This window comes from Hemicordylus capensis, chromosome 2 (assembly GCF_027244095.1).
Source record: "Hemicordylus capensis ecotype Gifberg chromosome 2, rHemCap1.1.pri, whole genome shotgun sequence".
In the NCBI taxonomy this organism is placed as follows: Eukaryota; Metazoa; Chordata; class Lepidosauria; order Squamata; family Cordylidae; genus Hemicordylus; species Hemicordylus capensis.
In genome coordinates, this window is record NC_069658.1 from 388,427,305 (window position 1) to 388,479,649 (window position 52,345).

Genomic DNA, 52,345 nt, shown 5'->3' on the forward strand with positions numbered 1-52,345 from the left:
CAAAGCAGAAGTGTGATAGTAGCATTTGAAGTAAGATTTGTGGATCATTGGTAAGACCTTTGAGGTCAAGGGGTCATCTATTACCTGTGAATATCCACACAAGTGAGATTCACAAGAGTCCCTTTCCACATGATAACTGAGAAAGGAAATATCAGAAGTGTGAAGGTTAACAGGAAAGTTCAGTGCCATTTGCACTTGTGCACACAATAGGTTTTAGGGGATTCCTACAGCTACCCTTTTAATGTTTGGGAAAAGAATGACTCACTCTCATACAAAGATAAATGAATGGTGATGATGAGAGGAAAAAATTGTGTGTGTGTAGAAAATATCTGAGATAATAAACTGGTTCATATCCATCCTTTGTATGTACTAATGCTCATGAGAATGTATACGTGGAGTCCTGCACTCTGAGAAGGGGCCACTAGCCTGGAAATTCCCTCTACCTTTCTCATGCAGTTATTTATATGTGATGGAATGAGAAAGGATCATCGCCTATACAGTTCGTGGGGAGGTAACAGGTAAGTATTATTATTATTATTACTAATACATTTATATCCCGCTCTTCCTCCAAGGAGCCCAGAGCGGTCCACTACATACTTGAGTTTCTCTTTCACAACAACCCTGTGAAGTAGGTTAGGCTGAGAGAGAAGTGACTGGCCTAGAGTCACCCAGCTAGTATCATGGCTGAATGGGGATTTGAACTCGGGTCTCCCCGGTTCTGGTCCAGCACTCTAACCACTACACCACGCTGGTGCAGTGGTATGTAACCAACTTGTGCATTTTTACCCTTTCCTGATCAGAACTTGTAGTAGGAAAATCCTAAAGACAAGGAGCCCGGGGGGAGGTTATGCCATTATCAGAAGATTTTGATTTGCCTCATGCCAAAAAGATCTGACCTTGCCTACCTCTTATAATAAGCAACTCTCCCTAATAGTAAGCACCAGACATTTGCCAAGAGTAAAGCTTCTTATTTACACTGTGGAGTTTTCCTGAGGGTCCATGCAGGAATTTCTTTGTGCCACTTACACATTTACTTCTTGCTTTGCAGCAACTACAGTGATTCTTGTTGAGATCTCTTTTTCGCTGACCTTTGCTGCCCCTCTGCTGAAGCTTTTGGAATCCCTGGGATAATGAGAATTGCACAACTCACTGGGGAAAGGATGCTGGCTGGACCTGGCAGGTAGATGTTGTTGATTTGCTGTGACTATAAATTCCAAGTTTCAAACTGAGTAGACTGTCTTCAGCACAAATGATGCTGTGTACTTGTAAATACTTTTCTTGTCCCTTTGAGTTCTATCTTCATTTACTTTCCAGTTAAATTGCAGGCAGCAGAATAAGGAAAAATGAGGAGTAAAACCTAAAGTAATTGTTAAAAAAATTATAAGGACTACTTTTGGTCTTTCTAGGCTTGAAATACTTTTATTCACAAACAGAATTTTAAGATTTCCCACCCCTGCCCCTCTACTTTCATTTTGCTGACTCTCTGTTCATGTGATAAGTATGTTTGAGTCCAGCGGCGGTGGAGCGGTTTAAGATTTTTTGCTCCATTTGTTTTCATTGTTTAAAATGTGGCTTGTTTTGGTGCTGATTTGTCACAGCAGTCATGTGTTTCATGATGAATGTGAGCTTTTTAAAATTGTCGCACATTTTCAAAAAGGTGGGAGGGGGGCTTACTCTGCAGTGTAGCAGAGCTGTGGGCCTTCTCCCCCTTTATTCTTCCTTCTTTTAACATTAAGTAAGAGTGGGAAAGCTCCTTCTGTCTGCTGCCTCTTGCAGCCAACATGGTTTTTCTCCCACATTGCCCCAGTGTTGCGTCAGTTACAGATGCCATCAAGAAATGCAAATGGCACTGATGAATACCACATTGTCAATAAACATCAACAGTAAACATTACTACCAATAAATACTGGCATTATCAATAATTATCAGTGCCTTCACCAAATACAACCTCATTTATAAATACAAGAATATAAATGTAAATACTGGGTGACATGGATATTAATGCTGCATACGCACAGCCAAACACACACATGCAGCAGTTATGCACCTGCTTCTAAAGTATGTCTGTTTGAATGGTTGGGAGGGCAATTTTCACTGATCTCCATGTCCTCAAGGACCCTCAGGTCCATATCTGTCTATTGCAGAGAGTGCTTCTGGGAAGGGGAGATTGGCAAAAATTGCCCCTCCTGCACTTTAGTGTTCCTGCTTCAGAAGTGAGCATGCAGTCACACTGCACATGTCCTTTTTTTGGTGCCATGTGCAAAAAAAAAAAAAGTCAATTATTAGGTACATTATTGTGGACTTAAATACCTATATATCGAATACCATAGGAACATAGTTTCAATCAGCCACTTCCATAAAATCATCACATATTCCCAATGGTTATGTTTCCTGGAATTCCAAAGCTCAATGAAACTTCCCAAATCCTCTGCAAATCTATTAATTCCACATCTACTTGTTTCAGCCAAACACACCACATACTTTGATTTAAATGATCCAGATCGCAAATGTTTCTCTATCACTCACCAATCCTTAGCATTTCTTTCAACTTCCTATACATCACAATATGCAATCTCACTGCTATACATACACAATATCATTTCCCTTATTTCTTGAATCTAGTATAAAGGCCACTAAACCATTCATTCATTTATGTTATAGAAATCAAATTTATTATTTAGCAACATTTTATCTCCAGGTTGCTTGCAACATAATTAAAAACAAAAGATGAGAACACATTTAAGCAGCATTTTTTTTCAATGGCAGTGGAACTCTTGAGTGCTGTTTAGGCAACTGTACCACTAAAAGCCATGAAAAGCTAATTAAAAGTCAAACAAAATAATATTTACTTGGTGCTCAAAAGTCATCCAGTTTAGTACTAGGCAACAGGTAAGGGAAAAGAATACCACCACTGAGGTGACCGTATAAAAAAGGCCCCCTCTCTGGTCTGCAATTATTTCATCTCAGAAGGCCTCAGACAATACAAGCCAGGCACTTTCATAGGGAGTAGGCCATCCTTCAGACACCCTGGTTCTAGACAGCATTGTGCTCCAAAATGATGACTTCCTTTCAGGGGCATTCTCTGGAAACTTGATCACAGAAGCAAATACATAAGCTTTTATGTATACATAATGCATACCTAAGAATACAGGAGAATCATGGATCACTGAGTGACATTGTCACAGGTGCTGCAGCATCCCTGCCATGGTAAGGTGGAGGGAGGCTGGAGGCAGCCTGTGTATGGCTGTCGCCATGGTCCCCTGGCCCTGCCACACCCCCACCCTGCGTCTGACATCAGATGCAGGGGGCCAGCTAGCCATGCCTCCTGATGTCAGATCCGGGGCCGTGGTCTCCCTCCCAAACATGGCCGCGCAGCCCCGTTTGGGAGGGAGATCAGCCCCGCTGCATTGGCAGCGAGGCCAGGAGCGACTCTCCCTGTCTTTAAAAGACAGGGAGAGTCACTCCAACCACGCTGCCAACACAGCACAGGCTGATTTCAGTCTCAAATGGGGCCATGCAGCCCCGTTTGGGAGCAAAATAACACCCCCCCGTATCTGACATCTGGGGCCTTGTGGCACAACCCCTGGGGGCAGTGGCCCGGGTTCTTTGAACCCATTCACCCAATGGTGGCTCCACCTCTGGTCCCTACCCCTGCTGACCTGTGCCCATCAGTGGATACAGGCAGCATGGTGTGGATCACCATGGCAGAGCTCAAAGTGGTCCCACACCAGGCTGCTATCGGTCCTGGACCATTTTGGCACTGGTGATACTAGAGCTGCTGGTTCATTCAGGGGGCCACCCCCACCCCCACCCTTTGTCTGGACCTGAGAAGGTCCAAGAAGGGCAAGTACTTCCTGCTCCTCCTCAGTCTTAAATGGGGGCAGGGCTTGGGGAGGATGGAGAGAGCAATCTGGCTGGGCTACTTTTGGGGAACCTGTTTGCACATCCCTGTCTCTGACAGGGGAGGACCCCCTCCCACCCATTCTACCTCAGCCACCACAGGCAGCTGTGTTGTGGAACCTGGCCCTCCAGAAAGGAGAGCCAGAAAAGTGATATGTAAATATTTGTCATATTCGTAGCAGCTGAAGACACTTCCTCACCTGCTGCCACAGGGAGAGCTTCTTCCCTTACTAGGGGTGTGAACAAAACTGGCTGGCTCGGTTCAGTTCGAGTCTGAACCAGACCCGAACAGGACTGGGACAGTTCAGTTTTGCCCCCCCATCAAATCCCACAGGGTTCAGTTCAGTTCTTAGGGGTTCATGAGTCAATTTAAAAACATATCATCAATTATCATTATCATTATTATCGTCATCATCTAGTACTTACCCTTCTGGGGTGCTTCTCCAAGACTATGAGGAGGGGGTCCGCGGAGGTTCCTCTCCCCCCGCCAGCCTTCCTAGTGGGAAAGATTGCCTAATTCTGGTGTTCTTTGGCCCTTTCTGGGCCTTTCCCCCTCATAGAGGCCATTTTGGAGGCCTCCGCTCATGCTCAATGGGCCTCTGCATGGCCTGGGTCATGACCCAGCCACACAGGGGCCCACTGCACATGCACGACAGCCTCCAAAATGGCTGCTGCAATGGGGGAAAGGCCCAGAAATGGCCAGTTTTTGCCACGGGTAAGGCCAGTGGGAGGAGGGGGACCTCCACAGACCCCCTCCATGGCCTCGGAGGGTAAGTACTTAACTTTAAAAACAAACAAACTCACAACCCCACCCCACCCCAGGCTGGGTGTGTGTGTGTTCGGTCTAGGGTTTGAATGAACAGGGGGTCATTCGGTTCCACCCCAAACAGTCAAACCAAATCAGTTCGACGTCAAACACATTTGACATTGAACCTGTTCGCATCTCCCTATCCCTGACAGGGGAGGACCCCTCTCCCCACTGCCCCATTCTACCTCAGCCACCACAGGCAGCTGTGTTGTAGAACCTGGCTCCTCCAGAAAGGAGATTCTGCTCACAACTACATCAGTGGGGTTGACTCAGGAGTATGTCTTCTCACCATCTCCCACCATCACCAACAGCATCACCCCTCACTCTGCCATCCACTCTGCTCCTGACTCTCCCTTTGCACCCTTCTGAGCCTCTTGGGGATTCTTAAAATTTAATCCCCTTGAGGATCAGACTTCAAATTTTGAGAAGGAATTATGTCAAAATGATGAAAAATTAGTTTCTAAAATGTATAAACTGTTGCTTCTGGAGGAGATAAGAAAGGAAGTGGTTAAAACGACTATTATAAAGTGGGCTCAAAATGTGGGGCGTAATATAGAAATGACAGCCTGGGAAAAATGATTTAAAATTCACTGCATGTTATGCTATAAAAGAAAACTATTATAAAATGATGTATAGATGGTATCTGACACCAAAAAAATTGGCATTAATGTATAAAAATGTTTCAAACAAATGTTGGAAGTGTGGACATTCTGAAGGCACCTTTTTTCATATGTGGTGGACCTGTGGGAAGGCTAAAGCCTATTGGGATATAATTTATAATGAATTAAAGAAAATATTTAAAATGACATTTGTTAAGAAGCCAGAATCCTTCCTGCTGGGAATAACACAAGGTGTAATCTCTACAACTAATTTAACATTTTTTATGTATGCTTCTACGGCGGCCAGAATTATATATGCACAGAAATGGAAGAGTAATGAACTGCCTTCAAAAGAAGATTGGCTGATAAAAATTTTGGAATATGCGGAGATGGCAAAACTTACAACACTGATAAGAGACCAAAACTTGGAATGTTTTAAAGAAGATTGGAAACCATTCTTGTTGTAACTAAAGAATTACTTTCCTACTATGGACTTTACAGCAGGGTTTGAAATTTAGTAAAAAAACCTGCAGGTTGGGTAGATTAGCTATGTTTGTAAGGGTTTGAATTCATGTTTTGAATTATTATTATAGCAAGGGTAAATTTTATAGTTGATGATTCACGAAGAGATGTGTGTGGGAAGTCCACCTTTTTGTGTGTATTTGCAATGAATGATAATATTATTACTGTTAAAATGAATAAAAATTGAATTTGGGGGAGGGGGAAATTTAATCCCTAAGTGTGATGGGCGTGGGGAGAAGGTGATCCTTTAAGAGGTTGTGCAGCTGGGAGTGGTCTATTTATGGTCTGTGTGCCACACACAGCACTATCTGTGGTGCACCCACAGAAGCTAGAAAAATTACCCCATCCCCCAAATAAAGAAGCTAGCTTTATTGGGGGGGGGGGCTTAATTTTTTATTTTTTGAAGGGACCAAGCAACAATGTGGCAAGTTGAAGGGAAGGGAAGGCAAAGGGCAGGGGATTACTGTGGCTTCTCTAACCCCAACCCATCCCTCCTGTCCTACAATACTGCCACTACCCTCCCAAACTAGGCCCTTTTAAAGGAAGTCTAACCTGTTGCCTGACCAAGGTGGCAGGGGGCTCACCTATCTGGCATCTTTGGCTGGGGGCTTCTGGAGTCTTCAGCTGGAATCTGCCAGGTGTTGCTCTCGGACGCATTCTTGGGCTGAGAAGACACCAAGACTCAAGAGCTGTGGGTGAGGGCAGGTGGGCACCAGTCAGGCACCCACCCAGCCATCCAAAAATCTAAATGAATGAATGAATGAATGAATGAATGAATGAAACAGAGTGTGCTTGGCAGGCTGGGCACCAGACAACATAACAGTCTACCAAAAAAAACCCCAAAATGAATCTACTAGGCACACACAGTAGTAGCAAAGGTCCAGCTTGGGGCTGAGAAATGTGGGAGTGGGTGGGTTACAGCAGCCCAGTTATTGAAGCCACTGGGGCTGCACAAGCAAGAAGAAGAAAAACACAGAGAAGAAAATAAAATTCCAAGCAGCACCCAGGTAAAGCCATTGGGGCTGGTACAACAAAGAAGAAGACGAAATAGAAAAATAAAAGAAAAGAAAAGCAGTTGTTGGCACTGTGAATTAACGGTGGGGGGGGGGGGTAGACAGATAAGCCCAGCAGGCACTCTCTCTCCACTCACTGGGCTAGGCAGGCCGGCCAGCCAGCTCAGACCACCACCACCACCACTACCACTACCAATCGCTGGTGCTGGTGCTGCAATCTCTCTCTGATCCATTTCTCCTGAGGCACAAATGGCTCTCTGTATCTCTGCCTCCAAGCAGCTCCTTAAATACATTTTGAACATCCCTCTTTGGCCTCACTGCTCGGTGCACCCTTCCCCCAGCCAACGCAGGGCACAGTTGCCAATGACAACACTTGGTTTGAATGATAACTAGCCAACCAAGAAGCAAGGAGATCTCAAGCCAATCTGAAGCCAGTGCCAGAAAACCAATCAGCAAGGGGAAAACAATCCTCCAAAATCGCCTAAAAACTCCCTACTATAAAGCCTACCCTTTCAAGGCTCCAATAGGACATGACATCACTTAGAAGGAGATGTTACTTCAGCACCTTTGGCACTCTCCTGGTGTGTTCTTATGGCCCCAGCTTCTAGCTATCTTCATCACTGCCTAGTCAGGTCTGAGAACAGCTATATCAGTCTGTGTATTTCTCTGATTTTATTGGAATTTCATCAAAAATGGCTGGACTGAACATTCTTTTAACAGAATTCTTGGCTGCATAAAATCTTTATGAGCAATATGTTAAATGTTCAGTAGTATCAAGTAGTATAATATGAAACAGAGTGAGGAGTTATAAAAAACAGCAACCTCTTGAGCTTGGATTGATTAAAACAATCTTTAATTCAGGGTCACCTTCTGATCCTTCATGATGGTCTGCTCATTTGTGCTGCCTCGTGCAGATGAAAAAATGTAGTAAGCAAAACTTTTTGTTCTCTCCAAATGACGACCATAGATTGTTGTGGTTAATTGTGGGAAAATGCATGTGACTGAGTATCATGTGTCATCTGGGCCCCAGTCAGAGCTGTGACTTCACAGGAAAGCCTTCGTTAGTCTATTCCATGATTAACTTTCTGAAATGCTAAGACTGTATTCAGTAATCCAAAAACCTTCAGTTTAAGATGAGAGTGAACCTGCTTTACATTTTCTCTCGTGCTCTAAAAAGTATGGAAATTGCAAGTTAAGGTGCCCATCTTATCTTCCGCACCACCATATAAGCTGTAAAGACTTTGTACAGTCTGGTATAAGATGATGATGGCTTTAGAAATGAGGCTCCATGCACCCATACTTTGCCTTGATCAGAGCTGCATCAGGCAGAAATTCATTAGGGACATCTCTATGAAGTAATTAGGGAAGTTGCACCTGTTAAATGTCTGCCTGGACACATCCCTCCCCAGCCCTAGGCAGGAAACCTCATTTAAAACATTTCCTTGGGCTCTCTGTATGTGTGTGTGTGATATTTCTTAATTGCAGATGTTACAGGCTCTGCCACTGGAAATCCTAGATAATTACATGCATAATGATGTTACCTTAAATAAAGATATCCCAATACTGCAGATGTAATACTCACACTGTTTCTACTGATTAAGGCTTTCTGCAGTTATTATTTTATCATTGCAGCTGCCTGCATTAACTAGAACCAATTATGTAAATATCTTGATGGCAGTGTGCATGTTAATTGCCATCTCTCCATCATTATTGGACTAGGCCTCCTCAGTTAAACAGTTCTGAGATTTGAAGAGGGTCCCCCACCCCCGTTAAGTGAATGAATTTGTGCAGAACTTATGGAGGCTTGATTCTGGCTTGCTCAAAAGAGTGTGCTTAATGGACTTCTTGCCCTACTTCCTTCTTGTCCTGTATCCGTGTCTTAACCTGCAGTGGAAACATTGTGTTCTTCAGAAGTAATGTCCCATTGAAGTCAAAGGAAATTTATCCAAGTTGGTAGAATATGGAAAGCATAATCTAAGTTTTGTAATATTGTTTAAGGTTCCCATATTGCATCCTGGAGATCTTTCCCATAGTTCTGAAGCAGTGGGAGAGGATACAGGCACTGGGGCCTCCAACCACTGTTATTCCAGTTCCTCATTTACAAATCACTTTTCAGTAGGGCTGTGCAAAACTTCATAGGCTAGACCAGATTAGAATCACATGGACTAGAATAAAATTCAATCCATATTGAATCACTATCCAGCCAAGGCTGCATCAGAGCCAAATCAAAGCTGGATCCAGATAAACTGAGTTGGATACAGTTTGGCTTCCAAAACTTCCCCTTCTCCTCAACCCTCCTATCCCCAACCCCTGCAGTATTGTTCCATACTGGAAGCTGAAATTCCCTACCAGAGGCCCAGAAATTCCCTATTTGCCTTTGAAATTCCCTGCAGGAATTCCTTTTTTTACCCTTGAAATTCCCTGAGGAAATTATATATGCAATAGACAGGAAACTGATCCGTTTTATTTATATAGATATAGATGTATGATTTTTACTCAGCAAAAGGCTGAATAATGAAGCTGTACTCGGTAGAAGGTCCTCCATTTCTGAAATTTTTATCCTACGTTCTTTGCACTACAAAAGAAAATACACCAGAGATTAAAGAAAAAATTTGTTATGCTGATAAATATTCTCATGTGAGATAGTTGCTTATTACGTGTACTTATTCCAGTACAACTCCTTCTGGTTTTTCCCTTCATAAAGAGGCTATTGATTCCCTTCATTATATGTACTACATAGTCTACTCGCCGAAATGCAACACAAAACGGATACATACATGGAAATGCAATCATATGATGCTTACTCACGCCTCACGAGTTTGGTACTGAAAGTGAATGTAGTCAAATCGCAACAGGAAAAGAAACTTTATCTAAAATTCAACATATTCAGCATTTCATAAAATTCAACATATTCAGCATTTCATATGCAACACAAATGGATACATACATGGAAATGCAATCATATGATGCTTACTCACACCTCACGAGTTTGGTACTGAAAGTGAATGTAGTCAAATCGCAACAGGAAAAGAAACTTTATCTAAAATTCCCTGCATCGCCTGAATTTTACCCTGCATTTTCCCTGTATTTCACCACTTTTTAGGTAGGATTCCCTTTTCCCTGATTTTTGAAGGCAGAATTCCTTGCATTTGGGGGGAAAACCCTCCAGGGAACATCACTGCTCCCCTGCACTTCCCTTACTGGATTACAAGACAGGCAAAACACTCCCAGCAATGAGGGAGCAACTGCTGCTACATGCAGATTTATTTAATTATTTATCTATCATATTTTTATGCCACCTGATATATACATCTCTAGGTGATGTACAAAATTTAAGATACTAAAAATCAGATTAAAATGCATGAAACACAATAAAAACAATAGTATAAAACAAATTAAAACTGAAATTAATTCTAATTAAAAGCTTGTGAGAACAGGAGAGTCTTGAGGGTCTTCCTGAAATCAAATAGAGAAGGAGATGCTCTTATTTCAGCAGGAGCATATTCCAAAGCCCCGGGGCAGCCATAGAGAAAGCCCGATACTGAGTTGCCAACAGACAAGCTGGTGGCAACTGTAACCTGACCTCTCCAGAAGATTGTAACAGGAGGCAGGGTCATTGACAAAGGAGGCACTCTCTTAAATGGCCTGGACCCAAGCACAGTTCTCTCTAAGGCGTGCACATGTGTGCGCATTCACAAGTTTTTGGATGTCCACTCAGTTCATTTTAGATCCCGCTCAGGGAGAATCAGGAAGGCCCCACTCTGAATGCATGTACGCACACACTTTCTTTAAACTACCGCCCAGAATAAAACTCATTCTGCAGAGAGATGGAAAACATTAGAGGGACCACTGGACAGAAGCCATTAAGAGCTTTATAGGTGACTAGTATTTTTAAGCCCGTTGTGATAACGGGCGCTAGCTTTCTATCCCGTCTTATCTGTCTCTCTCTCTCTCTCTCTGTCTCTTTTTTTCCCCCTTGTCCCCTCTCCCTTTTTGTTTTTTTTTTTTTGTTTTTGTTGTTGTCTCTGTTTTTGTTCTTCCTTATTTTGCTTTTACTTTTTTGGGGTGTGGGTATGTAGATGAATAACGGCCAAAATGGCCCATGAGAAGGTGGCCGCCCCCACCTATCGCCCTCCCGCGCACCTAGCTGCCGGAGCCCACCTTACCCGCTCCAGCCCGAAGGAAAAGAGAGGAACTCGGGAACAGAGCTACTCTCTGTGTTAAGCTGCTGCCCATACTGTCGCAATGGACGCAATAGGCGTCCTTTGCGTCCATAGCGGCAGTTTGAGCAGTGACTTAGCACAGAGAGGAGCTCTGCTCATGAGCTCCTCTCTTTTCCCTCGGGCTGGAGCGGGTAAGGTGGTCTTTGGCAGCTGGGTGGGCGGGAGGGCGATAGGCGGGGGCGGCGACCTTCTCATGGGCCATTTTGGCCCTTAATCTTTTGGGGGGGAGCGGGGAAGGTGATTTTGGGCAGCTGGGAGGGCGGGTGAGCAGGCGGGGGCCTCGTTGGCGGCTTCGCCGCCACCTCGCCCAGCTTCATTTTGGGCAGCTGGGAGGGCAGGTGAGCAAGCGGGGGCGACGGCTGTGAGCGGGCGGGGGCCTCGTTGGCGGCTTTGCCGCCACCTCGCCCAGCTTCCCTGTCCCCCGTCTCGGTCTTCCCCCGCCGCCATTGCCCTCGCCTTTTTCAGGGCGGCCGCTTCTGGTTGCCTCGGCCTCCTCTCGCCGTGCCGCAGCTCATGGCCGAGGCGGCGGCTCTGCCGCCGCCTCCGCCACTTTCCTCCGCTGCCACACACCGGCTAATGGCCGCCCTTGGCTGTGGGACACTGGTGTCTGCGGTCCTGTGTCCCTTGGGCTCTTCTGGGCCTGCACTTCGCGCAGGCCCAGAACATCCCAGGGAGGCAGGGACGCAGATCCCCAACGTTCCAAAGCCACGGCCACTCACTTAGCCTTTTATTATATAGGATAACCAGCACTTTGTATTTCACCTGGAAACAGTTTGGCAGCCAGTGCAATTCTTTCAAAACCAGTGTTATATGGTCCCTTTATATTGTCCCAGAGACCAATCTGGCTGCTGCATTCTGTATCAATTGTAGTTTATGGACTATGTACAAAGGCAGCATCAGGTAGAACACATTACTGTAGTCAAGTCTGGAGGTTATCAGCATATGTACCACTGTTTTAAGGTCATTAACCTCTAGGAATGGAGGTAGCTGAGATCTCAATCAAAGCTGATAAAAAGCCCTCCTGGCCACTCCCTCAACCTGAGAGACCAGTGAGAGCTTTGGGTCCAGGAGCACTCCCAAGCTACATACATAATCTTTCAGGGGGAGTGTAAATCCATCCAGAATAGGCAGATCTAAACCATCTCCCAGGTCCCAACCCCCCACAGTCAGTACTTCCATCTTATTTGGATTCAACTTCAGTTTGTTATCCCTCATCCAGCCCATTAACACCTTCAAGCCGGCATTTAGTGAAGATATGCCATTTTCCTAATGAGGTCAACATGGAGAAGTAGATCTGGGTGTCATCAGCATGTTGATAATACCCTGCACCAAACCTCCTTATGATCTCTCCCAGCAGTTGCATATCGATGTTAAAAAGCATTAGAAACCGTATGGAGCCTTGTGGAACTCCATACTTCAGTTCTTGCTTTGCAGAGCAACAGTCTCCAAGCAACACCATCTGGAATCTACCAGAGAGGTAGGGATGGAACCACTGTAAAACAGTGCCACTCAATCCCACTTCCCTCAGGCAGCGGCCTGGAAGAATACCATGGTCAAAGGTACTGAAAGCTGCAGAGAGATCCAAAAGGATCAGCAGAGTCACAGTCCCACTGTTGATAGCCAATTGGAGATCATTCATCATCTCTGGGTCCTCTCGGAGAGACCACATTACTCCTTTGTTGATGGAGTTACACTGGCTGCCAATAGTTTTCTGGGCAAAATACAAAGTGCTAGTTATAACTTATAAAGCCCTAAACAGCTTAGGCCCTGGGTATTTAAGAGAGCGTCTTCTTCACTATGAGCCCCACCGCCCATTGAGGTCACTTGAGGAGGTCCATCTCCAGTTGCCGCCAACTCATTTGGTGGCTACACAGAGACGGTCCTTCTCGGCTGCTGCCCCGAGATTGTGGAATGCGCTCCCTGCTGAGATACGTTCCTCCCCATCTCTGGCAATTTTCAAAAAACATCTGAAAACACATCTCCAACCAGGCTTTCTCAGCTTTTTAAACTTGTTTTTAAATTCTTTTGATTATTTAATTATTGTTTTACAATGTTTATTGTTTTTATGCTTTATAATTTTTGTTTTAATTATTAACTGATTTTAATGGTGTTTTAATGTAAACCACCCTGAGCCTTTTGGAAGGGTGGTATAAAAGTTTTAATAATAAATAATTAATAAATAATAAATCAGGCTGACTAAGGCAATCTCAACCCCATAGCCCTCATAAAAGCTAGGTTGAAATGGGTCTAGATAATCTGCATCATCCAAACTGCCTGGAGCTGAGGCCACCACCCGGTCAATCATGTTGCCCAACCATGGAAGGTTAGAAACAGGTCTGTAATTAGCTAACAAGGAAACCAGTGCAGCTTTCTTCAAGAGTGGTCTAATAATAGCCTCCTTAAGATAAGGAGGCATCCTGCCCTCCCTCAGAAAAGGATTTATAATATTTACCAGACCCTCTCTGGTGCAGAGGGGAAATGACTTGACTAGCAAGCCCAAGGTTGCCGGTTCGAATCCCCACTGGTATGTTTCCCAGACTGTGGAAAACACCTATATTGGGCAGCAGCGATGTAGGAAGATGCTGAAAGGCATCATCTCATACTGCATGGGAGATGGCAATGGTAAACCCCTCCTGTATTCTACCAAAGACAACCACAGGGCTTTGTGGTCACCAGGAGTCGACACCAACTCAATGGCACACTTTACCTTTACCTCTGATAATATGATTATCAGATGAGATAAGCCAAGTTGGGCAAGGGTCAAGAGAGGTTGTAGGGCATGCTGTCCAAAGCAGTTTGTCCACTTCCTCAGGAGTCACAAACTGAAAATGATCCAATCTAATCCCATAAGAGGCGTTGCTGGACACCTTCACAGTAGACTCTGCAATAACTGTGGAATCCAGCTCAGCCTGAATGTGAGAGATTTTATCCGCAAAAAAGTCATTTAAAATGTCACAGTGAGTGACCAATGGTTCCAAGTTTAAATTCAAGGGGGAGGGATACATACTGCCCCCCTCACAACCCTAGACAACTGAGCTGGATGTGAATTTGCAGAAGCAATGCAGGCAGAAATGTACTTTTTTGCTGCCCGCACTGCCAGAGCATAGATCTTCAAATGGGCTCTGTGTTGTGCCTTATCAGACTTGCACCAAGTCTTCCTCCACTTGTGTTCTAGTTGTCTGCCTCGCTGCTTGAGCCCCCATAGTTCATCTGAATACCATGAGGCTGTCTTTAAAGCAAGTCAGAGAGGATGCTTAGGAGCGATTGTGTCTACTGCACTAGTGAGTTCATTATTCCATGTTTCCACCAGAGCATCGACAGAATAACTAGCAGAGGAAACTCTAAACCCTTCTAAGGCTTCTTGGAATCCTATTGGATCCAATTACCTCATCGCGCGGATGAATCTAATAGGTCCACCCCTGCAGAGGTGGGTCGTGGCTGTAAGTTCTACCTTAACCAGATGGTGATCCGTCCATGACAATGGGGAGATGACAGGAGCAACCAACCAATTAGCACCACCTAGATCATTGCAAAAGACCAAATCGAGCATGTGATCAGCATCATGTTTCGGTCCAGAAACCAATTAGGATAGGCCCACAGTCATCATGGCCGTTATGAACTCTTGAGCCGTTCCCAATAATGTGGTCCCAAAATGAACATTGAAGTCCTGCAACAACAATAACCTGGGCCACTCCAATGCCAACTCAGCAACTAGGTCTGTCAGTTCATTTAGGGACTCCACTGGGCAGCAGAGTGATTGGAACACCAGTAGAAGTCCCAGTTTATCCCTGGTCCCTAGACTTAGGTACACACATTCAACATAGGGATCTTGGTAAGGGATATGGAATTCTTATAGACATAGCCACACCACCTTTCCGCCCATATCCTCCCACCTGCTCCACCATGGAGTAACCCTCTGGGAGAAGCTGGGACCAAACTGGACCACTAGCATCTCCCAACCAGGTCTCTGTGATACATACCAAGTCAGCTCCTTCATCCATGATCAAGTCATGCATTCAGAGGTGTATCTAGGGAAAATAGCACCTAGGGCAAGCACTGAAATTGCGCCCCCTGTCCAAGCACCTGACACCCATCTTTCAGATAACTTTACCGTAATATCAGCTGAAAAATACAAGTCAAGCTCGTTAATCTTTTAATATTTCAAAAACCATTTAGCAGTGGATGCAGCCAGACCAAAGAATGCTAGAAAACTACAAATTTCAGTATGCTGTGGCTCATGAAATACCCAAATACTATGTGGAAGTATAGTTGGAAAACTAAGCAGAAGTGCCTGTCTAATTCTCTACTATGCATTGTAGCATCACCATTACATAAGTTTTAAAAATAAATAGAGAATTTGACTTTTCCCAGATACTCTGAAAATAATTAAAGGATATGCAGAGTAAACTGTGCCATTGCTTGGAATATGTTCTAGTATTTCAGAAAGACAGTTAAAATGAGAGAAAGAGAGCAAGAAACTCCCAGTGGGCCTTAATACTAAGGATTTCACACGGATTCAAAGACAAACTCACCATTAATGGCCATATTATTAAGACATCACATTTGACTCACTTATCACAAGAAGCAAAGTAAGAGCAAATGAATACAATCCTAGCTCTTAAGCGTCAGCTCAGTATTCACAAGCCCTGATTCTCTGTACATAGTGCCAAACTAAATATGTGTACAGTGACTTATATTATATTATTTTTTAAAAAAACATTACCTGTAGTCCCTTTGGGGGGCTTCCTGAAGGCCACCACCAAAGGCTGTCCCCATTTGGCAGCCGGCTTCGACAGCTGCTTGTAAACAGGCTGCCTCAGTCCCTGTTTAAGCCAAAAGCCCCCAGACCCCACCCTCCGTTATGGATTAATTATAGGAGCCAATGCTGTATCATGACTAAATGCTGAATTTGGATAGATACAGGGACCCCAGCTTCATTTCAATCCTCAGTCAAGAAGTTAGAAGCACATTGCATTGAAGGGTGGTGTATGCAATGATGATGATGATGATGATGATGATGATGATGATGATGATGATGGATCATTAATGATCCTTAGGCATGTTCTGATTCTCAGCCAAATCTACCTCACAAAGCTGCAGTAAGGCTGAAGTGCTGCTCTGAGCTCCTTTCTACAAACAATTGTATTAAATTAATTCATGATTCAGAGAAGCTTATGTCCTTGAGAAGAGATGCAGATGCTCCTCCCCAAAGTATCTAACGAATTCCTCCCCCACCATTTTACAGAACTTCCCCAAATAACACCCCCCACTCCCCAAGTATCTTTCCTTTCCAGGATCTGCTTCTCAAAGTTTCCCTCTGCCTGCACTCCTGTCTTTGAAACACAGACTCACATGGCCATTTTCGTAACATGGTGAACTCATCATATGTTGAATAGTTCTCAGATGATTTTGGCATGGTGAATAGGCTTGCAATGTTCTCAGCAGCCCCTTCATGACACCCCCCCCCACAACTGGCTCTCTCCTCTGCTATTTATCTGGGGGCATCAGAATCTCTGTGCCATGACACTGATGTGCCAAATTTCTCATGCTATGAGGCCAGTGCTCCTGCACTGCTTCCTGCCAGTTTGTTAATTCTATTCAGGTCAATTGTGCTGTATTTATTTATTTTTATTTTTATTTTTATTTTTACATTTCTATACCGCCTTTCGTTAAAAGAAAACCCCAAGGCAGTTTACAAAAATTAAAACATACAATAAAAGCAGTAAAAACATCAAGCAATAAAAACATCAAGATAAAAACATATAAACAAGCATAAAAACATGACAACAGATAACAGATAAAAACAGAGAAGCCGCGGTAAAAACGATCATGTAAAAGCCTGAGTAAAAAGCCAAGTCTTTAAAAGCTTTCTAAAAGCTGTGATGGAGTCTGAGGAACGAATGGCCACCGGGAGAGCATTCCAGAGTCTAGGGGCAGCAACAGAGAAGGCCCTGTCCCGAGTGCACGAAAGCCGGGCCTCCCTCATTGTCGGCACCCGGAGCAGGGCCCCCTCAGATGTCCTTGTCAAGCGGGCAGCAACCCTTGGGAGCAGGCGGTCCCTCAAATACCCCGGGCCCAAACCGTTAAGGGCTTTAAAGGTCAAAACCAGCACCTTGAATTGGACCCGGAAACGAACCGGCAGCTAGTGCAGCTCTGTCAAAATGGGGGTGATATGTTCCCAACGGGCAGCTCCAGATAACACCCTCGCTGCCGCGTTTTGCACTAGCTGTAGTTTCCGGATATTCTTCAAGGGCAGCCCCACGTAGAGCGCGTTACAGTAATTCAACCGCGACGTGACTAAGGCGTGGGTAACTGTAGCCAGATCTGCCTTCTCGAGAAAGGGACGCAGCTGGCGCACCAGCCGAAGCCGTGCAAAGGCACCCCTGGCCACCGCCTCCACCTGAGCTTCCAAAAGCAGAGCCGGGTCCAGTAGTACCCCCAAGCTGCGTACTTGCTCCTTCAAGGGGAGTGCAACCCCATCCAGAACCGGTAAAATCTCCTCATCCCGATTGGCTCTCCTACTGACCAACAGTACCTCCGTCTTATCCGGATTCAGTTTCAGTTCGTTAGCCCACATCCACCCCATCACGGCCTCCAGCCCCCGATTCAGGACATCCACCGCTTCCCTAGGATCAGATGACAAGGAGAGATAGAGCTGAGTGTCATCCGCATATTGCTGACAACTCAGTCCAAATCCCCGGATGACCTCTCCCAGCGGCTTCATGTAGATGTTAAACAGCATGGGGGACAAGACTGATCCCTGCGGGACCCCACAGGCCAACGGCCACGGGGCCGAGCAGTAGTCCCCCAGCACCATCTTCTGGACCCTCCCCTCAAGAAAGGACCGGAACCACTGCAACGCAGTGCCTCCGATTCCCATACTCGAGAGGCGGCCCAGAAGGATACCATGGTCGATGGTATCGAACGCCGCCGAGAGGTCCAGCAGAACCAAGTAGAAGCACTTGCTGCTCTTGCATGGTGCAGCATTTCAAGCAGAATTTTCAACACAAAGTAGTCAATGTGCTCAAATCCAGTAAAAACATCAGATTTTGGTGACTTTACCGCATGAGAAACAGTCATGTATATCAGCCTGTGACCCCAGCTGAAAAAATATTCCTCATGCACTAAACTAGAGATGTGCAAATTGATTTGAGATGAATCGATCTGAGCTCAAAATGGGGTGATTCAAGTGATTTGAACTTGAATCGAATCACCCCTAAAACAAAGGACCTGATTCAAGTTTGAATCAAATCAGCCCCGATTCAAGGTCAAATCACTTGAATCAATTTGAGTGGCAAGCACCATTTTGAAGGGCTGTTTTTCCTTGCTGATTGATTTACTGGCATTGGCTTCTGACTGACATGAGTTCACCTTGCTTCTTGGTAGGCTTGTTATCATTGAAATCAAGTGTTGTCAGGGGCAACTGTGCCCCCATTGGCTGGTTGGAGGGAGGGAGGAGACCAAAGGAGGAAATTTCAAAATGTATTTAAGGGTCTGCTTGGAGGCAGAGAGCCATTTTGTGCCTCAGGAAAGAAGGCTCAAAGAAAGACTGCAGCAGCATTGAGCAGACTCCGATAGTAGAGGTCTGGGCCAGCCTGCCTTCCTGGCCCAGTGAGTGGAGAGAGAGAGAGAAAGTGCCTGATGATTTATCTGTGTGACTCTCTCTTTAAATCATTTTATTTGCAGTTGCTTTCCCCCTCTTTTCTTTTTTTAAAAAATTGTACCAGTGGCTTCAACTGGATGCTGCTTGCAATTTTATTTTATTTTGATTTATTATTATTTCTTAGCCAGCCCACAGTGGCTTTAATAACTGTGTTGCTGTGCTTTCTTCCTCTTCCCCTCCCTCTCAGCCCTGGCAGCACCTTTGCTTCTGCTGGGTATATGCTGGCCTGGTGAGTTAATATCTCCCCCCCCCCCGTAGGCTGGTGTGTGCTACCCAGCCTGCTAGGCTCTCTGTTTTTCCCTTTGGTTTTTTGTTTTTTGGTTTTTGTTTTTATTGTTTGGGTGGATGGGAGCACTCTTGCTGGCACCTCCCTCCTCTCCCCCAGCTGTTGATCCCATTCTCAGTGTCTTCTTGGCCCAGAGTGCCTCCAAGAGCAACATCTGGCAGACTGCAGCTGAAGACGCCAGGCTGGAAGACAGCGGACCTGAAGTTCCTAGCTGATGACGGTAGAAGGTGAGAGCCCCCCCCCCCACACACACACACCTTTTTCAGGTTATTAGAATTTAGAGTTCTTTAAATAGGGCCAAGTTTGGGGAAAGGGGATTAGGTGGGTAATGGCAGAACTATAGGGCGGGGGTGGGCGGGCTTGGGTTAGACAGGCCACAGTAATCCCCTGCCCTTTGGCTTCCCCTCCTTTAGACACGCCCCATTCATTGTTGCTCAGTCACCTCAAAAGAAAGCCTGCTTCTTTAGAGTGTGTGTGTGTGTGAATTTTTCTAGCTTTGGTGTGTGTGCCACAGTGCTATAGATAGCACTGTGTGTGGCACACAGAGCATAAGTAGACCACTCTGGGCCCACATACCCTTAAAGGTGCTTCCACTTCTGCCCACATCAGAATCAGGGCTTACATTTTTGAAATCCCCAAGGTCTCTGGGAGGGTGTGAAGCAGAGCCAGGAGCAGAGTAGCAGGCAGAGGGAGAGGTGTTGCTGCTGATTGTGGTGAGTGACAATGAGAGGGGCCTACTTCCTGAGTCGTCCACATCCCCGTTGATGTTGTTGTGTGCAAACTCTCCTTTCCAGAGGATACTGGCCCAACAGTGCAGTGTGACCTCCGATGTTTGAGACTGAGGAGAAACAAGAAGAACCTCCACTTCCTTGACCTTCTCAGCCCCAGAGTGGTGGCGGCCTCCAGAATGAACCAGTAGCCCCAGATAGCCCCTAAAATCATGGTTCAGTTTGAATTCGGACCAAATTCAAATGGAACTGAATGTTCCTGAACCAGTTCAGTCAAAATAATTGGCTGGTCCAGTCCACTTGATTGAACTGGTTCAGCAAACTCAAATCAAATTGCTAAATACAATTTGTGCACATTTCTACAGTAAACACTGGAGTTTGCCCCTTTGCAGCACAGTTTCCTTTTCTCTGTGATCTTATGTACTACTTTATGCTCTACAAACACAATTACTTTTGGAAGAAAAGAGAAGAACCTTGGAGAATATAACTGCAGCAATGCAGCTTCAGATGCACTTGAGAAAGGAACATACTGTAGGTCAGTGAATCATTTGAGTACAAATGCTTAGTCAAATCAAAGAGGCATTGTTTTGATGTGTATCAGTGTAATAGCCAACCAACTAATGGGAAATACATGTTCATGTCAAAACCATGTGTGTGCATCAGATAAGCCTTAAACTATCTTAGAAAACATGCATGTTTCTGAATTAAGTGCAGACTGGTCTGCTTTTCTCCAGGGGAATGGGGCTTTAGTCTCTCTCTCTCTCTCTCTCTCTCTCTCTCTCTCTCTCTCTCTCTCTCTCTCTCTCTCTCTCTATATATATATATATATATATATATACACACACACACACACACACACACACACACACACACACACACACCTGAGCATCATGGGAGCCATTTCATCATGATGTAATCCAATATGGTAACCTTTGCTAACTGGCAAAAAAAGGCACCTTCTAAAATAGTGGCTCTCAAGTTTAGCAAGGGGAGAGCTACTGTCACTCCCAAGCCCCTGCACAGTATCCCTCCACTGGCTGTTGCGCCTTTTTCACTGACTGTTGCTCCTTTTTCAATTGTGAATCCTTTTGGGACAGGAAACTATCGATGAAGGAAAGTTCCACTATCCCCTTTCACCTAGTTGTGTCACCTACTTAAGCCCTAAAGTTCACAAGTTTCTGAACCCAGCTGTTACAAGGCCCCCTTTCCTGGAAATAATACTCTGCCCCACCTGACTAGAGATAAGCACCTGTTAACCATACCTTGTCCTGTCTGACTAGGGATAAGCACAGCTAAAGCTGACTGGTGTATTATTGCTGGTTTCTGCCTTGTAATTGGTTCACATTGTCTACCAATGGCTAAGCTTTATTCTGCTTGTACTATTAGGGTTGGTGTATACCATGAAACTTTGGCCTCTGATAGGCTCATTATTCAATCCTATAACCTGTAAACACTTTAAAAGGCTGTTGCCCAAAGCCTGAGGCTTCTCTCTTCTGTCTTCTCTTGGAAGACAAACACCCGGCATGTCGTGATCAATAAATGCTTGGACCTGATGGATGGTTTGGCCTCTGCTCATTAAACAAACCCAGAATTCCTGGAATTTCTCTCTCCATTCAATTACCTTTTCTATGTGAACTGCTTTGAGAACTTTTTGCTGGAAAGTGGTATATAAATATTCTTAATGATAATGGCTGGCATCCAGACTAATGTTGGACATGCCACATACAGTTCATGAATACAACAGGCGATTTTGCTCTCTCTCTCTATTCTCTCTGCAGCCATCATTGCATCCCAAAAATATGTATCTGAGGCATGTGGGACCCTTTGGGACATATTTTCAAGAGGCATAGAGGGCCATAGAAAGAGTGGGGGATTGGGAAGAATCTCCCTACCCTGTTCTGTATATGAAATATTATTTGGTGTGCAGAATGTTAGTCTGAATGTCAGCCCTTAATAACCCAAGTGTGGAAGAAGACTGAGATGGAATGGCTGGTATTTTGCTTAAATTGTGAGTTTCTCTTTAAAGAAATGTTCAGGGCAAAGGAATTAGTAGTACTCTCTCAATCAATAACATTGTTCTGGAGGCATATTGAGAGAAATATTGGCCCTTACTGCTGCACTTACACTCATCAATTTATTATTTCAATGATGGCTAGGAACCAGATGCTTTAGTCTTACTAGCTGGGGGTAGTTTCTGGGTTAAGGGACAGCTTGCTTTGCAGTGGCTACTATGAAGGTGAGATGGGGCTCATGTATTCACATTAGCTGGAGAGATGGCATACTTCTGTCTTTGACTTTTATTTGAATGACTATTAAAAATGGGAATGAAGCAGCAGAAAAAGATTAAGTTGGACTTTCTCAATTACAGACAGGGATTAACGGTGCCAGGATATGATGTATGAGCAGAACAGCTCCATTGTCCATGTGGGATTACTTTTGTCTTTCCCTTTGTTCCAGGATATATCTGAGTTCTGAAAAAATGGACTGACCTTTCAGCATCCCAGATCAGGCTGCAGATGTGTGAGAGTTTGGACACCTGGACAATTGACTTCCATGGAGTGGAAGGATGGATCTCATTCTCTACTGGTGCCAGGGGCAGATTAACCTCTTTGCCGCCCATAGGCAAAGATTATTGTGCTGCTGCGAGTGGGGTGTGTGTGTGTGGGGGGGGGAAATCTCCCCCTTTTCACTCTAAAAAACATCACCACTGCCACGGCTGGCTGCAGGGAGGGTGGGGTGGGGGGTAGGGAGGGAAGAGTGCCTCCTTCTAGTGTACCTTTTAAAATGCTGCCAGGAGCAGCATTGGCCTGACTCCAGCCCCGCCACCCTCCAGTAACTGTATCATGCTTCACCTGGCTTGCTGTTTTCTCCTCTTTCTCTCCCTCCAGCGAGGGAGAGAAAGGGAAATAAAGGCTGTTCAGGTAGCAACGGCTGCCTGAAGAGAGAGGAGCTCACTGAACGTCAGAGGCAGAGCCTGAGCGAGCCAGGTGAAGCATGACACAGTTACTGGAGGGCTGCGGGGCCAGAGTCAGGCCACTGAAAGGTATGCTGAAAGGAGGCACTCTTCCCTCCTTGCCCCCCCCGTTGCAGCAGTGATGTTTTCCAGAGTGAAAAGGGGGAGATTTCCCCTCCCACACACCCTGCAGCTACCCCACCCCCCCAAGAGGCATTGCCACTCCTCAGATTTCTCTGCTGTAGGCAGATGCCTCTTCTGCCTCTGCCATAATCTGCCATTGACTGGTGCTCCACCAGTTCGGTCTAGTACAGTGCTACGCATTACTCACAAGTTGTCGTAGACCTTGAGGCTACTGATTATACTGGAACGTCTTTATGGTGGAATTTATTTTAAAATAAAATGTGTTTAGTGTTGTAGCCCAAGAGTGTCACACCTGGTACTTAACTGCTTATCTATCTGGAAGTAAGTTTCACTGAAATTAATGAGATTTGCTCCCGAATAACAGTGTGATCTCAGTCAAGCTTATTTTTAGGGTGCAATCTCAAATTTACTTGGGAGCATGTTCATGGAAATAATTAAAATCAATGAAATTTCAAGCAAATATGTTCAGAATTAGGAGAGTCTGTCTGTCTATCTGATTGATATACCACCCAAAACTTATGTCTCTGGATGGTTTACAATAAAAACAATACAAATCAAAACAAAATTTAAACAGAATTTAAGCAAATTAAAACAAAAAAATATTGATAGAGATTTTTTTTTTTTTAAAAAAATCATATACTTTTGCTTTGAAACAAACTGGCATTCTCCCATTAATATAAGGCTTCCTCCAACCCAGACTTGCTCTGGTGCAACAGCATCACTATGTGGAGATAATTTCAGTATGACAGAGTAAATTTGTGTGCTGCTAGTGGGGTGATAGTGGTGGTTTGGTTGCAATCCAACCCCACCCATCTGTTGAAACTCAGACATAGGATTACACCATAAGCCATTCATTCATTTTCATTTCCTCATTGCTTATGCTCAGCACTCACATGGCTAAGTTGTCACCATACGTTCATCAGGTTTATCTTCTGCAGATCATTAATGAAGGGAGGGAAAGTTCCCCAAGAGACCTGAGATTCAATCCAACCAAAATTAAACACATTCAGCCCGATGAGTTGAGCACTTGCTTAAATCTCTGTCCCTGAAACTAGTGGGATTTAAAAGTGCTTGCTTTTGCCTGGATCAGGCCCTTTTCACATGATTTATTGAGACTAGAGCAGGCTTACTTGACACAGTTGCTTCTTAATTGTGGCAATGCTGATTATTCAGCATTTAGAACTGAAACAGATCTAAGACTAAAATACAGAGTATGCAATGTACAAAACTGACAAGCTGTTCTCTAAAAATAACATGTTTAAAAGAAATTTGCCAATAATAGTTTTCCTGCACTCTAGAATGATGAGCCAAAAACTGGTTTTCCTGCAATTTGATAATTTTCACTCTGCCATAGCACCAAATTCCCACACATATTGACATATCAAACCAAACAGATTTTCCTTTTCTTTTCTCACTGCATGAAAATGCAGTGAGCTGGTAGTCTGCAGCTAAGAAACTCTCTGGTGGTTGGTTCCCCCCCTCCCCCATCCGAAGACTTCAACATCAGTTATTGCTTCAGTGCTGCCAAATTAATCAAGAGCCAGTTGTGATTTAGGAGTTTAGTCTCACATCATGGCTGTGTAGAGTTATATAAAAGCGAGAGCTGATCTTGTGGTAGCAAGCATGACTTGTCCACATAGCTAAGCAGGGTCTGCCCTGGTTGCATATGAATGGGAGACTTGATGTGTGAGCACTGCAAGATATTCACCTCGGGATGAAGCCACTCTGGGAAGAGCAGAAGGTTTCATGTTCCCTCCCTGGCTTCTCCAAGATAGGGCTGAGAGAGATTCCCACCTGCAACCTTGGAGAAGCCACTGCCAGTCTGTGAAGACAATACTGAGCTAGATAGACCAATGGTCTGACTCAGTATATGGCAGTTTCCTATGTTCTATGTTCCTGTTTTCAAAAAATTTCAAGTCGTGACCCCAGAATCCAGCATCAGTTAATATTTAGATAAAGAAGTAACTGTGTGTGTTGGATATCAGAAATCTGTTCTCTAACTGCAGAAAAAAGAAATCCGTGCTGTTTTGTCACTCTTCTCAAAAAAAACCCCACTTTTTAAGGCAAACCTGCTCCATAAGGTAAGTTTTCAGGAGAGGCCATTTCAGATGCTAGCTGTTGCTCTGTATTTACAGTTCAGCAAAATGTGATGAAGTTAAATCCATCTTAAGGCTATTTGCATGACACAAGCCACCTGTGGTAACCCAGGCGGCTCATGTCATCTGGAGCACTAGGAGCCCTCAACTCCCAGCTGCTCCAGGACATGGTAACCCTGTTTATTTACTCAGTGTTTTCATAAGGTAAAACAAACCTGTTGTTCATTTTACATTAATAAGCAATCGTGATCCCTGAGTAAAAAGGCTCCCCTACAGCCCGCTGCCATTTCCAGAAGCAAGCCAGGGGATGTGCAAACCATTGCCTGTGTAAAGCTGGCTGGGTGGGTGGGTGGGGGTCCACGTAGATTCCCCCTCCCCCCCGGCCTCAATGCAGCCCAAACCAGCCCATTCGGCCAGCTCTTTGGCCCATTCTGGCCTTCCCCCTCAGTGCGGTGGCCATTTTGGAGGCCACTGCACCTGCACAATTGGCCTCTGAGGGGCCTCAAAAATTGAGTCTATGAAACACCCCCAGACCAGACTGAACCGAGGTGGGTGGGTTTGAGAGAGTGCTGGACAAAACTGGCCTGGTCAAGTTTGAGTCCAGTCCAGACTCGAACCGAACCAGGTCAGCCAGTTCCGTGCACATCCCTAGGAAAGAGTGGCCACACCGAGCGCAGCAGCTGTTCTAATGAGAGCAGTAGCAGCGCTCGTGGCGTAGTCTGGGATGCAGGATGAGGAAGTTCAGCTCCCAGCTTTTGCTGTTGCCGCACCACTGCTCATGTGAGTATGCGGCATGGCAAAAGCAAAGATGCCTCCAGTTGTCTGCCGAGGGATGCAGGTGAGCTCCTTCCTTCTCCGCAGACCTCCCCAGTGGTGGCATGAGCTCGTTTGAACAACCTCCTTGTGGTGGTTTGATTTTTAACCACTAGGTTGTCACACCCTCTATCTCGGACAGTGAGGAGGAAGGGGAAGCTGTCAACTTCCCAGGCGATGCAGGAGTGTTTGAGGGGCAGAGCCCAGCTGTCAGTGTTGATGAAACAGCTGTGGCTAATGATTCAGAACAGGCACAACAACCTGAGGCAGCAGAAATTGTGAAAGACCAATCTGAAGAAGAGCTATGTAACCAGCCCCCGCTGACTCCACAACAGCAGCGTGTCACAAGACGCAGGGATCAATTGGAGACTATTAGGAGAAGGAAATGCCTATTGCAGAGGGCTGACAAGCCTTGAATTCCTGCCAGCTGGGAGCTCTCAGCTTGCAATATAAATCACGTCACCAGTCTTCTACTCACTGCTGAAAAGCAACATTCGTCAACCCTTGCGTCAACAGCGTGCAGCCAAGTCCGATCAAGACAAACTTCCCGAGCCGTATCCAGTTTCAGCAGCTTCACTTTGTCTCGTGATCTTCCCTGGCAGTTGGCCAGACCTTGACATAGGTTGGCTTCTGAGGAACGTGCTGTAGCTTTTCTTTCTATGTTGATTACATATTCTAGTCCAGTTATATATATTAAGCCATATATAAGTTACATACACTGAGCCAGTTACATATGTTGACCTATAAATGTAAGGGCACAAACTTTTGCGAGTGCTCAGCAAACCCAGTTTTGGGGATTGTGGGTAGACCCCCGGTGGAAGTCTGAAAAGGGTCTCTCCAGTATGCTCTGCACGCTTGTGCAGGGCATACTGGAGCTTCCGGGGCCGCGCGGCCCCCAAACTCCCCAGCCCTTGCCAGCTCCATCATGGAGCCAGCAGTCATGTGGGCGGCCAATCCAGCTGTCCAGGCAGGTCAGCCCGATCATCTGCGGGAAAAGCAGGCTTAGCCCACTCTTCCCGCAAACCCAGACAAAGCGGGTGTCACTGATCGTGAGACCTGCCTCATAATGTTTTTAGATGCAAGAAAGATACTATGAATTGGTGGAATAAATTGAACAGCATCAGAAACAGCCTAGGTATGGATTTGTTAATTATTGTAGCCACTTCCAGACAGCAATCAAAAGGACTGGAAGAATAGCACTTTCCCAAGTACTAGTTCACTCTTTTTCCACCCACTTCAGCAGACTTTCAGAGCCTTAGGCAGCAGGATTCCATGCTTTGTCCAGATGCAGAGCAGGGTCCTAGTGTGATTTTCTCAGTGTCACCTGCTGGCCATTTCTTGCTTTCTGTAATGAACCACCATTCACCCGAGAAGTAGAAATTGGTCTTTAAAACATGTTTAAAAACCAATGGGTAAACTGATCTCCTTAAACATTCACTCATGTAATGCGATTGTGTAGGAAGTGTGAAATGTCAGGAATCTCAGCCCAGGCATTCTGGAGGTATTAATCTTTTTTAGTTTCCCATTGATCCTTATGGGGAAATTATCTGATGGGGCCCATGTTCAGTTCTTGCCACAGGTCCCTTCAGAATTTGGCCACTATCTGTAAACGAAAATACCAGCAAACCTGTGAGTGAAGACTTGAACATATCATCAAGGACTTCAGAGTGGCCATTGTCAAGGAAACCAATTCAGGGATATAAATGGAATGCGACATGGCAGGACAAGAACTGATGCAAGACTATAACTGCATGAACCAAGGTCTCCGCAGGAATTATTGATTCTGTTATCATTGGCTGCATTCACATGTAATGCAGAACCTGAGTTTTAGAGGGTAGAGGTTTTCTGACCATGTCATCTGTTTGCTTGCAACTCTGGTTCTGCAAAGCAACCCACCCTCAGTTTCAATTTTGTAACTGCAATCTGAACTCTTGGGTTGTAGTGAGTTTTATCTCCCCCAACTTGAGGTCCCACTCAGCCTGTGTGTTGTCCAAATTCAGAATTGCTGGCTGTGTTAGCTGTAGCCTGAGTTGAGGGAGGAAACTCCTCCCTCCCTCTGGCCGTGATTAGCTGTGTGGGCATTAGCTTCATGCCAGAAGCAAGCCTGCACAGCCAGCCCCCCTGGTCTGTGCAGAATTGCTGACTACAGAGAGAGAGAGAGATCATTCTCTGTCATGTCTGAATTTGGACAGGAGAGTGGCGGGGGACGGGAATGGAGTGGAAACATGTGTCCATTGGACCTGCAGTTCCATGTTACATGCGAATGCACCCATTTTAATTATAAACCATGATGGAACAAATTAAGGTATATCACTTTTCCAACAAGACACTTCCTTTTAACATTCATACAACTGCCCTTGCATGCTGCTTGTTCAGTCTGTTCAGCATATGATGAAGCTGACAATAGCCTTTGAAAAGTCATGCTCTTACAATGAAATGCTGCTTGAACCTATGCATTGGAAGTAAGTCTGATTGAGTACAATGGGGCTTATTCCAAGTTAAGTGCACCTAGGATTGCACGAGCCTTTAATGTGCTGCAAATACCATATCTTTTCTAGGTTTAATAAACCACCTAGCATGTTTCTGAACTTGAACTAGAATCATGTGCGGTTACAAACTTAATTTTTCAGAGGGTTTTGTGTAAATCTGTTAGTTTCCTTTAAATGCAGTGTTCTCACATTTTGTGAGAGTATCTCCACAATTAGAGACCAGGACAAACTGCATTTTTCTCTTTCCTTCTCCCAGCTCCCAATGCTATGTGTGTGGCAGGAGGCAAGAGGCAGAGTTGCACCTGGCCACCACACACCATGCTCCATCAGCACAACAGTGCTTTGGCTGAGGCCAAGGTAATATCTCTGCACAGGACTATATATGTTTACTCCACTCCGTGCTGACCCTCTCACAGGGCTAGACCTAGGGGTTTTGGCACCCTAGGCAAAAGTCCCAGGTTCACTCGCTGACATCTCCAGGTAGGAGACTTCTGCCTGTAGTCTTGGAGACCTGCTGCCCGTCTATTGAGCTAGCTGGACCAATGGTTTGATGCAATATAAGGCAGCTTCCTATGTCCCTGTTTTCCAGTTTTACAGAGAAAGGGTGTGTGTGTGTGTGTGTGAGATGGAACAACTTCCCAGGACTTTGGGACCCAGGAGTGGCTGGGAATAGGCCCCCATTGGGATATTTGCTTGCCTCGCTCACTCAGAGTTATGAGGCTTGGGAGTGGAGATGATGACATAGGCAAACCTTCCTTAATCCAATCAACTGTGTGGCTGGAAGAGCTGGCAGCAGACATGTGACTGCTGCTGTTCTAGGGCCCAGTTTGCTCCCCAAAGAAAGGGGGAGGGAGCAATTGCATGGGCTTTTTCTGCCTCATCTGTAAGAATTGTACCTGTCCTATAGGTTGGTTGATGTTGCAGATTTCTATTTTAAATTGTTTAATAAATCTGTTGCCCAAGTGGAAATTCACACAGTGCTGCCTTTCCTCTTATTCAGGGGTTTGGGTCAAAAGATTGTTTTGTTCATTCTGGTCTTAAACTCAGTTAAATTTTTGCCACCTACTATCACCTCCAATGATTTCTTTAAAATATCGGTTTTAAATATAGCCATTATTTACGTTCTGACTCCCAGCATTCTTATGATGTCACTTATGTACCAACTAATTACAAGGCATTTAAGGGCAGACTGAAAACTTCCTGACTTTGTGAACTATCCTCAGAGCCCATTTCCTTTGCTAATGGCCAGATACAAACTTAGAAATGACTTCAGACAAAAGCTTAAATGATATTCATAATAGAGCAACATATAAAATAAACCACCAAGGCGTCATTGTACATGCTTGCAGAAATGCCTTTTCATTTTCATTTCACCAGCACCAGGAAACCTGCGTTTTCAAGAAGTATGGTTCTAATTATTTTCTTCGACGTTAATTTCTAGAAATGAAGAGACTCAGACATTAATGGATAGCTAAGCAGAAAGAGGAACTTAAAGTTTCAAAAGTCCCTTTCAAAGAACCATTACTAAGAATTGTGAGGCTAGCAATTTAGATTTCAAAGCAGAAGGGGCTGAAGACTTTCAAGGAAGGAAGGAAGGAAGGAGGACATCCTATGGATTCTTAAAGGGCATAAAATGATCTGCATTATTATAATTGATGGTGAATGGTTAAGTGCTTTAAAATTAACAGCAAGAGAGTAATAGTAATTATAAGAGTCTGGATTTCTAAAGTAATTCTTTATGTGACTGTTTTATAAATGCAGACAATTATAATCCTTAGCAGAAGCAAACACTGACCATTGCCTCTAATTATACTGCTTGCAAGCCAGAGCAGTTTTCTATACCTATTAAGCCCAAACGGTGCCTGAAGTGGAACAGAGAGGTGCTCCCCTCAGCCAAACCACTGGTGGTGTGTAGAATGCTTCACACACCAATCTTCCACCTTCACTGCCCACAGGGTGGAGATGGTTTCTTCTTTGATCCGTTTCTGGCTGATAGTGGTTGGAATGACAGGCAGAGACCTGCCAGGGCTGCTGCACAATGTGAAAGGCAGCCTCCATGGTGTAGAGCAATTAGACTGCTGTGGAATGACTTAAAAGGAGTTCTGGGCAGCCGTGCAGCACCACTTCTATTGCAAACCATGGAAGTCGTGCTGTGCAACTGCCTGGAAGTGATTCTGAGTCATTCTGCAGAAGCCCCAGCGGGTCCCTAACATCAATGGAGAATTGCCCATCATGTTGGCCAGTGTCTTTAATGTGCTAATTCCCGTCTAACCTGGAACGGAACATGCCATCAGTGCTTTGACAATTTACATTGTGATTTCTTGAAATTCTAGTATGAGACGGCATCCTCCTCCCAAGTCCAAAAGTTTTGTATAGAACTTGGAAGGGTGTGGGAGATGAAAAATCCACATTCAGGTATGAACAAAAACACTTGTTAGGAGGCAGCTATATACATAAAGCTGTTGTTTTTGTTGTTTGTAGGGATGTGCATTTTGTTTCGGATACAAAACATTTTGTGCACAAAACAGGCCATTTTTGCTGTTTTGTAGCCAAAACAAAACACCCAATGCTCAAAACAGAAAATTTTGTAGCCAAAACAAAACATCCCTGTTTCGGATACAAAACGTTTTGTTGCTTCGGCTGTTTTGGAACTCCATTTTGCAATTGCAAAAAGTCTTTCTCCTTCAGTCTCCATTTTGAGTTTTGATATTTGTTTGAATTTCCAGCCCCGCAGATTGGCCAGCGAAAGCATTAGCTGATCTGCTGGCAATTGCCTTCTTATTCCTTTTAAGCAAATTTAAGGGTAAATTTTACCCTCACTGGCTAGTGGGGCACTGTGCATTTTATTGTTGTTGTTTCACACTGTTGTGTGTATGTGAATGTGCATGACCTTTGGAAATCTGCCTGATTTTCTTCCAAAGCTCTGCTGTTGTTGATATGTGATGTTGATGTTATTTGGGGTGGATTTGGGGCAGAAAGGAGGCTTTGGGGGCAGAAGAGTGGTTCAGGTGGTAGTGCCCCAATGGGTGCCTGCTGCCACCCAGATTCCAAAGGAATTGGGGAAAGGGCTTATTTTTAAAGAATTTCTGAAGCTGACATGACTTTGGGGCAGGTTCAGGGTAGAAAGGGGGCCTGACGGGCAAAACAGTGGGTTGGGTGGCAGTGCCCCAAGGGGTGCCTGCCACAACCCAGATTCCAAAGGAATAGGGCAAAGGGCTGATTTCTTAGGAATTGTTGAAGTTTACGCGTCTTTAAGGCCCCCCCCCAGGGAATAATGGAGGTTTCAGCAGTCCCATAACTCCACCTGGGGGGTACTGGGGTGGCTGGGAGCAAGTGGTGGTGTAGTGCACATAGGGTGCCAACCAACCCCATGGGTTGCTAACCCATGGGGTGCTGGGTTCTGTTGTTTCTGAGGTGTTCTGAGTGTAGATTATCTGGTAGCATATGAGATAGATTTTCAACGACAAACCATGAATCCACTCTTATATGCTACCACAGAATCTGAATCTACACTCAAAACATCTCAGAAACAGAACCCAGTACCCCATGGGTTAGCAACCCATGTGGGTGGTTGGCACCCTATGTGCGCTACACCACCACTCGCTCTGGGCCACCCTGGTGCCCCCTCAAGTGCAGTTATGGGGCAGGAATTATGGAGGTCCATCATTCCCTATGGGGAAGACCTTTACAGATGCGCAAACTCCATTACATCTTTAAAAATCAGCCCTCTGCCCAATTCCTTTGAAATAGTTCTGGCAGCTTCCTTGCCCCCACTGGACACTACCACCCACCCTACTCTGCTCTGGGCCACCCCTTCCCCCCAACATAAAGGTGTACTTTTGCTGAAACCTCCATTCTTCCCTATGGGAAAAATCCTATACTTGAAAAATTCACCCAAAATCAGTCCTTTGCCCAATTCCTCTTAAACTTGGGTGGTAGTTTCCACCCATCGGGCACTACCACCCCCACCCACTAGTTTTCCCCCAAGGCCATTTTTTAAAATCCAAAACATTACAGATTCAGATTTTGCAATTTCGAGCAAAGAACAAAATTGGGGTGTTTCAGATTGGCTGATTTCGAACAAAGAACAAAATGGGGGTGTTTCGGATTCGGGCCAAAAACAAAACAGAAAATAATACAAAACACACAACTCTAGTTGTTTGTTAGCTGACATACCACAAAATACTCCAGTATGTCAGCTAATGCTCTGTGCAAAAGAGTGCTTTGTGCAAGACTGCATAGTTTTGCACTAGAGGACCATTATTTAACCTGTTGGATCTCATCCTCCTTCATCATTCAGTGATTCTGCTCTCAAATCTATGACCTTGTTTGAAAATTCAGTTCGTATAAATCAGGAAAGGAATTATTTCATCATTCTTCAGACTTCCTCAAAAGATCTCCCTGTATGCTTTATCTTCCTGGTGGCCACTTCCATTTCTATCTTGTTAACAGTATTTCCCATCATATGTAGGGAGAAGTAACATGATTTTCTAATACCCCTGTTGTTGTTGTGAATCTAGAAAGCATTGCCAGTGTATTGTGTTTATGAAATAATGAACAAAAAGGCAGACTCCTGCCCTGAAGAGCTTACATAGGGAGGCAATAGAGTGGAGTGAAGGAAGATGGCGACAACACTAAATGGGGAGGAATATGAGTTTGGTTAGATGACATGGATTAGGCTTAGTTTCTGTAGTGAACAAAGACTAAAAGGTTAAACCAAAGGAAAAGGTTAGTTTGAGAGTGGATTTGAAAGGAAAGGAAGGAAGAATCACATGCAGCTGTTCTGGCGCAAGGGACAGCAAGGAGAAATGGTGGGATTGTCTAATAGAATCTGATCAAACATGAATTTGCCAGGAGGTGACTGCATTGCAGCTCCTGCAGTTAGCTCCTCTTGATTGTTAGGCATTCATTGACTAAGCTAGTTGTGAACCTCAGAGCAGTGGTGGTCCCAGGGGGGAAATAACGGGGGGGGGGACTCAGAAGGGGCAAAATGAATTTATGGGTGGGTGAGCTGTGTCCTGCACAATAGCTTTCTGAAACTAAAATGGGGGGGGGACCTTGTCTGAGGGGGCACTTGCCCCCTTGATCCCCTAGAGCTGCCCTTGCCTAAGAGAGCAGCAATTGCTGTTAGCTTTACCAGTGAGAGGACACAAATGTGAGACAATGAAAGAAAACTGACAGGACCTGAGTCAGGGGTCAGCCGATAGGGGTGGTGGAGAGCCAGTCTTGCAGCAGTGAGCATAACTTGTCCCCTTTGCCAAGCAGGGTTGTCTTGGTTTGCATTTGGATGGGTGACTCCATGTGAGCACTGTTTGCTATAAGATAATCCCCTCAAGGGATGAGACTGTAGTTCAGGAGCAGAGTATCTGTTTGCATGCAGAAGGTCCCAGGTTCAATCCTTGGCATCTTCAGGTAGGGTCGGGAAAGATTTTCCCCCCAAAAAAACATTGGAGAAGCTGCCGCCAGTCAGTGTACACAATACTGAGCTAGATGGACCAATGTCTGGCTCGGTATAAGGCAGCTTCCTTTGTTTCTGTGTAACTCAAACACTAGCTTAGGACCCATGACCAATCCCTTTGGCTCTGGTGGGAAAAAAATGCAACTGATGCAACAGCTCTCCCAGGTGCTGCTGTTATCCCAAGAAAAGTCTTCCCCAAACCCATGTCTTGTTCCATATATTTGTCCCGTATCTTATTGTACGTGAAAGTGCAGGGTGATTCTGGTTCCTCCTCCAGGATTTTCCTGTCCACTCCTCCCTTTCCCTTATTCCATAGTCATGAATGAAGGGACTTCTGCTCCATACTCTTGTGTGGAATGAGGAAAGAGTTTGTGTGAGGGTGGGGGCAGAAGGAAGGCACAAAGGCTCTCTTTACATCTAACCCATGGATCTTGGGTGAGGCTGGGAACCGTGCACTCCCAAAGGATTGTTCTGAGTAGGCTGGAGCTCTTGTAATTTTGCAAGCTGCCTTTACTGCCTCATTGGGTTGGTCCAGACTTTCCTTCCCAAATGGGCGTAATAAGAACACACATCTGGGTAACTCACTCACTAACCTACTCACTAATCTGGGTAAGGGCTTTGCAAAAGGCACATTACCCTGCAAAGACCTCCCAGCAGGCTCCCAGGATCAGAGGCGTAACAATAGGGGGGGCAGGGGGGCACGTGCCCCGGGCACCATCTTGACCCCCGCCGATCCAAAAAAAAAATTTTTAATACAAATTTCTCCTGCTCAGCAGCAGCGCTGCAGCAGTCAAGGGAGCGCGTCGGCACCCCCTCCCCCACGAGCGGTCCCTAGTTCTGCGCCGCCCGGGCCCCCACCCCCATTGCTTTGCTGGCGGCCAGTCAGTGGCCTGGCTTGGCGGCGGCAGCGGGCGCCGTGGTGGGCGCCTTTCATGCTGCTCACTGCGCCTGCCCGCCTGCACCCCCCATTGCTTTGCTGGCAGCCAGTCAGTGGCCTGGCTTGGCGGCGGGCACCGCGGCGGGCGCCTTTCATGCTGCTCACTGTGCCTGCCCTTGGCTGAGGCTCGCTCGCTCTGTCGCTCGCTTAGTCTGGAACAGCCAGAAAGAGGCCCTCTAGTGGCTTGCCAGCCAGAGGGTCTCTAGTCAGTGACACACACATGTGTGACTCGGCCGGCGTGCCGAGTTACGCTGCGCATGCGTGCGGTGCATCCGTCCTCCTTCGCCTGCACCCACGCGGTGCATCCGTCCTCCTTCGCCTGCACCCACGTGGTCCTTCGCCTGCACCACGTGGCGTGGTCACCGTCACGGAGGAAAGCATCGTTGCTGGGGCTGGGGCTGCAGCAGGCACGCAGGCAGGACGACGAGCACACACACGGACACCTGGCACGGAAGAAAGGATTCGGCGGGCAGGTGGAAGCAGACCAAGTATCAGGATGAGAATGAGTTGCAAAAACTACAGAAGCCACATGTGGGGAAAAAACATATTAAAGAATCAGGCTTTTTTTAGCTGCCCAACTATGGTCTCAGATGCCTAAAAGGTGTTAATGTTTGCATTATACGCTCCTCTCTCCGCCCCAAAAGAAAGAAAAACAATCACAAAGATTCTTTGGCACTCAATCTTAAATGCATGCGTGTATATGGAACTGAGAGTCAATTCCCACAGCCTGGGTAGTACAGCAGTGTGAGTTGACTCAAGCAGTGTAACATAGCTGCCTGTGCATTGTTACAAGGTGTTTCAAGGGAGTTTTACCATGAGTTCTGCTTGCTGGCATGCTCGTTTTTGCACTGTGAAAGCTTGCCTTGTGGTCTCAGTTTACGCTGAAGTGCTCCTATAACAGCTCCATCTCAGAAAAACCTGCAGTGTTAGCTTTAACAAGTGCCTGTGGTATCCTGCTAAAGACACAAAGTTTGGCAAGAAAAATGGGGGAGGGGGTTAGATGCCAGGACCTTTGGAGATTGTCTCTGCTGGCATACTTTTTCCTCAGTTAATTGTTGGGGAGGGGGAGGGGGCACAATGTCTCAGGCATCAACTAGTTAGATTGATCTAGGCTTGCTGTATATATGTTTATGGGGAATTTTTTTTTTAAAGGTCCTAAGGAATATATGGTTCTGAGTTAGAAATATTTTATTTCCTCTGTGAATGCTTGAATTTGTTTTTGGTGAATTCTAAATAGCCTCTATATTTAACCCCAAAATGGATATATGTAGTTCTGTCTTCAAGGATTATGTTATATGGTTGGTTTTTAAATCCTGTGGTAGTCTCTGAATGTGTGGTGTGCACCTTCATGTTGTGTATGGTGTGTATACATATTGATGGAAGCATGTATTTAATCTTAGATTTACAAACCCACATTTAGCCATGGAAGTTTTGTTTACAAGTTGTGTTAAACATTGGAGTAAAGAAATTGTTTTGCAGTTCTTATTTTTCTCTAAACTCAACAATAACAGCCATTATTGCTAGCTTGATGAACTGTGAATACTAATAAAATTATATCTGCTTTAATGGAATTACAGTTAGTACATGGATTTAAAAGGATGGCATGAGGTGGACCAGAATGGGTAAAAAATTGTCAATTTGGAGTTCAATTAGACATTTCTTTTTTAAAAAGAGATACACAAATGCAGAATTACTAATGGGCTTTACTAATGGGAATTACTAATGGTGAGGAAAAACCTAAGTATAATGTAGTGTGTATCATCATTGCATCATAATTCTGTTGTTTGAGATACAAGCCAACTCCACAGGGTTGTTGCTTGTGAGGAAAAACCTAAGTATAATGTAGTATGTTGGGGGGTCGGCGGTGGGGCGCGGTGGGGGGGCCGCCATTTCAGTGCTTGCCCCGGGTGCCGTTTTCCCTAGTTACGCCTCTGCCCAGGATCTGTCCTCTTCCTATTTGTAGCGGCTGCTGATTCTGCATATACAACACATGGAAATGAAACTGTTTAATGGCCTAGTCTGAATTGATATTCTAATGACGAACTCTGATATTTATGTTTGCTGCAATCAGGGAAGTAGTCATAGTTGGCTAAGCAGTTACATTTAGTTTATTTTAATGAGGGCAGAGCCAGTTATGATGGGCTTGATCTGCTTAATTACTTGGAAGCCTTAATTGGGATTTTTGTAATGGCTTTAAGCAGGCAATTATTATTGTTTCAGTGGGCATCCTGCTTATTCTTGTGTAGAGTTCATGTGTGCAAAAAGAAGATATATACTAACAGGAGCTATTTTCTTAAAAATAGGATGCTGGGTCTGAGACCTGATCCAGCACCATGACTTCATAACTGCAAGAGCCGCATGATTGGCAGTGGAACAGTCTGCTTCATGCCATGGTAGGCTCTCCATTGCTAGATGTTTTTAAACAGAGGCTGGACACCCCTCTGGCAGAGATTCTGTAGTTGTTTCCTGTACTGAGTGAACTAGATGACCTCCAAGATCCCTTTCAATTCTAAATTCTATTATTCTAACAAAGTTGTCCTTGTCCCTTAAACACAAATTAGTGGAGGGTGGCTCTGTTTACACAATAATAAGAGAAAAACACTTTGGACATGCTCAGAGTTGTCTTAACTCACAGCCTGCTAAGGCCACATCTGTACATATTTCATATAGCCCACAAACCATTTGCTTTCAAAGGGCAATAGTATTGTAAACTTTGTGAGTGTTGAAGATAAGTTTGGGTTTGCATCCTGTGGAAATCTTGGAAGGAATACATGAGCCAACCTTGTACGTCAGACATACAGTAGACAATTTTTAAAAAAACATTTATATTCTGCTCTTCTTCCAAGGAGCCCAGAGTTAAGCTTCTCCTCACAACAACCCTGTGAAGTAGGTTAGGTTAAGAGAGAAGTGACTGGCCCAGAGTCACCCAGCAAGTATCATGGCTGAATGGGGATTTGAACTCGGGTCTCCCCGGTCCTAGTCCAGCACTCTAACCACTACACCAGAGAGTCTTTCCCACATTCTTTAATGAACTCATTGCAGCAAACAATGGATGAAATACCACATAATGTTCCATCTGCCTTGTAATGGAACATGCATACAGTTGTACAAAAGTGTTCAACATGGGAAATTGTGCAAGCACAGTTGCAAATCATGGCCATCAATCACACAATTGTGTCTATGCAATTTCCCAAGTATGCGCAAGAGCACTCTGGCACAACTGCACACACATTCTGATCTAGGCAGATGGAACATTGTGCAGTATGGCTGCCAATGAATCCATCTTGTATGTAATTCAACAATGGGGAAGTCATCATTCTGGACTAGGTCTACTTGTCTACATAAGAAGAATATGACTTAGTATCATAGGATTTTAGAGTTGGAATGGACCTTGGAGGTCTACTCCCCTGCTGAGTGTAGGAAAGCACTACAACACCTCTCCCCCGCTACCACCTCCCACTTCTCTAATACCTTGTTGTCCTTGGAACTAGTGCATTCAGTTCTTCTGTCCACAAGAAAGCTTTAGCCTTTTGTTTGCAAATTAGTCAGCATTAAAAAAAATTCTACCATTTGAAAGACAGAAAATGCACATTGTTGTTTTTTAATTCTTGTTTTATACTTCTCCAAATTTGCTGAGTAAGGGCTTTATGCCCCTGGCCTATTTGTGGGAGCAGCAAAATAAGGAAGAAGCGGGGATGAGAATGGGTTTTAGCTGATGATGCACTTTATTTTATCTTGATTAAAGGACATGTTAATGTAATGTTTTTCTTCTGCTTTGATAGGCAGAGGGCTTGGTACATGGTCAGTGCATTGCAGGGGCGTAACTACTATTAGGCAAGGGGAGGCAGCTGCCTGGGGGCCCCCACACCTGGAGGGGCCCCCCAGAGGCAAGTCACATGACTCCCCAACACCCGCAGAGCTTCCTTCATTATGATCCTTCCTTCGTATTTCTTCCTTCGACCTGGCTAGTATCTCTCTCTCTGTCTCTCGTCCCTCCCTCCCTCCTTGTCTGTGTGTGTATCAGCGAGGGGCCCATTTTAAAATTTTGTCTCTGGGCCCACTCCAGCCTTGTTATGCCCCTGGTGCATTGAATCATTGCACTTGACTCACCCACAAGGCTTACGTACTGCACTATGTACTTAAGTACTTCCGATCCCTAAGGCCTGAACTAGGAACACAGTCTAGACTCATGAGTGTTACATAAACTCCCTGAACTCATGTCAGGGGTGTGGGACCTCTTCAGCCAAGATACTTGTTTCTTGACTCCCAGCATTGCTCTGCCGTCATTGCAGAAACCTACCACCAGGATATGGTTTTCCTAGAATTTACTTTTATGTATATCTTGGATTTGTTTTTACATTGTGGCATCGTAGGAACACAGGAAGCTGCCATATACTGAGTCAGACCACTGGTCTATCTAGCTCAGTATTGTCTTCACAGACTGGCTGCAGCTTCTCCAAGGTTGCAGGCAGGAATCTCTCTCCGCCCTATCTTGGAGAAGCCAGGGAAGGAACTTGGAACCTTCTGCTCTTCCCAGAGCGGCTTCATCCCCTGAGGGGAATATCTGACAGTGCTCACACTTGTAGTCTCCCATTCATATGCAGCCAGGGCAGACCCTGCTTAGCTAAGGGGACAAGTCATGCTTGCTACCACAAGACCAGCTCTCCTGTGATCATCGTCTCCAGTGATAATATTTATTACTGTTAACAATACCATTTTAAGAAATATAATAGTCATTATATAAGTAGTTACTTGACGGGATCGGACATAGCATTTTAGCAAGTTTATCCTCTTTCTTCTGACTGCTTGGTAAGTGATAGATTCCAGAGAGGCAGATGTGGGGTAAAGTGCATGCTTGCATTTCTGCTTTTTTCTTTTTCTTTCATTCTTAAATGAATTAGCAGCCATGGTGGGAGGAGAAATCCAGAATGTGGTGCAGAAGAAAGGGATTTATGCCTCCCCGTGCCATTTTCCCCAAAGGAAAGTGCTCCTCAGTTGCTATTTACCCCAGAAGGGTATACAATAGTTATAGCAGCTACTCCCTTGGTGCAAATGCTATTTATTTACACTGCTTAGAGTACCAAGGTAGAAAAATGGTATAGAAATCTATTAAATTGACTTGACTCGACTTGACTTGAAATGAAACAAATTAAAAATGTCATGCCTAAGGCAGCTCACTATTGTTAAAAGAAATAGCAGCTTGGAGGCAAAGTTCATCAGGAAAACACCATGATGAAATTCTGCCCCTCCTTCTGGATGGCTTCAATCCAGATTAAAGGTGGTGGTTGTTTTTCCCCCACTGTAAAAGACAAATGTCATAATGCATTTTAGAAGATGCTGAAAGGCGTCATCTCACACTGTGTGGGAGATGGCCATGGTAAATCCCTCCTGTATTCTATCAAAGACAACCACAGGGCTCTGTGGTTGCCGGGAGTCGACACCCACTGGACAGCACACGTTACTTTACTTTCCTAAGTTAGAACATTTCAGTGTTTCAATAAAAATAAAAAAGAATCTTGTGGCACCTGAAACAGACTATATGGTTTAACCTTCAAACCATAGGGTTACATACTGGTGATATTGCTGTCCAGAGATCACAGCTTCCCTGTGATGGATGCGCATGGCACCAAATATATGGCTCTAAGTGACCAAAACTTTTGTTTAACTGGGATACAGTTCCAGGTGTGCTGTGTATGCATAGGCACAAACATTCATCTACCTAACAGTGTGCAATCAGCTTCAAATGTGTTGCAATAGGGACATCTTGTGGCCATAACATTTGGGGAAAGAGCTGTACCTTGCAAAACAAACAAACAAACAAAAAACCCACTGTCTGACAGAAAACCATTGGGTGTATCTGCAGGAAATCAGTGTGGCTGGATTGGGGATCTCTTGGATTTCTAGCTTACTATATAGATAGCATTTTGGGGAAGCACTGTGACTTGTAAAGAGGCATCAGGAAGAAATTCATCAGCGGTATATGTAACAAGTGACTAGGAAGCCATAGCTGTTAAATATTTGCCTGGCTGCATCCCTTCCCAGCCCCAATCTCAAGCTGAAAGATCAAAGTGAAGGGTGGGTGCAAAGAGCCTCATTTTTAAAGCAGTGTAATATATGAGACTGTACAGCTTACATGACACAGAAGTTAAGATGGGCACTTTAAGTTGCAATGTCCACACATTTTAGAACATGAGTGAAATTCTCATCTTAACTCATCTTAAATCTCATCTTAAAATGAAGGTTTTGGATGACTAAATTTTAATTTTCTTGATATACACACTCCAACAACTTCTGACAACTATTTGTAAAGTAATTGTAGCTTAAATCATCATCATCATCATCATCATCATACATTCAACTGAAATTAAGTGCAGGAAAATTCTGTTGTCATAATGCTATAGTTAACCGCCCAGAGATGAAAGTTTGGAGCAGTGTACAAATCTGATTAATAAATAAAATAAAAATAAGAATTAATGTGGTGGAGTGGCTAAGAGACTGAGCTATGAATCATGAAGTCCTCAATCAAATCTCACCTCAACTCATTGGATGGCCTTAGGGCCAAAACAAACATAACATGGAAGATCTGTGATCAGATCTAACACATTCCTCCCACTTTAAAGCAGCTCTGTGGACTCAAATTTTAATTGTAGGAGTATGATGGGAGAGGCAATTAACCTTTCCCCCTTCCATTTCCCCACTCTAAATCTGTCCCCTGAAACTATGATTAGACTCAAAGCAGAAAAGATAAGTACCTGCATCATACCTGTTTTGTCTGTTGCAGACCCATTAGCAGCTTTGAGGAGTGCAGGGGAGAGTAAAAGAAATAGAGTTGGAGGCAAAGTTTAATTCCCCACCCTCACCCTAGTGCCATTGCTATGATCAATAGCTGAGCCTATGTAACTCTTTTGAAGTAGAAAAAAACTGTTGGAATATCTGATCAGGAATCTCCTGATCTCAAGAGGTCCCTTTGAGGAGGCAAGGGGTGCCTTGATCCCTCCCCCAATCCCCTGCAGCCCCGGGACATTTATCCCCCTGCTGCATTATCCCTATGCACCTGTGGGTGCCAATTTATGTGAGACCAGTTATGATCCCATGATTGTGAACATTCCACAAACTAGTTTGGCATCTCCTTTGGGAAGCACCGAACCAACTTGGGCACCCTCAGCCGAACTGGCTCAGCAGGGTGGGGAGCAGTTCCCTTAAGGAGCAGGCAAGCAGGTCCTTACCTGCTCAGCTGCCACCCCACAGCTTTTCCAGATGTGTGCTTGCTCGAGCAAAGGCTGTGCACAGCGGAAGCGCTGTTCCCTGCAGGCTGCACGTGCCATCTCTGTGTGCAGCCTGCAGGGAGCAGCACTACAGTTGCACGCGGCCTTTGCTTGAGCAAGCACTGCGCCCAGAAAAGCGGTGGGATGGCTCCTTAAGGGAACTGCTCCCCACGCTTCCCAATCGGCACCAGCTGTTCATGCATATCCCTACATTGCAGCACTGATTTTAACAGACACACTAGTAAGTGTTAAACTAGGCACAGCTACTCTGTAATAGTAAGAGTATCTTTTCATGCAAACAGTTGACACCTGTTTGGCTCTACTTCTTAGTAACCACTACACCACTTAAGTAATGTTTGCATCAGATCAGAGACATGTGTATGTTTTCCAGTTAGAAGCAATGCCACCTCCATTCCCAATGGATTAGTAACCAGTTAGTAGTTTTGTATCTCCCAGTGAACATGGCACAAGCTTTGGTCTGTATAAAGGAACTGACACTTGTCAAGCAACCAGACATGTAATGAGGCCCTGAACATTTTATTCATGAAAAAAAGTCTAAAAGAGTCTGCAGTTTTGAGCAGAGTGGTGTCTAACCCTTGCCTGCTGGCCACTTTTCTATGCAAAATTGCCCATACTTCTTCCTTCCCATGGGGATGAGTTTACAAGGGTAAATACCCTTCTAGAAGCCATGTGGGGAGAGGGTGAGTGGGTGTTGAGTGGCAATTATGGCTGATGGGGAGATAGTTAAGCAGACCCACCCTGCCTCAAAAATTGTGCAGCCTCCTAGACTGCCTTTCAGTTACTATAAGGGTATTGTTATATGAATTTGCTTTCCTCCTCTGGAGTTGCATTTTCATAACTTTCACTTTTGAACAGAGTTATAGGCTGTGTATGGCATCTTCTTTCGTGCAAGTCAAGACAATGTATAAACTAACATGAAGGTTTCCTGTTAGTCACTTGAGATACTTTCATGAGCTGGGCAAAGAGCCAGCATCATGGGCCAGTGGGTGAAATGTTCTCAGCCATATAAGGCAACATTTCCTTCTGCCTCTGAAATGAGCACAACTTCAGTTTCACTTTATTGTCATTAGATATTGAAAGATCTCCAACAAATATGTTTTAAAACAAAAACAGGGTCAAATGCTTAAATTTTCAAACATCTATGTCACAGTCAATTATAAGAACATAAGAACAGCCCTGCTTGTTCTAGGCCCATCTGGTCCAGCATTCTGTTTCACACAGTGGCCCACCAAGGGTAAACACAATTCCCACCAGATGCCTATGGGAAGCCCACAGGAAAGAGGTGAGGGCACACCCCTTCTCTTGCTGTTACTTCCCTGCAACTCGTCTTTTTAGGCATCTTGCCTCTGAGGCTGGAAGTGGCTGATAGCCCTCAGACTAGTAGCTATTGATAGACCTGTCCTCCATATTTAATATAAGGAAAACAAGGAAAAAATATGTTTTCCTTTGTACATTCAAGAAGAACTTAGCATCCCTTTAATCAAAATACCAGTTATTAATGATCCTGCAAAGCCTTGCTATAGATTTTCATGGTTTCTTTAATCCCTCCTATTTCTAAATTAGAAAAACCTTTCATATCACCCATGAAATATGACTTGGGGTTATTTTCTAATCCTTGGGCTTGTTCACATGAGCAGATTGTGGGGACAAGGAGAGCTGGAGGGAAGGTCCCAGCTCCTTTCCTGTTCCCAGGCAACCACTGCCTCCTGATGGTTCATCCACTTGCATGCCTGACACATCCACTGGCATGCACAATCTCCATGGCTGGGATCAGGAGGGGCGGGGAACCCAAGCTGAGTCCTCCAGTGCACTGTGTGAGCAGCAGAGAGGCAGCCATCAATACAGCAACAGGGCTCTCTTCTTGGCCTCATAACTTTGTGGTAAACATGGCTGCCCACTGCCTAGGAGCAGTTGGTGGTGGTGGTGGTGGTGGTGGCACAGATGATCAGAACAAGAGGTAGGATAGGCTCAGTTTTCCTTCTACCTCACTTTTAGCCTGGGTAGCAGATCTGGGCTACCCAGGCTCAGAGCTGCTGGGTAAGGAGGACTCCTGATACCCCTGATGGCCAGAGAGTCCTGGTTCAATCCTCTCCTACCCAGGAATCTCTGGTATTGAGAACAATCCCCTTAAGTCTTAGTGAGCTTCTCAGCTTCTTTCCAACTACAGAAAAAATAGCAGGTACTTAACTATGTTAGAAGAAGATCGTAAATCTCCCACCTTCTCATTCATACATACTCTTGCTGCCACAGTTATCATCTCCCTCTTCTACAAAGGACCACAGAAAATTCCTTCCATAGGGCTTGTTTGCCCTTCTGCAGAACCTAGTCTCTGATTCAGGGTACGTAATGATGGGTTGAATATGGGTGTGTGTGTGTGCGTCTGTGTGTGAAATGCTGCATTGCAAAGGTGCAGCAGTAGAAGACCCTATTGTTTAGACCTTATCTCAGTGCTTGCACCTGAAACCTGAATTCTGCAGCTTTGAAATTATGTACAAGTTGATGCCAAAGAAGTCCTGTTTATACTAATACATTTATTTCTTCCCTTATAGGCAAGCAAAGTGTGTTCCAGTGTAAAATAAACAGTAATAGGAGAACCCACCCCATTCAGGCTGGAATCTGTGGTTGATCTGTTCCCCAAACACAGAAACTAGTTCATTGATTGTACCTAATGATGTTATAGGAACTGAAACAGCACAAACCAGTGTGATTGTATTCAAAAGAAGGACAACAATGTCATTATTATTTGGATACGACTACGCTGTGGATCCCTACATCAATGAACTATTTCCTTTTGGAATCTTAGTACAACTCTGGATAATGATGAGATTGGACTGTGGACATATCCTACTAGTAACTATAGTATCTATCTCATAGGAGGGCGTTTGTGTATGATTTTATGGTTAAACCTAAAGTCTTAATGATTAATTATGTGTGTTTTATATGTCGGCGATGCAATGTACATATTAACTCCAACTCTCAACAAAAGGCCTTTTATTGCGCAAAAAAAGAAAAACTAAAAGCTGGTAAACATAAAAACATAAGACGTTTTGGTGTAACACACCAACCTCAGTTAAATAAACAAATGAGCACAAATGAATGGAGGAGATGAAAACGTCCTCTGTTCCCCAGCTGTTAAATTCATAGGATAGGATAGGATAGGATAGGATAGCATAGCATAGCATAGCATAGCATAGCATAGCATAGCATAGAAGCTGCCATATACTGAGTCAGATCATAGGTCCATCTAGCTCACTATTGTCTACATAGACTGACATAGACTTCTCCAAGGTTGCAGACAGGAATCTCTCTCAGCCTTATCCTGGAGATGTCAGGGAGGGAACTTGGAACCTTCTACTCTTCCCAGAGTAGCTCCATCCCCTGAGGGGAATATCTTACAGTGCTCACACATCAAGTCTTCCATTCATATGCAACCAAGGCAGACCCTGCTTAGCTAGGAAGACAAGTCATGCTTGTTACCACAAGACCAGTTCTCCTCTCCTAAATTCCTTAGACATGATAATGATCTGTTCCATGAATGGCAGAGAAATAATAAGTGGGCGGGCGAGAGAAAAGGAGAATCACCTGATTCTTCTCAGAGGCTAATAAACTTTATGGAATCAGCCAATGCTTCCCGAGCACCATTTGGCCTTCATGCTTAATCCTCATGTGCAATGACCAGAGTTTTGTTCTCTGTGCACAATGCCTCATATCTGCTAGATGTTCTTTATATCTATCTTTCAAAGATCTACCAGATTCTCCAATATAGAATGGAGTGCAACCTAAACACTGAATTTTATATATTTCACCTTTTCCCCCACAGTTTCCTTCCCCCTGTTCACAAATTTCACAATCTTGTACATAAAATCTCCTATCATACAATCTAGAATTGACTAACAATTGTTTAAGTGTAACTGGTGCTTTACAAACCACGTTCACCTTAATTCCCTGTTTTTCCAAGATTCTCTGGGTTTGCCATCTAAATCTATCTCTGAATAATGAATGGTATTTTAAAAACAGGCAAATCTTTAATAAACCTAGCTCTTTTCCAACTCTTTGAAACAGCCAATTCATATCCATTTTTAGCCTACTTTCCAGTAGGCCTGCTACTGTAGGTGCACAAAACCAGGATGGGTGGTAGGCAATCACTGCCACCAGAACTCCAAAGCAATTGGGCGGGCACTCCTGTGATTTTAGGTGATTTTTAATTTTTTCCCCTTTTCATTTTTTGCATTTCTCCCATAGGGGACAATGGGGATTTGATGCAGCCCATTCTCCCCTTTTTGGGGTGCCTGGGCACCCCAAAGTGAGTTTGGGGGCACATACGGTTGTGCCACAACTCCCCCCGGCAGCCTCAAGCCAGTGGGATTTATGGGGTTCCCCCCCCCGGATTTTTTAAAGTTTCTGGCCTCTTAACAGTCTATTTCTATCAGAGTAGCTTCTCTGGTGTGTATGTGTGTGTGTTTTACTCTATCGCACGCACGCACACACACACACCCCTCATACAGCAGCAAGTCCAAACACAATTTGGATTCTTGTTTGCTGTATGAGTTCTCTCAATGAATCCCTAAGAAGACCTTTCCACACACACACACACACACACACACACACACACACACACACACCTGTCATGCCCTCGATCTCCGACAGCGAGGAGGAAGGGGAAGTTGTCAACTTTCCAGGTGACGCAGGAGTGTCTGAGGGGCAGAGCCCAGCTGTCAGTATTCATGAAACAGCTGTGGATAATGACTCTGAGCAGGCACAACAACCTGAGGCAGCAGAAATCGTGAAAAACCAATCGGAAGAAGAGCTATGTAACCAACCCCCGCCAACCCCCCAACAGCGGCGTGTCACGAGACGCAGGGATCAATTAGAGACTCTTAGGAAAAGCAAACACCTATTGCAGAGGGCTGATAAGCCTTAAATCCCTGCCAGCTGGGAGCTCTCGTGGCTTGCACTATATATCACGTCGTCAGTCGGCTACTCCCTGCTGAAAAACAACATTCGTCACTATATGTCGACAGCGTGCAGCCAAGTCCGGTCGAGACCCTGACAACACCAGGGAACCTACTCTGATAGACTAGACTGTTAATAGGCCAGAAACTAAATAAAATCCTGGGGGGAAACCACAAACCCCACCAGCTTGGGGATGCCTAGGGGGAGTTGAGGGACATGCCCCCAAATGAATGTTGGAGTGCCCAGGCACCCCCAAAAGGGGGGAATGGGGCTGCCTCAAATCCCCATTATTCCCTATGGGAAAAATGCAAAAATTGGAAAAAATCTTCAAAAAATCACAGGAGTATCTGATTGCTTTGGGATTTGGTGGGTGGTAGGCACCCCTGTGCCCCTAGGTGCTCTGCATAGGGATAATGGGATAGTTTGAGTCCCCATTATACCCTACAGAAAACCTTTTAGAACCAGTTCAAACTGGGTTCAAATTCAAACCGAACTGGAGGGTGGTGAAGCAAAACCAAAACCAAACCTATCCCACCTGGTTCTAAGCTGGTTCAAATTCAAACCAAACAGGCCGAACCAGTTTTGTGCACTTCCCTAATGCCCTCTCTCCTGCTGTTGCTCCCCTGAAATTGGTATTTAGAGTCATCTTGCCTCTAACGCTGGAACCTCCTTCATACTAATCAATGTTTGCAAATTTTTAAGATCCTGATCTGAAAAGCCGGGCATGTTAAATCATGAAATAAAATTTAAGGTAGATATTTCAGGTAGATGCTCAGAAGAACAAGACTCCTTATAAAATAACCTGAATTTCTTTAAAATGTCCTGGTCAGTATTAGTGATTTCCCCATTATATTTAACCTGTGAAATCAATTTCTGTTTTCCTTCAGATACTTAAACGTTTCTTAGTTTATTTGAAAATTCAGAATATTTTTGATGAGTATAATTGTACAGGTTAGTAAGATGAGCTGTCTGCTTCAATTCTGTATTGTTAGACCTAATTTTACCAGAATAGTTGTTTCCTGAGTCCTTTTTTGTCACCATTCTAATTCAAATGTTTTAGTAGCTATCTGTTCCTGCTGTTTCATTTCTTCTTATTTCAGCAGTAACTCTCAGATGTTTCTCGTATTACTGCTTCACTGTTTCCAAGACCACTATCTGTTTAAGCTCACCAGCAACAACTAGGATAGAATACAGCAAAATAGACAGAAGAAACCTGGGAGTCCCTTGGTAACTATTACTCATTTAAGAATTAAGCATACAATTCTTATACATCTTCATGTGGAAAAAGGTTCATGGCAAGTAGATTTTAAAGCAGGGATTCCCAACCTTGAGTCCCCAGATGTTGCTGGACCACAACATTGGGAACCCCTTCTTTAAAGTAGATACCCAGACATTTTAGATAGGAGGAGATTATTTGGTTTTTTAATGCAAAAGTGCAGACAATAAAGCATAAAGTATCCCCTTTTGATGAATGTATTTATAAAAACTGAATAGGTCATGACAGAACAAAAACTTACAAGTTATAAAACACAGGTCTCTATCTTAGCTCAAGATGAAACACAGTTGCCATCTTAACTCAATAACGTCTTAAACTCCCCCCTGAGTGTCTTGAATGGGGGATATTCCTCCCTTTTGTTACTGAATGACACAATGATAACAAGCCTTGCTTTTGCCATTGAAGGGAAAAGGCCATGAAGCTCTAAACTTAAACCCTTTTTCACAATAGGTGACCAACTCAAACCAGACCTACCTTGGGACACACAAGTTCAGACCAATTAAGGAGGAGGAACCTCCAGTGTGGAGGGAAAACCTCAACCCTGGATTGACCTAAGACCAACATTGCATCAGAGATACACTAACTCTTTTCATTGGATCTTAGGGATGTACATGAAATGCAATTCAAGCTCTGAACTGCAGCACACCTTTAACAGGGAGGAGGGCAGGTCCATACCAGCTCCTCCTCCGCTCACTGCCACAGAAGGTTCAGCAGCACTCCCCACAACTAAGCACTGGTGGGACATCTCCCAGCTGCCCTTGCGTGATGCTGACACACACATAATTGCCATGCATGAGTGGAGGCCATGTGCATGCCAGTGTTATGCAAGGGCAGCTGAGAGACAACCCACCGGCACTAGGGATGTGCACGGAACCACAGAAGCGTGGTCCGGCACTGGGGGGAGTGTCTCTTTAAGGGGGGTTGGGCGCATGCGCGCCGCTAGCTGTACTCCGTTTAAGGCTTAGAAGGACAACGATGGGGGCAGGGGTGGCAGGGAGGAACTCTGCCGCCCCAAGAAGATTTTTAAACGCACCAGCGCCGGAGGGGGAAGAGCAGTGTGTGTGTGGGGGGGTAAGTACTACCCCCCTTAAAGAGACACTCCCTCGCCCTTCCGAACCTCCGGACTTCTGAACCGGTCCGGAGGGCTTTTAAATTGTGCCCGAACCGAACCATGCACACTACTAACCGGCAAAAGATTTTAGCTGGGCAGAGTGCTGCCAAATTTCCTGTGGTGGTGAGTGAAGGAGGAGCAGGTATGGGTCTGCTTTCCTCCCTGTTAAAAGTGTGGGGATTGTGCTGCAATTCAGAATGTATCGCATTTTGTGCACATCCCTATTGGATCCCAGAGCCTTAATACAGGTGGCTCTCATTATTTGCGGGGGTTCCATTCTTGCCTATAAGCATGAATACAGAAACCATGAAAAACAAAACCATATCCCTATGGTAATCTAGGAGTTAGGGTCCTACACACACAAAAAGGCCAAACAAATTGAGTGGCAGAAGCATAAATAAGAGAAATAAAGTACTCTACCTTGCTCTCCAGGTCTCCAGCAATGCCCCCCCCCAAACCCAAATTCCTCCAATTTTCACCAAAAAAATCATAGGAATTGGGGTTTTTTTAAGGGCCACAAAATGGCTCTGCATTGTAAAATAGTGGCCAGAAATGACGCTGGAAAGTCATTGTGATGACTGTAAAATACCTTTACCTTCCCCAGGTATTTCAGACGTTTTTTTCATCACAAAGTTATATAAGTCCCTTTGCAACTCCTTTCAGTTCTCTCACTAGATGTGTTTCTTTCAGCAGATACTGTATCTTATATAAAATGTCTAATATATCATATACCAGCCTGCAGGTGTTGTACTCTTTCTCCCATCATGACCTGCTGTGATGGATGACAAGGCGATGGTGTTGGAGTCAAGCCACAGCTGGTGAGTCTCAGGATGGCCACCCCACCACTGACCTAGAGCATGCCTGCCCAACTTTGACCCTCCTGCAGGTGTTGGACTCAGAATCCCAACATGCCTTACTGAAATGGATGATGGGCATCAGAGTCCAGCCACAGCTGGTGAGCCTCAGGATTCACCCCTAACCTGGAGCATGGCTGCCGAAATTTGGCCCACCTGCAGGTGTTGGACTCCAGCTCCCATCCTGCCCTGCTGTGATGGACTTTAGGGTGGTGGACACTGGAGTCCAGCCACAGCTGGCAAGCCTCAAGATGGCCACCCCACCCCTGAACTTGAGCGTGGCTGCCCAACTTTGGTCTGCCTGTAGGTTTTGCACTCTGAATTCCAACATGCCCTGGATGATAGGGCAATGGGCACTGGAGTCCAGCCACAGCGGGCGAGCTTTAGGATGGCCACCCCACCCCTGACCTGGATCACAGCTGTCCAACTTTGGCCTGCCTGCTGGGGATTTGACTCAGAAATCCATCATACCCTGCTGCGATGGATGATAGGGTGATGGGTGTTGGAGTCCAGCCACAGCTAGTGAGCCTCAGGATCCATCCCAACCTGGAGCATGGCTGTTAGGGTCCTGCAGGTGTTGGACTCTGACTCCCATCATGCTCTGCTGCGATTGACAATAGGGTGATGTGCATTGGAGTCGAGCTACAGCTGGGGACCTATAGGGAAACAATAGAATTTTAGAATTGTATGGTACCAATCCCCTTGTATAAATCTGAGCATGGCCACAGTCTTCAGAGTATTGGGGAAAGAACCCATGAGCAATTCTCCTTCTCAACCACTGAGCTAACCAGGCAACCTTGTGCCAATCCCATGCTTAGATTAATCAAAAATCAAGTTGATTAATTAAAAAATTATTCTTACTTCCATACCTTAAATCAAACTGCCTTTTTCAGAGAAGGCATAACTCTACCTCCCCTGCTGAGAGACACTACTTCCTTGTGCTAAACTGGAAATTTCTTGAGCCTGCATGGTGTAGTGGTTAGAGTGCTGGACTAGGACCAGGGGGACCCGAGTTCAAATCCCCATTCAGCTATGATACTTGCTGGGTGACTCTGGGCCAGTCACTTCTCTCTCAGCCTAACCTGCTTCACAGGCTTGTTGTGAGGAGAAACCTATGTATGTAGTACACCGCTCTGGGCTCCTTGGAGAAAAAGTGGGATATAAAATGTAAATTTAAAAAAAAATTGATTTGTAAAAAGGTGCAGATTAACTTTTCATTTGCAAATATAGCCACTATATTGAGAATTATTAGAAGAACATTCTGAGAATAATTGGAAGACCAGTAGGATATTTTTGGAATTTCCCACCTCATATATTCACCATGAAAATCTTTCAAGAATACTTTGTAGCATATTCATCCCAAATCTAGATTATAGGTAACATAGACTTGTTTTCCTTTTTCTGTGTGACCTTTGTTAAACCCTTTTTACTCTAAATGTTATTAGGCATACTCACCAATTAAAAGAAGATCATTTTCTCTGCTGTTAAAAACAAGCAGGAAGCAAAATATTTCTTCAGCAAACACACATAAGAAAGGGAGCCGAACAGTTTTTGAAAATGTTGAAATTTGGGGAGGTTTATGAATCATGCAGCCTATATAAGAAACAAGATGTAGAGATTTTTTTTAATGAAAAAGAATAATCATATAGATGTATAATGTGATGCCCGATGACGTGGACAAGCTGCTTGGGGCGGTGCGGCCTACGACTTGTTCTCTGGATCTTTGCCCAATTTGGCTGCTTCTATCTAGCAGGGAGATTGTTGGGGATGGCTTAGTTAATATCATTATCTGATCGCTGAGGGAGGGTAGGATGCCTCCTTGTTTGAAGGAGGCAATGATTAGACCACTTCTTAAGAAGCCTTCCCTAGATCCATCAGTGATGGATAGTTATAGGCCGGTCTCCAATCTCCCATGGTTGGGCAAGGTGTGGCTCTCTCAGTGGTGGCTAACTAGAAACCGATTATCTAGACCCATTTCAAACTGGCTTTAGAGCGAGCTATGGGTCTTCCTTGGTCGGCCTGATGGATGATCTTTACTGGGGAATCGACAGAGGGAGTGTAACTCTGTTGGTTCTTTGGGATCTCTCGGTGGCGTTCGATACTATTGACCACGGTATCCTTCTGGATTGCCTGGGGGAGTTGGAGATAGGAGGCACTGCTTTGAAGTGGTTCCACTCCTATCTCTCAGGCAGATTCCAGATGGTGGAGCTTGGTGACAGTTCCTCTTTAAAAT

The 52,345-nt window shown here is 44.8% G+C and overlaps 1 long non-coding RNA gene across 2 annotated transcripts; it reads left to right on the top strand.

The window, feature by feature from the left end:
* The first annotated feature begins 18,568 nt into the window (after nt 1–18,568).
* On the top strand, nt 18,569–22,456 carry LOC128346568 (uncharacterized). 2 transcript variants are annotated; one of them, XR_008317052.1, is made up of 3 exons: nt 18,569–18,676; nt 19,149–19,241; nt 22,200–22,456. It is a non-coding gene; the product is annotated as an uncharacterized LOC128346568 (long non-coding RNA). The 2 variants fall into 2 exon arrangements; XR_008317053.1 differs by having other exon boundaries at nt 18,591–18,676; nt 19,133–19,241.
* The last annotated feature ends 29,889 nt before the right edge of the window (nt 22,457–52,345 follow it).